Consider the following 72,089-nt stretch of genomic DNA (forward strand, 5'->3'; position numbering starts at 1 on the left):
AAATGAGATCGTATGTTCAGAATAATATTTTTCCATATATTCCTAATAAAAGTGAATCTTAAAAATTAAAAAACTAATTAAATAAATAAACATTGAGAAGTGTAACTCAGGTGAAATGATTACAATATACTTCTTATGTCCTTTATTTTTTACCCAATAGTCAATATTTGGTCAAACTTTAAAAACTTTGCCTATAAAGTTCCGTGAATCTATAAAAAATAATATAGACATGTATAAGATCTTGTTGGATACGATTCATTGTATATTTTATTAGTATTAAGTTTTTATAACTTTTTACACGTATATAAAAGGAGTTATATGTATTTTAAAACACATGTTAGACTTCGTAAAATGTCAAATAAAACATAATTATAGGGACATAGGGAGTAATAAACTAATAACACTTTTATGGACACTACAAGCAAAGATGTACACTATAAATGTGCTAACTCTGTGACCATATTTTCCAATGATCTAAAGCATATGTAATTCACTTATTCTTATACTTTGTAGTAGAGGTGTCCATTTGGTTATTTGGATCGGGTCTAATGAGGTTGAGTCGGGTGAGGTTAGGCTAATTTTTAAAGTTGTGTCATGTAAATTATTATGTCAATATGAGTTAAAATCTAAATCGGATATTTTTCGAGTCGGTTTAAGATCGATTACGGGTCGGGTCGGGTGTGGTTTTGATACCTTTACTTGGTAGTACATTAGTAGTAAATTAGAGAAAGAGTAGCTACTACTAGTATGTTTTTTTTCAAGGCATACTAAGAGCACTCTCATTCATGGGCAAAAAAATGTCCATGAGGAGAATTTAATGGTAAAAATGCTATAAATGTTATCCCACTCATGAGCAAAAAAAAATATGCCCATGAGGAGATTACCAAATGCCCATAGGAATGGAAAAAATAAATTGCTACAGTACTTATGGGCCCATAAGTGTTTGTGAGAGAAAATATAGGAGAGATGGTGGTGTGGTTTTTTTTTGTTTAGCCCATGAGTGTGGGAAGAGTTCTTAAATAAAATGCCCATAAGGAAAAATAGAAAAGAGGAGTAAGAAAGTTAGTAGAGAGAGAGTGGCATTTTTATTTTTTGCCCATGAGTGAGAGTGGTAGAGGGATGAAAAAGAGTAGAAGCATGAAGATATGGGCGCAACGTACAAATGAAGTCAGAGAACGTGTAAATGTGTAATCCCATGTTATGTGGTGGCCAACTGTCTTTCACTGTGTATATGTTACGTGCATACTATAGTGACTAGTACGGATTGTTGTAGGATTATTAGTGCACTTAAATTCACTTGATTATGTCATTAATCTCATCTTTTTATGCACATATTGTAGTAGTAAACTATGCATATAAAGTTAATTTTTTTTTTTTTGACAAAGGATACAAACAGATTACATATTAATACTAAAGCTAATAAACTTAACCGCCGCTTCTCCTGCTATAAGATGAGCTCTATGAACGCGCTGACGATCAGCCTTGTGTATACTACAGAACTGGAAAGATGAGCCAAGACGTTGAATCTTGCGAATGAGCCAAATATAAGCAATATTACCATGGCCATCCCCCCGTAGGAGGGAAACCAGATTCCATGAGTCCGTAAACACCGTGATAGAATGAAACCCAGTGTCCAAAGCCCATTGGAGCCCATACAAGCAAGAAAGTGCCTCCGTACGTAAAGCCGAAGAACAAACCCCAAAGTTACTACCACCAATGATCCGATCATCTAACGGGTCATCATTATCTAGGCACTATCCCATACCGGCATGTTGAGAGTCTTTGAACCAAGACCCATCTATTTGCATGGAAGAAAGAGCGGTCCCCTGAGAGTTCATTCCAAGCTGAGCAACGAAAAAACCAGGCGGATGAGGGGAGCCACCATCACCCCCCACATCATTTGGCGAGCTTGCAAAGGCATCCGAAGCTACAAAAATGGAATGTGATTCCATTACCTCTGCGAACTGTGAATCAAACGGGCGAGATGCGGACGAATCCCTAAAGATTCTGGAATTCCGACATAGCCACAAACTCCAAAGCGTACCGACAAAGGTACCTAAGCGAGTACTAGAAGGCCCATCCAGACTAATAAAAAGTCGGATATAATCTTGGATCCAATCCGACAGGGAAAGGTCTCCATTAAATTCTGAGCGGATACCAAGGCATCCACCCCTCCAAACTAATCGTGCAGTAGTGCACATTCTAAAAAGTTGAAATTGAAACGGGAATGTGTACTTGCTTGTTTCTAGACATTTGATAAAAATGAAGATCTATTTAAGTTACCTTCATCCACCGATTGCTATTTGAGAATCCAAACCTTGTATCTTGAATCTTGATACTTTTGTGTGGCTGGTTGACAAACACCAAAATACTAATTAAGTAACCCCTAATCGATCGAGTAACTCCTAATCAATCGAGTAACTCCTGATCGATCGACTAACCTTTGACCAAGTAACCCTTAACCGACCAAGCCATATACTACCTTCGGTTCATTTTACTTGTAACAATTTTCATTTTGGGCTGGTTCAAATTACTTGCAACAAAATATTTTTTTTCCTTATTTGGTAACTTTTGGGCAGTAAAATGACTTATATGCCCTTATTTTTTTTCTAATCTATCTTATAAACACTCCTAATTTCATTTGCTTAGTTTTCTGTTTTAATTAATTAACCTAACTATTCCCACCAAATATACCCCTTCCCCTTTAGATTCCTTCATCTCCCAACCACCTTCATTGAATCTACATTCAATTCAGAATAAAGATGGTTGAGAGCATTCAATTCTGGAAATTTTTTCCAGAAATCCCACCCTCCCCCAAACCCTACCTCTTTAAATCTCTCACTCACTTACTCTCTCTCCTCTTCGCCTTCACTTTCTCTTCAAGATTTGTGGGTCTTTTCCTCTTTCTCTCTCTTCATTTTCTGGGTTTTCGACTACAAAACACCTTAATTCTCAAAATGTCTTCTTCTCAAGCTAAAAGTGCAGATCTGGTATGCCATGAGTCCCTTTCTTCTAGATCCACACGATCCCCACCTAAACCAGGCGTTACTAGGTATATAACTCGTCGTGGTTTTGGTGTGATGAAGCCATTCCGTCGTGCTTCAGTCATAGCTCGTAGAAAGATTTGAGGGGCGAAGCTGGTTGAATACACCTCAAGCGATGAGGATAAGAAGCCCAGAAAGAATTCTAGGTCTAAAAGGCATGTTCTGCCACCTCACAGCCCAGATCTGGAGGTTGTTTCCACCAAGGAAGGTGGATCTGCTGCTGTGGTGGCTGTTCCAGCTGCTTCACCACCACCAAACACCAATTCTGAAACTAAGTCTTCTGTGTTGCGGAGCTGACTGCTGGAGAAGTCCTCCAGCCACCTGCTTCCCATCCCTTGATGGGTGGGAGTTCGTTTGTGCCAAGTGCTGGTACTAAGCGCGTGAGATCCGGCTTACCTGAGGGGCTGGAGCCTGATGACAAACTGGAGGCTTACCTCCAGATCTACTACCCCCAGTAATCCCTTCCTCCATGCTTATTGGGCAGCGTGACTTCTATTAACCTAATCTTCTTCTATTGTTCCAATTTTTGGTTAATCATGCTATTAATGAGACCCCTTTTTTATTTTTATTATGCTATTTCTGGTTATGTTGGTTGTTTGGGTATGAATTGATGAGTCCTTTGTTTTTTTTTTTTTTTTGGATTGGTTGTTTGGTTGGTCTGTTGGTTGTGTTGATTAGTTGTGTTGGTCTGTTTGTGGAATGCTGGTTTGATTGTGTTGATGAGTCCCCTTTGTGTAATGCATTGAGTCCCCCCCTCCCAACTTGCATCAAATTGAATCTCATCCAAATGATGAAGGGACTCATCCAATAGCTATTTGAGTTTCTTGGCTGCTCTAGTTACCTCTGTTTGAGGTTTCTATTGAGGTACCATAACTCATTGATGCCTTGAAAGATAACTGTTACCCTTTCTGATGGATGGTAAGTACCCAAAACAGGTTTTATTTGCATTAATGACAAAAGGTTGTGATTTTTACAAAACCAAACTTAAACAACATACAAGACTGCCTAAGACTGTGTAACTTAATTTTGTACCAAAAGACACCTAACCAATACAAAAAAAAAACAATAAAAAACATGTTAAGATTGTTCTGGTTATGTGTGGTAGTTTATGCCTTAGCTGGTATAAGTTTGCTTCCTTGTAATCTTCAATCTGCATCAACTTCCATTTGGAATTCATTTGCACCAGTAGTTGGGATTGTGATTGAATAAAGATAGTTAACAACTTCTGCAATTAGTTCCTTGTCTACCTCTAGCAAATCTGGTAGAATACCTTGCCTGTCTAGACCCCTTTTTTTCATGTGTGGTGGTGTGTAGTTGTTTCCTCCTTTTCTTGTTAATACCTCAATCATGCATGACTGAAGAGTAATCCAACTGTATTTGTTCAACTCTGGATCAAATCCTTTGAATGCTATTTCAACTTCTCTGATAAGCTCATCTAAATTTTGAGGGAATGACTGATACTGTAGTGATTGAATGACATTGAAGAGTCCTAAGTCTAGAACATTCATGTCTGGTGATTGAGTTGGTAAAAAACAAAATGTATGTTGAATCCATATGCTTGACATGCTACTTGAAATTCTAGATCTTGTGGTATTTGGTGAGGCCTAGCATTGTCCCATTGAATAGTTATGTCCTTGGGCAGCTGTGGGGGCCATTGTGCATGTATTGTGGGCAACACATGATTAAGTAGCATGTCCCTTATTACTTCCTTGTTTATACTCTGGACTGCCTTAACCTCTATGGTTCCCTTGTCTCTATTTTTACTCTTTTTTTTTTTGCTTCCTCATACTTCACAAAAGGGAATAGACCATACTTACCATCATGTAAGAGTTGTTTGTTTGCATCATACAATGGTTTCCTTATCATGCCCATAAACATAGCCTTCACCTTAAACCTTCTAGACTGTTGTGCTTTGTATGGATAGTCTTCTGTTGGAAGAAGATAGAATGTCCTTGTCTCTGGTTTTATAAAAAACCACTTCTCAGCAATGTGTATACATTGTTGCTTGTCAACAAATGAAGGGTCCCCTTCAACAGAAATTAGGGTAATGTGACTAAGAACCCATTTTAGTCTTGCTATTTTATGGTTGTCAGTGAGTGTTGGTTTGTTTGTGCTTGTGTGTGTTCTTAGTCTACCCCTTTTCCTTAACCTATTAATAGCAGACTTAGAATCATGAAGTGCTGCAGCATATCCTCTTCAGTTTGTGTCTTGTACAAAGGCACAGATGTTAAGAATTCATCAGTGTACTCTTTTTGTTTTTTACCAACAGTACATAATTTTTTGGTCCTAACATCTACAACATTTCCTTCTAACATGTGTTGCTTAATTACCTGAAAACATCTTGTTGTTGTTGATCTATGCACATGATGCTTTCTGGCCAAACTGGATAAAAATCTTCTTGGCAAAGGGTCCCCCTCCATATTGAGCATAGTCTGATCAACAAATTGGCGCTTTTCTTCCACTGTCATTTCTCTACTTTGTCTGCCATACATATGTAGTGGACCATGTTGTTCACCATCATCATCTGCATCATAACCAGCTTCTTCTTCTGAGTTGCTACTGTCTTCTTCAGTTTCTTTATCAAAATAGGCTTCATTTGAGAATGTTGCCATGCTGCCATTGTTTGCTCCTCATTGTACAGTTGATTTTAATTAAAAAAGAGTTCTTCAAAGAACTCTGGCAGGAGTCCCTTACCTTTTTTTTTCAGGCTGTCTGAAGGTGATGATGTGGTGACTGGAATTTTTTGGATGGTCTTTAACGGAGCCTAGAAGAACTGAACATGGATGCTGCTTTTGATTAACTTAGCACTGTGAATTTAGGCTAATTTAAAACTAATTGTAGGCTTGTGTAATTTGTAGGGATTGCATTTTGTAAACACTAAATTATTCACCCTAACCCCCCCCCCCCCCAACCCCTCCCTGATTTGCCTTTTGCTTGATAAACAAAAAGTAATGTGGTTTGGAAACTCCTCTTTTTATAAGGGGATTTGATTTGAATAATATGAAAAACAGGTTTTGGGGTATTTCGCAAAAAAATTGAAATTGGCTTGAAATTTTGGGAGGGAAATTCGTGGGAAAGCATAAAAAAAAAAGGGGACTCCCTCCTAAATTTGGCTGAAACAAAGGGAGGGAATTCCCACCCATGTGAAAAGTCAGATTTATTTGGGTGGGAAAAGTTCACCTCACCAAAGTTTCCCACTACTTCTACTTTATTTTAAAAAAGGGACAACATAATTTCCCTCCTATTTACTCCCTTAATTACTTAATCTTCACATGCTTAAAGCCCCTTAAAAATTTTGCCTAGGTTTGCGTAAAGTAATCCTTTGTTGCAACTAAAATGAACCGAAGGTAGTATAAAACTTTTTGATGATGTATTAGTTTTTTAAGAAATTATAAAAGATAGGAAAAATTGACATTTGCTACCAGCAAAAGAATTGTGTGTCACATTTTCTACCTGTTTATTTTTATTTTTTAATTTTTTTTATACCACCCAAATCTCTAAAATCTCTAAAATCTCTAAAATATTTTTCCCACCCCAAACCAAAACCACCCCCTTTCCCCTTCCCCCACTAGAATCCGCCCCCAGCCCTGTTCCCCCAACGAAATCGACCGAAAAGGGTTGGGGAAGGGGAGGGGGTCGATTTCGGTAGGGGGAACGGTGTTGGGAAGCGGACTCCGGTGGGGGGAAGGGGAAAGGGGGTATTTTGGTTTGGGGTGGGGGTCAGAGAAGCGAGAATGGGGAAAAGGGAAGGGGGTTCGTTGGTTGTGTAGGGTGGGGGAAAGGGAGGGGATGGGTTACCGGCGCCGGCCGGGGGGAGGGGGAAGGGGTGGCTGGGTTATTTTTTTATTTTTATTTTTTTAATTTTAATTTTTTTAATTTTATTTTTTTTGAATAAATTTAACGGAACCTTAATGGATTCCGTTAGGTGGTAGTAAAATTTTAATTATTTGATTTTAGGTGGTAGCAAAATAGAATTAAAAAATTAAATGGGTAGCAAATGTAACACAAGGTACTTTCGCTGATAGTAAATGTCAATTTTTCCTAAAAGATATTTGATGAAAAAAATACTCCATAACAAAGAGTTTAGATGTACTGTGTAGGGACTATTAAAACTGAAGAAAAAAAAAACTCTCTCATTTTGCTATCTAATTACATTCAAGAATTACATTTAAGAAAAGAGATCAACAATGTGTTCCTTTATTTAATATTTGCATCACATTGACTTGTGTATAATTCACATTTTTTTTTACTTAATTTTTTTTCTTATGAATAATGTTATTATGTATTGTATCATTGGATTGGTTACAATGTCTGTTGAGAAATATGCCTTGAATCTGGTATCGGGTCTTGGAGTAGTGAGCAGTAGCTCAGTAGTTCGTTCGCAAGGTTGAAGGTTGCAACGAATTGCTCTTAGGCGAGCAAGTTATAGCGCGCATAGGTATTTAGGTGTGGCTAGATCGAGCGAGAGCTCACTCGATAGCGAGCGAGAGCTCGGCCGCGTGCAAGAGATTCAGTTGCATGCGGAAGCAAGCTGCGCGCGGCATTTAATGCTAAGGCGGTCATCGTTTTTCTGCGAGTCTATCTATCTTATCCCAGAGTGCTACATATATATAACCCCTAAGGTTATTTTAAGCCGTGTGGAATAGTGTGTTGAGTGTTTATAAAGAAATCTGAGAGTCTTTTGTGTATTTCTCATCTGTGACATTTGAGAGATATAACATTAGAAATTTGAGAGAATCAATCTGTTTCTGTGATTGGTCTTAAATCTGTTCTATAATCTATATTCCCCAAGATCAATAAAATTATCACTCTCGTCTACCTGTGGACATAGCCAATATACTGTTGGTGAACCACATAAATCTGTGTATTATTTATTCTTGTTTTGCATTCGTTAACTTGTTCATTCTCACATCCGTTATAACAATGTCAATTTTCATAATTTAATTTGACAACCAGAGTGATGTTAATATTAAAAATTGAAAAAAAAAAAAAAAAAAGAAGAAATTTAAAAAAAATATTGAAAACATGATAATCAAAATATCGATCTTATAAAGAAGGGGCAAAAAGTTTCTTTTGAACCAGACAACAACCAATAGAAAAACTTAAGGATGAAACAAAAAAAAATACCAACATGATGTTACCAAAAGAGCATTGATTTAAAGTGGGATCATCTACTGGCAAAGTTCATGTGAAAAGAGTTGATGAGAAAAAACAATGTGAAGGAGTGTAGTAGTAGTAATACATACTGATTTCTCTGTATTTTCAAATAATATTACATCATTGTCACATTGAGTAATGCTCCTACTAAGTAACCCCTCATCTCTCTCATGATATTACACCACCTAAAGTAAATGCCAACACTTCAGAAGCATGCATCTTCTCATATCAATTTTTTCTGACACCCTTGGACCTCATCCTATCCCTTTTTTTATTTATTTATTCTTAATAAATAAAATAAAATAAAACTAAAAAAATTAAATATAAAATCACAAATTCTTATATGTAGTTGGCCCACCGTGTGGGTGAGTTCTTTAGTGTAATAGGGGTTGCTTGATCAGTGTGACAAGGGTTACTTAGTCAGTATTAAAGAGATTACCCGGGGCTATTTTACTATAGAGGTTATTTTTGTTCTTTTATATGTGGTCACATGGTGTAACCAGCCGCACACAAAATAGACTGATAAAAATTAATTTTTTTTACCGTTCTTTTAAGTGTACTTGATTAAAACTAATTCCCTAGTTAGTAATTCTGGAGTGTGAAGTATAAATCCAACCACACCACATTTTAAGTATATATAATTCCACCACTACACCTTTATACTTTAATTTGCTTAGCTAAAAATGAACTATCATCTTTATAAAGTATTTTATATAGTTAGTTGTATTATCCATAATTTCATGCATGTTGCTTTTCTTACCTTTCATTTTCTTTGTCGCATGGCATGTAACACCTAAATGATGATATTATGCTTCATTTAGCTTTCAATTTTTTCTTTTGTTAATTAAGTATTGAGTTTGCATTATTTTCAACAATTACATTTGACTATTAATATTTTAAAGTATGGATTAAAAAGTAGTATTAAAAATTAATAATTGATAGACCATGAGACAAATCTAACAATATCTCACTTATATATATTTTATACTTTGTATATTGCAATTGTTTCTTTTTAGAAAATTAGTTTACGTGGAATCCTTTTCTATATACAAAATACAGTACTCCTAAACCACCCCCCCCCCCTAATTTTGTTATAGTAATACACTAAGTTCTACTGGAGAATAGTATAGGGTAATTAAAATATTATGATGATAGGAATTTTTTTAAAAAAAAAAACTAGTAGTGACTATTGAGTCTAATACTTCGTATTAAAAGGTAAAAGTGTATGAAAAAATAAATAACTATTAATAAAGGAAGATTAATCAATAATATACAAGTATATATTACAATATAATAGTGGGAGCTTTGGCTATAGATGAAAATTAAAATACTATAAAGTTTTCAAATGTAGAAAGCGTGTTACTTAAACAAATCGACTTCTACGTATAATCATTTAACCTGTTGTGTTTAAATATATGAATAATGTTATTAACAAAGTGTTGGCTCACATGGTAATTAAGATTCTTACTTTATCTCTTAGAGGTCTATTGAATATATATATATATATATATATATATATATATATATATACCTGGTAATTAGATACTACCTTCGTTTTTTATTAGTTGACACGTTTTGACTTTAGCACTATTCACACAATCCTCTTTGACCATATTTTGTGACTTATACATAATGAAAAATATAGTCATGTGTTAGATTCGTCACGGTTTGTATTTTCAAAATATCAACTTTTTATAATTTTTATTTGTCGGTAACTAAAGATATTAACGCTTTGATTTGTGCATTGGCAAACGTCACTAAAGAAACGTGTCAACTAAAAAGAAAAGGAGGAAGTATATTATTAGTGATTAAAATACTAATATATTGGCAAATGTAAAATAATAACTGTTGAAAAAAATATACAGGGAGTATATATCAATATCTACTTATTTATCCCAATTTTGGTTGATAATTTAAATTTTCATCATGATTAATGATACATATGATAGTCTTTAATTCTTTATTATAAACTTAATTGTTACATTTGATCAAACCCCAAAAAGAATAATTTAGGAAGTGTCACTCCCTTTTTTTTTTTTTTTTTTTTTTTTTGTCAAATAAACAAGCCTTAACCCGATTTCAAGATTGCTAAGTCTAGTAACCTCAGCTTATGCACTAACCAAAGTAGCATATTGTTTTTAAATTATGTGTATTCATTTAGGGCTTGTTCAGTGCTGCTTAATTTTAGTTCAATTCAGCTCCAAATAGTTTAGTCTAGTTTAGTTAAGTTTAGTTCCTAATTTCCTTATCTCACAAATAATTCATTTCAGTTCAATTCAGCCTCAATAAGTTAAGTTCAGTTCGGCTCAATTCAGTCGTTTTCAGTAAATTGGAACAGGCCCTAATGTAAAAATTTAAATTCAATGATTAGTTACGGGTAAAAAAAATAACCTTTAAGCATAAATCTCATCCCTAAACTATTTTCTATTAATTGAAAATAAAAATAAAATTATTGTCCTCTCCACCATTCACTGACACAATCCTGATGAAATAAATGGCGTAAACTTAATGTCTGATTTTGCAAGCAAAGCAAAGCAAACACAATTTATTTATTTTTATTTTATTTATTATTCACCCTCCATATAGATGATCACTATTCTCATCTTTTTCTAAGAAAACTTAGGTATAAATTAAAGACAATAATAAAACAACAAAAATAAAAAGCTAATCCCTCATCTCACCTATCTCCATTTTAGGCCTTTCACTTCATTCAACACTATTAATCTTAGCAACTGTTTTTGAGCTTCACTACAAAACTCTTTTCTTCTCCTCTAAAACGCTCTTTAAAAATCTCTCTTTGTTTCATTCTCTTAGGAACTAGTTTAAACATAAAATGTAAGTTAACTTATCTCAAACTATTGCTTATTATATTCATTTCATTTTTGCATGCCCACATTTTATTTTTTACTCCCCAACATAAAACATTTTCTTTCAAGTACAATATAATATCTATATCCTCTCTAAAGTTTAGCATTAAAGAAAATTTTTACTTCTATATGTTACTGAAATAATTTATTAATTTTATTTTGTTTTTCTATTTGTAACGGCAAAATAAAATGGAGTTTTTCCTCTATTTTTTAATGTGATAGGTTACATGAAATATAGTGGTGAAATTGAGAGCTAAGATAGCTAGCTACCCTTTTTGGATACTTCATTCAAGACAAGATCTTGCAATTTTGTCAACCACTTAATTTCACCATATACTATTTCTTTCCTTTTCCTTTTTTAGAAAGTGCAATGGTATAAATTAGAACTTTAAAACACCCAAAAAAAAAAAAAAAAAAAAAAAAAAAAAACAAAAAAAGGAGTTTCATAAAAAAAAAATTCCATTACTTCTTGGACCGTTTTTTGTTTTCAATTTTTGTTAAAAAAAGGAATTAAGGACAAGCCTAAGAATTTAAGAATTACTTTTAAGTTAAAAACCCTTGTATTAAAAAGATGGAACTAAGTCATGAGGAAGAAGTGGAGATCCCAATGCCAATAAATAGTGCTTATGTTGGATTTCAAGGTTATCATCATGGTAGCATGGCTCATCATAGCTACCATCATCATCATCATCATCATAACCATGACCCATCATCATCATCATCAACCCAAAACCAACATAACAATAATATAATCCTTCCATCAAACAATTCCAATGGTACTACAACTAATAGTACTATAACCACTACTACGGCTACTACCGCGGTTGTTACAGATGAAGATGATGATCGTAGTCTCCTTGGACAGAATCATTCACATTGTAACAACGACGACAACAATAATGGCAACAATGATGATAATTCAAGCGCGAAAGCGATGAAGAAGAAGGAGATGATGATGATGGTAACATACAAAGAATGCCAAAAGAATCATGCAGCATGTATGGGAGGAAATGCAAGAGATGGATGTGGAGAGTTTATGCCAAGTAGTGGTGAAGAAGGTAGTATTGAGTCTCTCATTTGTTCTGTTTGTAACTGTCATAGAAACTTCCATAGAAAAGAATTTCAAGGTGAACATAACATGAACATGAATATGGTGATTCCAACATATAATTCATCATATTCCCCATTTTACCCTTCTACCACTCCTCCACACTTTCTTAACAATAAGGGTAGAAAGGTCATTTTGGGGGGTAATGGTGTAGGGTACCCTACAATTTCAGGGCAATTTGTCCCAAGGTCATTAGGAGTCAACAACATGACTGCTTGTGATAATCATAATCATAATCATAATCAAGAGGTTAAGAAGAGGTTTAGGACAAGGTTTAGTCAAGAGCAAAAGGAGAAAATGTTGGAATTTGCTGAGAAAGTTGGGTGGAAAATTCAAAGACAAGAGGAGAATGTTGTGCAACAATTTTGTCAACAAATTGGGATTAAAAGGAGAGTTTTGAAGGTTTGGATGCATAACAACAAGCATAGTTTTGCCAAGAAGAATGACATGATCATTGACAATAATGATATCAACAACTCCTCTTAATATTTAATTAATCAAGCTAATACTTTAGTTTGCTTAATTAATTCTTTTAAATACTAATCAATCATGTTTAATGAAGGCTTTTTCCTATAATATATGATCCTTTTTCATATTTTTTGGTGTGTAATTTTTTTTTTTTTTTTTTTGGTTGTTGTTGTATTATGTATTTTAATGTAAAGAGATAATAATATTAAGTTTGTGTGATGTAGTTTGAATTATTACTAGGATTTTAATTTGGAGTTTGGTGATGAACTAGATGGTGAAACATGAATTTCATGATCCTTGTAAATGATTAAACTACTTGCGTTATTCTTATTGACTATTCTTTGTATTTTAATCTATTCTATATATTAAAAGGCGTTTATAAAATTGTGTATGTGCCACTTGTTTCCTTTCTTACACCTGTATAGTGCCACGTCATCATTCAACAGCCTTTAGCATCATGCCACATCATCATCCAATGATGTTAATTAAAAATGCATACAAAGAGATTTGAACCCCAAACCTCATTGAATGGAAACCAAATGCATTACTATCTAAGCTAGAATTAATTCATGCTTTATTAATCAAAATTTATATATAAATACATACATGTATTAGAATGTTGAATAAAAACCAAAAAAATCCAAAATAAATTATTATTGTCATTGTATTCTAATTTATCCATGTTAAATAAATTAATAAGTCTTTTAAAGCTTCTAATATAAAAATGAAATTATTCAAAGTATCACCCGGGGCAAAGTCCGGGGTCACACACTAGTTTACCTCTTAAAAAGTGATTACTCATAGTGTAGTACTATTATTTATGTTAGTTTGATTTATCGACTTTTGATTATATAATGTTGTCATGTTGATTAGTTGATGACGTCAAGATTATGATTATGGGGCTATGGGCAAAGAAATGCTGAAGTGTATACGATCATCAATATGAATCTATAGTGTTGTCATGTGATTTTGGTAATTTTCCTCAAACACAAAATTTTTAATGTACTTTTTAGATTTGTAGCATAATTATCTCTTTCTAACAAAAAAATAATACGGGTACTCCTTTTGTTTGGAATAATCGACACACTCTCATTGACATGTAATTTAATAAAATAATCATTGGGGACCGTAAAACTGAGTTGATCATGAAAAGTAAATTAACTGAATTCTGTTTATACTACCTCCATTACATATTATTTGCAACTATTAGACATTTTTTCTTTCTAGTTTATGTAAAATTGTTGCAAATAATATATAACGGAGATAGTATAAAAAAAAAGAAGATATATGAGAGTGTGAAAAGTTAAGCTTTATTCCGTTCACTTAATTTACTGCTCCCTCTATTTCAGTTTACTTGCAATATTTTTTCTGGACACGTTTCCTAATGCACATGTTTGACCGTTAATATCTTTTATAATATAATTATATAAGCTATAAAGAGTTTACATTAAGAAACTATACATTAAAATAAATCCAACAACATCTTACATGATTACATTGGATTTCATATAATAGCTAAAAAAGATGGTCAAAATAAATGAGATGTGTGAATAGTGCAAAAAATCAAAATGTTACAGGTAATTTAAGACAGAGGTTGTAAATCATGTATTCATGTATAATAAGTTTATAACATGATATTGTTACTGAGATAATATAATATCTATAAGCAAATTATTAGTATATCATGATATTGTTACTGAGATAATATAATAATCAACAACATATATACAAATCATGTGATCTATATATATAAGCTTGCAACTAGGCCTGTCAATTTCATACCCTCATTTGTATATTTGGGTTTTGAACAAAACAAATTGTCCCCAAACCCAATTAAATCGTAAATTTGTGGGTCTAACTCGACCCGACCTGCGAACTCATTTTTGTGAGGCTTTTTATTTTATTTTAAAAAAAAATTACATTTATTGAAAAATGAAAACTAGTTTTTGATTGAATTTGATCATCCATCCACCGTTTTACATGCATGTCTTTGTAATCTATTTCTCTCTCAACCTAACTACCCACACCAACTACATCCGCCTAGCCCACGTCGTGCCACCAACCACATAACCCACGCTAACCGTTGTTAGATGATATAAATAATCAAAGGGATTATATACTCCTAATTTTTAACATTGTCTAATACTATGTATATGTTTGAAAAGATAATTCAGTGATACAAAACATACTATCAAGGAATATTATTTTCCACATGTTTGTAGGCTTTCTCCTTTAGTTTTGTAATGTTTCAATCTTTTATTTTTGATTTTATTGTCATTTTGATAATTACAAATTGGAGGTGCTTTGATAATGATTTAAATTACACAATATAAATGTAACATATAAAAATAATATTGGTGGAAATGACCAAATAAAATAGGCAGTAGTCCACCCCTCCCCACCCTCACCCCCACCCCTAAAGCAACCGACGCTCTTTCCCCAACCTCAAAATCCACAAACCACAAACCCTACCCTGAAACCACCTCCTTTCTTTCCACCCCTCCCCTTCCATCCCCATCCCCATCCCTCCCACTCCCCAGCCCCCAAAACCCACTTAAAGAGGTGTTTCATGATTGGGGAAGAGAAGAGGGGTGGACGGTGGTTTTCCATAGCTTCAAGTGGTCTCAAGCATGGCGAAGGTTGCTACCGATGTTTTTGAACTGTGTCGATTGTTACAATTGTTGCTGGTGCATGAGGTGGAAGACTTGGCTGCTTGATGAGTTGATGAGGATTAGTTAGGTAACAGTGAGCGGTTCCGATGGTGGGGGTGGGGAGGATGGGGCTGCTTGAGGTGAGGGCTTTTTATAAAAAAATTTCTAAGTATTATTTATTTAAAAAATTAATTCATTTATTCCCATTCACGTGCTTACTCGTGTCTATTAAACCCAAAAAAAAATAAAAAAAAAATAAAAAAAAAAATAAAATCTCACCTGTTTAATAGACTATCCGTCCCCTAGGACCAATAAAAGCAAATACACCCCAAAGTTCAGATTATTTAAAGTGAAAGTTGGAAATATCTTACCAATATTTCCTAAAGATAAGCTATAAACAAAAAAATATACTGTATATGGGTCACCATACTCAACACCATTCATTTTCCTTCCCTACATATAAAAATAAAAATACGCCTAATTTCTAGCTGAACGAGGATTTAATAGATTTGCATTGGTTTTGGAATAACTGCACCTATAAAGAGAGCCCAAACTAATCCACAATATTTTCAATGTCTACCAATCAATGGGCTGTACCACAAATTGAATAAACTCCATTATCCTTACCAAAGTAAATAGACTGGACTGAAAGCATCAGTACAGGAATCAAAATTTGGTTGTATAAATATAATCATCACTTACATTCCTTATTCCCGTCATTCCCGATTTCCATCTTGATCGTTCTTTACAATTGCTTCACGTTGGAACTTCCTTAAAAAGGAAAAGCCAATCCAAAATGTCTACCTTAAAAGTCATCACCTTCAGTACTGTCAAAATCGTGCGGCCTCCCACCCTCCAGCAACATCTTTGTGTATTAAATTTGAACACAGCAGACCAAACAAAGCAATAGATACAATGAGGGAGAAAGACGAGCTTAAAACATATACATTCTAAAACAGCTTTCGTAACCATATTGCTGCTTTTAAGCCTCACATCTAAATATTGAAATGTGGAAATCTACAAACTTCCACTAGATCAGAATGATCAATCTTCCAACAGATCACAACCATATCCCCAAAGACAAAACCCATTATATATAGGTTGCAACATCAATCACAATGTTAGCACCGACAGATTCTCTATGAACCTTGGTCATGACTCATCAGGACTTGGTCTGTCATGCAAGCACCCATTATCATGACAAGGTTTATTCCGAGCCAGGATTTCAATTAGTTTCCATCTCATGAAAACAAGTGGTTCAACGTTATTCTGGACACAACCGGGCACGCCCAGGATTAAGAAGTGATTCAGACATTACCCATCCCTGTCATAGATAAAAGCTACCAATCAATGTCCAAAGCAATTAAAATAGGGTAGGGTTAACAACTCACAAAGTAACAAGCACTGCACAACACATCACTCACAAATAAACTGACTTTCCTTCAATTTGAAAATTTAATATATAAGGAATCTGTATCCTAAGCAAGGCTAACTTACACACAAATAAAAATTATCAGGGTAACACAAACAAATTCTAGAACTTGTATGATTTTTGTCACCAATACACCAAAATGAACTAAAAGATCCATATAAGATTCCACAATGAAACTATGCAACATGAGAGACCAAACACAAATTGCATGTAGGAAGCAGCATAGAAAATTTGACAGAAGTCAAAACAATAAGTAAAACAAGAAAAATACAAGTGCTCAACAACATATAAATGTAATAAATGCTCTTGACCCCATACAAGTAATAGAAACAGATAGCACAATATATTAAGACAAAGTTTCCTTCAAATTACCTGTTCAGCAGCTTTATATTTGAACAGGCCATATGTAGATGAAACCATCTTGCAGGATTCAGCCACAAGGGACTCAATATTTCCAGGCATGGCTATAGTGCCTAAGTAATCATGCCCACAATTCTTCCCAGAAGCACTCTGCTTTTTTAATGATGATCGAATAGAATAATTAAGTACATAACCCTGCAAAGTTGAAACTCCAGAAGATTATTTTCGAGTATACCTAGAGGAACGAAGTAATGCAACAATAAAAAAAAAAAAAACCCCCTCAGAGTCACTTACATGGAATGCTGCTTTTAAGATGTCTTCAGGCTTTGCTTGATCCTTGAGCAATGCACATACTTTGTTCTTTACAGGATTGTAAGTGACCACATATCTCTCCCTCTGTGCAAAAGTAATTAAGAATGTGGGTGATGATTCCAAAAGAAGTTGCAAAAACTAAGGGCTTGTTTGGCAACGTTTTTTGTTTTCAGTTTTCTGTTTTTCGGGGGGGAAAAAAAAAAAAACAAAAACAAAAACAAAAACAAAAACAAAACAAAACAAAAAAACAACAAAACAAAACAGAAAACAAGATAGGGGTGTTTCCACTTTTCTGTAGTCAGTTTTCAAAATTGTCATGATTTTAGTAAGTTTGACTAATTTTTGATAAATTATATATCACATGATTTTGGAAAACAAAAACCAAAAAACGGAAAACCACATCGACGCCAAACGAACCCATATGTTCAAATAATAATTAAACAAATCATCCACACAGAAAAGGGTGTTAAGACCAAGAGCCTTGTAGTATGTACCTCAAAGAGGGGCTCTAGTGCAAGATATAAACCTGGGTCTTGGAATGCATCCTTGAATTTACAACCTGTCAAATTCGACAGCTTAAGTTTCCACCATAAGTTGGAAAACTACAGGGACAAAAACTATAAATTATGAAGATTCGTCATACCAAGTTGAACGGAGCTATCATGTACCCATGGAAATGAAAAAACGCTTTCCTTTAAATTTCCTTCTTTTAGAGAAGGAACACGCCCTACAGGAACATAATACATGATTAGAAATAATATTGTATCATTGCTTGATAATGTAAAGGATATACCATCGAAAAACTGCAGTCTAGCGAATATATCAATACATAAAACATCCCAAAAGTATGCTTCCAGGAGAACGACTACCTGTTTGGTTAGAAGTGTTTTTGGGTAAAATGTAGCGGTAATGCCAAAATTAGTGGTTTAACCAGTTAAAAAGCTCATTTTAGTATTTGGTTAGAATCATTTTGCAAGAGTTGTTTGGTACCAAAAAGCTTATTTTAGCAGAGTTTTGAAACGAGAGGTTTGGAGGTTTGAGAGGGAAATTACATGTTTATCCAAATATCTACCTTGCTCCATTGGCTCCATAGTTCAAGATTATAAAAAAATTCTTAAACAGCCCCAAAAAAACATAAATATTACATCGAATGAAATTCCATAGCAATAAGTTCAACCTACACCATCGTATACATTCATCGAGAAAAGGGGAGAATTTATCATATACTTCCTCCGTTTTCTTTTAGATGCAACACACCCTTTAGCGCGGTAATTAAGAAAGGTGGGGTTTACATGATATAATAAACTATAAAATAGGATGAGTGATTGTTAGGAGTGTAATTTAGTGGGTCATGTGCTTTAAATAAGGGATATAGTATAGTTTTCCCTAAAGTAACTTTCCTTTTATAATGTGTTGCAATTATTATGACATTTCCTTTTTAGGGAAGTGTTGCAAGTAAAAGAAAACGGAGGAAGTACGAATTAAGATGAAAATCTGTTAATTAATTTTAATTATACTATGAGAACTCATAATCATAAAATGAACACTCAAATTCCTTTTGCATGCATGAGAATAACCAAGAGGTCTAAAAATTTAAGAGGATGGAAATTGGAATTGGTATCAGGGGAATTACAAAAAACGAGAAACGGAAAAGAAAAAACTTTTTTTTTTTGGAGATAGAATATACATGCTTAGGGAAGTAAACAACAGCAACAAGAACACCAACAAAAAAAAAAAAAAAAAAATGAGTTGGGGTCGGATAAAATGAATCATCATAAATCGTCCCAAAATGCTAAGGGAAGTAAGTAGTTAAAAAATCTCAAGGAAGTGAATGATAGGAATTGACAGTTTTTATTTCTTTTGTTTATAAACGAAGTAAGAATTAAACGAGTTAATCTTAAATATGTCCTTTTATTCCTTACAAAAGTAATTTCTTATTATTGAAGTATGAATAATAAAATTTATATAAATATGGTACATAAATTCATCAATACATATATTTCTATATATGTCTATATCAATAACAAAAAAATAAAATAAAATAAAGTAAACAATTCAAAAACAAATTATGTTGATGTCATTATGGGTCATTTTACACACTTCAGATACTATTAGCTAACCAGCATTTACCACACTCAAAATCAGAAAGTAAAAAACAGCTGAAACAATAAGCTAACAGCTAATGTTAGATATCAGATTGTTACTAAACAAGACTAAGTGCTTGGTCACTAGCTGGATAAGCTGATGGGTAGGATTAAAGTGTAGGGTTATAGTCTTATAGATATAATTCGCTGCAAGATTTCAGCATATAAACTTAGAGCTCATGAGGCTTCACGTTTACCAAGCACAGGCATTTGTTTTCCTAAACATGTGATAAAAAACATTGATTCTATGATTGTATTCTTATGGCAAGGTGCTTACTTTTTTGTTCAAAGCCTGGGTATGTTACCTGGTAAGAGGTTTGGACTTACCAAAAAAAAAAAGGGAAGGTGGACTCAGAATTACAAAAAAATCAAGCTTGGAATATTGCAGCCCTTGAAAATTATGTGTAGACAATTGCCACCAAGCAAGATTCAATGTGATTTTGATGGCTCAATGCCGTCTACATAAGGATTCTGACGAGTGGTAGTACCATCCCAAGCCTGAAAGTGGATGGAGCTGGAAAAAAATAATGTTCTATCAAAGAGCTATTAAGACAGTTGAGAGAATTCAATGATAGAAATGCCTTCTGACTTTTTACTCTGTTATAGAGCTATATGGAACAGGATGACTATAACAAAGTACAGAATAATTAATTGGATGTTTGTCCAACAAAGGCTACAAATGAAAGCTAGATAGTTCAAGACTGGACTCTGCGGACAAGTTGTGTGTGGTTTGTGGCAGGAGTGATGAGACATGTCTGAGGAGCTGACAGGAGCTGAAAGCTGGACTGGCTTGTCAAGTAAAGCAATGTATTTTCTGGGGGTTGTGAAGCAGATAAAAGGAGAAGCAGCGGTAGAAAAATTCAAAAAGGTATGTGGTTGGCAGTTGGCTATTGGCTGCTGCTACTTATAATATATGGACTGCAATACATGAAGGCTTTTGAAAAAAGAAAGTTCCCACTATAAATCATACTTAGCAAAAAGTAAAAGATCTGTGATTACAGATAGTGATAATTGCTGATGTATTCTAATGCAATAATGCATAGTCATAACAGTTAACTACGGAGCTGTATTTTCTCTCTCTTGTGCCAGTGAGACCTTACTAGAAGGTTTGACCGAACTTGGTAGTGATTAGGTTAAACAAGTTTTTTGAGTAATGTATACTTGAACCAAATCATCAAAACAAAACAGCATGACTAATTCATACCAGTTTTAAGGAAAGAATCCACAGCCACGGTAAATCTTGCTCTGTTCAGCGTGTGTAGTACAACAGACTTCACCTGTTAGAAAGCCAAAATTATACTGTGTGCACATTTAAATTCTCATTTACGAGACAGAAGGACAAAGCTGAGCTAGGAGAGCCACCAAACCTCTTGATAAGAACTCAGAACATAACCACATGAAAGAAAGGCAAATGTTGTAGCCAAAGATGGGTTCCTTTTTGAAAGCATGATGCTCAGTCCAGTTCCCAACTGCATAGCAAACATTTGGTCATCATCAGCTAACAATAAGAAGATTTGTGGAATAGCAATAACAAAAAAAAGAAAGTGGCATACACCATTCATAAATGAAATAACACAAATGTATTGCAACCGAATCTATGTATGCTCATTAACTGAAAATTTCAAAAGCTAAGAGATCATTAAGAGAACAATCCAAACCATTGTTCTCAAGAACAAATTGCAGTAAACTAAACACATGATTGGTGTTAAAAAGTCTATGAGAGAATACCAGCTTCATGTTCTTGCTAAAATTGGATTGCGCTGAGGTTGTCGATTAGGATTCTCCAATTGGATTGTGTAGAGGTTATCGATTAGGATATGGACCACAAAGAGTGAAACAATAAGTGGTGGTAAAAGTTGCATGGAGATGAAAGTTAGGGAGAAATAAGTAAAGATGATGGGTGGGTTGAGTGACTTTTGGTGAGACAATGGGGGAGACAATGTAGAGAGCAGCTAGGTTGTAATTGAATTTGAGGTAGATAAAATTGGAGAAAAGTAATTGTATTTTTGTTTTTATATTTATATTACCAAACAAAATATAAGAAAACAAGCATTAATTTTTCCATTCAAATTAAACATAATAATTCAATTGTCTTGTTTCTTTTCCTTTATCTTATTTCATGTTCATGCATAATTTTTCTTTATTTTATTTCCCTTTATTGTTCTTTCTCTTTTCTTTTGTGTGAGCCAAATAGTAATTGATTTTTCAATTAGAAAAAAAAAAGATCGACACAAGGGAACAAATCCTTCATATTAGTTAAAGAAGAGATAGAATAAAGAGGTTCCGTATGTGAAATTAGTCTACCCTAAATCATTGCCTCCCCAATGAGATAAAGGCAGCCGGCTCATGTTACCACAGACATATTGCTTGAAGGATGCAGAATGCAAGGTTATCTTTGTCTTCTTCCTCATGCAAATCCAAATACTTCAAAAAGGATATTCATATCCTCAAAGGGGTGACTATCTTAGAGGATAAGGTTAAAGTAAGTTGTGGCAGCAAAGGCTAATGATCTTAGATGTTACTATAGGTGGAGAGTAATATAAGTTGAGGTTAGTGATTGTGTGGAGACAGCAAAAGATCTTGCAATGAACATCAAAGGAGCGTAATGTCATTGATAGTCTAAACATGTTTCCTTCTCATTTCCCTCATCTTCTCCTTTATCCAAAATTCCCAAAAAAGAAGATTATTTTCTACAAAATTTCTCTCCCCTCTTCTCCATACCCTTCCAACCATAACATTCCCAAAATTTGTATCAAAACAAGTTGTTTATATCCATAAGCCTTCAAAATTACAAAACTCACTTACTCTAGGCTTCATAGTCCAAACACATCCTTCTCCATGCCTTAAAACACAATATAAGGTAAAACTTTTGCATGCTTAATATTTACAGCACACTTATTTTATGGTGGTGTCATTCATCGCCTTACTTAAATGAACCATTGATTTTCCTATAATGCCCCTAATCAACCACTTTATGTCTTTATCTTTCTCATCAAAGTTTAAACCTTAATTTTCTTTCAATGTAACTCACCTTCAACAAACTGAAATGGCACCCTAGTTCAACAACCCCTTCCTTTTCTCTCTCTTTTCTCCTTCCTACATCATCATCACCTCCACCACCACCACCACCACCACTAACACCCGTACTAGCTCTTCCCTTCTTTTTCTTCACTTTCATCATAAGTGCCCCTAAGGCGCAAGGCACATGCTACAAAACGTGTGCACCTATGCGCTTTTTTCCAATGCATGTGCCTTATGTTGTGCCTTTAGTTATAAGGTGTTAATAGTCAATGTGGAAGATAATATTTAAAGATACATCATAAACCTTTGTGATGGGCAGGTTTACTTTAATTCTAGACGATAGAAAATTTTCATATCCCCCAAATTTAATTGAAGAACCCAGCTATTGATCACATTGCCCTTTCACTTTTTCTCATATTTCTTTATTAGACATCTTTTATACATATATAAGTAATAAGTGTGCCTCACCTAAAAGGCACAAACGCACAGGTGTGCCCTTTAAAACTAAGGCCACAACTCCAAGGGTGAATCACACATTCCACTCACACAAAAGAGGAGGCATCCGCGTCCCACATGCGCTGCCTCTCCAAGTGGAAATTGCGAACGCCCTTAAGGTTTTGTTTTTTTTTTTTTTATTAATAGATTAATAGTGGGAAAGAAAGGAGATGTGCAATGGGCAAAGCATAATTTAAGCGCAACACCAAGAAGTAATATGGGGCAATATTATTTTTATGAAAGAATAACTAGAGGGCATGGTGGATGTGAAAAATGGCTCCTTTATACACTTACTAAATTTTCACACCCATCCTTGCTAATCACCCATGGCAAATACCAATTCCAAAATCATACTATCCATGATAGGTAGAAACTTAAATCCTAAACTTTAAAGAAGCCAAAAGTGCACAACATTTTGAATTGTGATTTCCACAATATACCAAACTATGTTGTTCTTGTCAAGTCGAATCAGATAAAATTTGTTCATGCTAGGTTGGTGTATCCATTAAGATCAAATTATGTTTTGGGTCCCGGCGTGTGATTGGATTGGTAATGGTAAGTAGTCTTCACTACTTGATCAATCATGTACATTCATATGGATCAACGGGTGGGCATGTAAGTGATGCAATGATATGTACACAATCTTTAAACTCACCAAAACACCCATCCATGATGGAAATAATCATAACCCCACACAACCCAATAAAATGCAGGAATGGTTGGTAAATATGGTTTCAATTGCAATTGTGTTAGCAATTGTTCTCTTCGGTACGTAGTCTTCACTACTTGATTAGCCAAGTACAATCATATGGGTCAATGGGTGGACATGCAACGATATGTACACAAACTCAAAACTCAACTAAACCCACTCTTCCATGGCTAGCACAATTAAAACCCTACCTCATCCAATAGGATACAGACATAGTTCGAAAATGTGCTTTCACTTGTAATTGCGCAGACGGTTGCAATGTCACGATAACGAAAATGACGTGGTTATTGCGGATTGTGTCACAAACGTCGAGAGCAAGATATGAAGTATATGGATTTGCATGAGAATGCGGCATTTGATTGTAAGGGGTGGAGGAGGAAGATTTTTGACAATTACACGAAATAATCACTTTTGGTCCATGTAGCCGACCCAACTTATGGAATTAAAGCTTTGATTTGTAATTGATATTTTTCAGCATTTTTTATAGTTAAATCATTTTACAAATCATTTTCTTACAATTGTCTAATACCAACCTTCACGCAACCTCACCTTCACCTACTCCACTCAAATATCATTGTCATTCTCTTGCTCTCCCTCTCACTCTTTTCTCTATTTGTTTTCCAATGGAATCTAGGGAGAATTGCTGAGCAATTCACCTCGGATCACGTCTAGAAATTTCATTTCGGCATTCTAAATTATGTTACAACATAGGTGATATGTCGCAATGCGACCGAGTTTCTAATCCATGGATGTAGGGCACCAATAACCAAATTCACACTAAGTCTCCATAAATTAGGTTGGATTTCACTTGCCCAAAATAGCCAGAGTCCCCTACTATGTATGGCTAACGCTACATTACAACTTTTTTTGGGTAACGCCGAATACTTTGTCATGCAATCTAGCGTCAGATTTCCCTCTCCCTTATCCTTCTCTTTGTCTTCACAATTAACAGCTGACTAAAAAAATTCGGCAAACACCGCAATGAAAGGCTCGACAACTCTTCAAGATCCCAACATACTTTGACTTATAAATATGAAAATATGATTATTAGATAAAAATAGAAAGCTTCATGGCTCGCATGGAAACTCCAGTTTTAGCATTCTTATGCTCAGACTCAAAATATGTCATCAGCAAAGTAATGCTATGTAACTGTCATAGCTATTATTGTAGCTTTGCAGTACTGTATTTGTTCCAAAATGACAGGATCCTCTGACATAATAACTTGAACATTAATTATCCAATAATTTTGTCCACATAAAATAACAGCTTGATCATGGCTCCACTTTTAGGTCCATGCAGCAAGACTTTTCACAGTTGCTAGTTTTTAAGTAAATTTGAGACACTATATCAGGTTTCTACCTACATGGAATTTTATAGAATATTGCTATTCCTCTGAGTTGAACATAATCTCTAAGTAAGATATGATAAAGCTCATGGAGTTATTCAAAAAGGTTTATCCAACGCTTGATACAGGAGAGTATAATAGATCAATTTGGACAACATGAGCTAGTGTTGCTGTGATTTTATCAAACAAATTGAGATCTTAAAGCAAAAATAAAAAGGTATCAAAGAATAGCATAAGCAACAAGCTGCAGGCATGATGACAAAGATATAATTTGTAGTCAGATCTCTAAAAAGGACAAACTGGAGCATATTCCCATACACAAAGAGAAAGAAGCATTAAAATGAGCCACAGCACAAAGCATACCAGATCCGCAATGTTGCCAACACATTCTCCTTTAGCAGTAACATCTCCAATATTCTCACCCTTAGCAAATGCTTTGTAAATTGGAGTACGAGTAGATGTTGATGTAACAGCACCAACATTCTGTCAGGCAGACAAGCGGATTAAAAACATTAGCCAATGGCATAAAAAGAAATAACAGGCATACCAATTGCCTCCATCAAGACAAAAAAGAGAAAAAGTAATGCAGAGTAGCCAAACAAATAAATATTGGCTTAGATAATCATTCACTATGTTTCACAACACCAACAGGTTCAATGTGCAAAGTAGACAATATAGCCTGGTTAGCCTCCTTGATCTATCAGCACAAATTGCATTATTGCAGCTATGAGAACCAAATAGAGGAAAAAATCAAAGTAGCTCGGTCAATTTTCAATACTATCCAAAACAGTAAATCAAACATGTTATAAACTGCACAAGATTTAAGGGTTCAACTTTAGCCAGCAAAGTTAAGATAAAAAATTCTCCCTCCGTTCTCGAAAGAAGGTTAAGTTTGGTGGTTTTTCACGATTAATATGGAAAATAAGATAGTGAAACACAAGCATTAAATTAACTTTGAGAATAAAAATATGTGTATTGGGAGTAGGTAAATATCTTTGTAAATAGGAAAAGTTGCATTGGGAATATGTAAATATTATGAGAAATGGGGATAGTTGCATGAAAAATATGTATATATGCAGAAAGTGTGTAATAAAAAATATATTTTAATTTAAGAAATAATTGAAACGAAGAGTGGGACCATGGAGGGCTTAAACGAGGGAGAGGGAGACCAAAAATGACTTGGTTGGAAGGAGTTAGGAAGGATATGAGGTATATGGATTTGTACGAGAATGAAACATTGGACCGTAAGAGATGGAGGAGGAAGATTTGTGTCGATGACTACACTGAATAATCAAATTTGGTTCATGTTAGCCAACCCCACTTATGGGATCAAGGCTTTGATTGATTGATTGAAGAAATAATTGAAACGTAACCATTAAAGGGAAACGCCAAAAGGGGCAAATGTAACCCTCTTTTAGGAATGGAGTACTTAATTTGATTCACTAAGGAGTAATAACAATCAATCTGCAGGTACGAAAGTGCAATTATATGTGTGAAGACAGACATTTATGCAATAGACTACCAATCCAATTCAGCCAATTCACAAGTTATTTTTTTAAGTGAACAAAGTAGCAAGTGTGTCCTGAGTATCTAATCTAACCTTAGCTACATTGGCAGCACAAGCCAAAGGCAGAAACAAATTTGGCATAGCAGCAGTTGCCAGCTCTATCCCAGCTCCCAATTCCATCAATAGATCACCAGAGAATCTAAGCTGAAAGGATTAATTGATCACATGAAAGCAATTAGTCACATTTACACACAAAACAGACAGAAAAGGAAGAGATACCTACTTGTTTCAAATCATAGTCAAATTTCTTTCCTTGTCGAGCAAAGAGCATTTTTCCAACCCGGCCAGCACCATCCTACACATTACAATTGTATCAATAAAGACCCCTATGATTCTCTTACAAAAATTATAGAAAAATGCCCCAAGATTAATGGCCCAAATTTATAAGGAACTACAAACTTGAATAAACTACAAAATCTCGAGTATACTTCAAAGTAATAGGTAGTTGGCTCTGTTTAGTTCACCCTATTTCAATACCATATTACTTATTTCAGATTAGATCACAGTTTCAAATAAGTAAAATCTATGCCCTTATCTTTTTTTTGTTTTTTTTTTTTTTTTGGCACCTTTTTACCGCTGAACATATTAGTTTTGTTATGAAAAGAATCATGAATATTACATATTTGGAAAAGGCACAATAATACAAATCTAATAAGACGTCATCATATACATTTTCTTCCTAATGGATTAGCATTCATATAAAGTCAAAGTTTAGATGAATCAAGCAATCAAAAAAAAAATTCAAAACATATCAAATCAGAAATAATAATTCAGATCAAGTCTGATGTGCAAAAATAAAGTGAATTAAATATAGCCAAAATAAAAGAAGACTTTTTTTTTCATCCACACATCAACAAGACTAACAATGATGATGGTGCTCATACTAAAGGCACTTGTCTCTCAGATTATATATGCTTATTTCTTGGCCTTTGTCAATCAAATTCAATAATAAAAACAGAGTAATTAATTGCGAATTACAAAGATTATAGAGTCCAACATATTAACACTTATAAGCAAATCTCTCCCAACCAAGAGTCATGCATGACAAACCTATTGATTTTGAAACAGAACAGCCATAAGAATACAATATTTCCCTATACTAGATTCAGCAAAAATGTTTGTTTTGATACAGCCTATTTCTAAAAGTTTGCATTAAAAAATAAGACCTTCAGGGATATTCTTGACACAGTATCTATACCTTCCATGATCTTCTCCTATATGTTAAAGATATAGACCTCCCTAAATATACTGAGCAGAGAATGTGCACTTCAGTAATAGAATTATGCCCACGAAAAGACATATTGGTAGATTATAAGTACAATGAAACGAAATAGAAACCTCAATAACTTACTCTTAACAGAGGAGTCAATAGCACAAACTCATGTAAATATAAAGCATTCAGCAGACTATAAAGGGAAGAATACATATGTATAAATTATAACACAAAGTATTCAACACTTCAAACTCAATTTAATTGTTTAAATTACCTTAAGGATCCAATTGATAGCAACAGCACCAGGAGTAGCTCTGCTTCTAGATACTCCAACAGAAGTCAACAGTGTTTGTGTTGTAAAGACACCCATAGCTCCACCAAAGAAATGCTACAGAAAATACTAGAAGATTAGTGACATACAAATGGTTCCAATAATACATCTCATATGGCACAATTAAATAGATCAATAGTACAGCTTGCCAACAGAGATAGCAAGATCACGCCTCAAACCCTCAAATGGCAAAATCATTACGAGCTGGTCCATTAACCATCATAAAGTGGGGATTTTTAATTGTAAAGTTTCCATTGTATGCGGAAAGAGCTTAAGGCAAGATATGAACAAGGAAGTGATCCTTTATTTTTTTTAGGAAAAGTGACCCATTTTATTTAACATATATTTTATACAAGGAAAAAAAAAAGGCGGCTATTTCCTTGTCAAGCTTTTTAATATCTAAGGTCCTTATGTTGTTGATGTGAGATCAGTGAAGCAAATTAAACTTTTTGGACGCAGAATATGTAAAGTCCTAGAACAGAGTTTGAAATAAGAGTTGATATGGCAGGCAAAACCCCAATATCGAGAAATAAAAACCCTCTCTAACACAGAAAATTAGATCTCCAAAATTCGATCTACTACGCAGAAAATCTTTCAACTTTGTAAATTCAAATACCTTTAGGGCCCTCCATGTCATGTATGGAACATATGAAGGTGAGACACTGTCCGGAAAGCCTTCAGGAACAACATAGGATCGTATAAATGCCACTAATTCCTGCAACCAAAAAAAATGAATTTCACAAAATGATACATCAATTCAACAAATGTAGTCAATCAAAATACAAAACTCTTTGAAGCAACAATAGAAAATCTTCCAATACAGCCTTGAATAAAAAATCCCTGCCCATCAAAGTACAAAATCTCCAGTTCGGTTCTCTGCTCAGTATGATGCTTAAGTTGTAGCTTTTGTTACACAAGCCGTTTGCGAAAATATTCAATTGTCATAACCCAAAACTAACTGCCTCATGAGTAATCTTGAATAACAAAATTGCAAGCAGGAACAAATTCAATTTCCCAAATAAGAAGTTATAGAATAAAACAAGGATGTTCCGGAAACAAAAACAAATTGACAATCATCAATCAAACAAGAATAAATAAATATATACGAAAATATTGATAAATTTCTTTCCTCTTGCCAAGAAACGAAATATGATATCAATCAGAAGAAAACAACTAGGAGCCCGAAACTATCTATATTAAATCAAAATCAGCAGACATTTCTTACGGAATCATATTACATTCTGGTAAATTGGTAACAAAATTTAACAAAACAGAAACAAATAACTAACTATATTACTCGGTATCGCGTAAGTTACGTGTTCAAGTGTCAGACTCGGCAATTTTGTCATCAATTATCAAACACAGATTCACAATAATAAAAAAGATAATAATAATAATAATTTGTAAATAAGATGAAATCGTACGTCAGTGGGAGAAAGAGGAGTCTGCAAAGAAACAGAACGAATAGAGCCCTTTTTAAGTTTTCCAAAGGAATCATTCTCAGCAACATATTTCCAGCGACGACCATCGATCTCTTCGCAACAAATCAGCCTCAAATTGGAATCAATGTAGTCATCTTCAACAAGGCCTAACCTCAAATTCTTGGTCTCCAAAGCAGCAGGAAGAGTGGGAGGAATCGTAGAATTGGCAGGAGCGGAGGCTAAACTGGCGCTGATTCGAATGGTTTCTCTGACGAGAAGACGCGCATCTTGCGACGAAGAGGAAAGGGTTTGCGCAGTTGATGATGATGATTGTCGAAGGTTGAGAGGCGCCATTGACGACAAGTTCGAGGTAGGAGAGAGAAAATAGGGAGAAATTAAGGGTGTGGGAGTTATGAATGAAGGGGAGGAGTGTTTGTGGGTGTGTAGGTGGCTGGCCCTACCCAAATTCTCAACGACACGTGAGATTAGGGCCACTTTTGGAAATTATGGAAACTTCTTTTTGTGCGTCTTGCTTTTTTTAGTTCAGGGAATGGGCAAGTGTTTTTTTTTTTTGTTAGGAGTGTAATTTAGTGGGTCATGTGCTTTAAATAAGGGATATAGTATAGTTTTCCCTAAAGTAACTTTCCTTTTATAATGTGTTGCAATTATTATGACATTTCCTTTTTAGGGAAGTGTTGCAAGTAAAAGAAAACGGAGGAAGTACGAATTAAGATGAAAATCTGTTAATTAATTTTAATTATACTATGAGAACTCATAATCATAAAATGAACACTCAAATTCCTTTTGCATGCATGAGAATAACCAAGAGGTCTAAAAATTTAAGAGGATGGAAATTGGAATTGGTATCAGGGGAATTACAAAAAACGAGAAACGGAAAAGAAAAAACTTTTTTTTTTTGGAGATAGAATATACATGCTTAGGGAAGTAAACAACAGCAACAAGAACACCAACAAAAAAAAAAAAAAAAAAATGAGTTGGGGTCGGATAAAATGAATCATCATAAATCGTCCCAAAATGCTAAGGGAAGTAAGTAGTTAAAAAATCTCAAGGAAGTGAATGATAGGAATTGACAGTTTTTATTTCTTTTGTTTATAAACGAAGTAAGAATTAAACGAGTTAATCTTAAATATGTCCTTTTATTCCTTACAAAAGTAATTTCTTATTATTGAAGTATGAATAATAAAATTTATATAAATATGGTACATAAATTCATCAATACATATATTTCTATATATGTCTATATCAATAACAAAAAAATAAAATAAAATAAAGTAAACAATTCAAAAACAAATTATGTTGATGTCATTATGGGTCATTTTACACACTTCAGATACTATTAGCTAACCAGCATTTACCACACTCAAAATCAGAAAGTAAAAAACAGCTGAAACAATAAGCTAACAGCTAATGTTAGATATCAGATTGTTACTAAACAAGACTAAGTGCTTGGTCACTAGCTGGATAAGCTGATGGGTAGGATTAAAGTGTAGGGTTATAGTCTTATAGATATAATTCGCTGCAAGATTTCAGCATATAAACTTAGAGCTCATGAGGCTTCACGTTTACCAAGCACAGGCATTTGTTTTCCTAAACATGTGATAAAAAACATTGATTCTATGATTGTATTCTTATGGCAAGGTGCTTACTTTTTTGTTCAAAGCCTGGGTATGTTACCTGGTAAGAGGTTTGGACTTACCAAAAAAAAAAAGGGAAGGTGGACTCAGAATTACAAAAAAATCAAGCTTGGAATATTGCAGCCCTTGAAAATTATGTGTAGACAATTGCCACCAAGCAAGATTCAATGTGATTTTGATGGCTCAATGCCGTCTACATAAGGATTCTGACGAGTGGTAGTACCATCCCAAGCCTGAAAGTGGATGGAGCTGGAAAAAAATAATGTTCTATCAAAGAGCTATTAAGACAGTTGAGAGAATTCAATGATAGAAATGCCTTCTGACTTTTTACTCTGTTATAGAGCTATATGGAACAGGATGACTATAACAAAGTACAGAATAATTAATTGGATGTTTGTCCAACAAAGGCTACAAATGAAAGCTAGATAGTTCAAGACTGGACTCTGCGGACAAGTTGTGTGTGGTTTGTGGCAGGAGTGATGAGACATGTCTGAGGAGCTGACAGGAGCTGAAAGCTGGACTGGCTTGTCAAGTAAAGCAATGTATTTTCTGGGGGTTGTGAAGCAGATAAAAGGAGAAGCAGCGGTAGAAAAATTCAAAAAGGTATGTGGTTGGCAGTTGGCTATTGGCTGCTGCTACTTATAATATATGGACTGCAATACATGAAGGCTTTTGAAAAAAGAAAGTTCCCACTATAAATCATACTTAGCAAAAAGTAAAAGATCTGTGATTACAGATAGTGATAATTGCTGATGTATTCTAATGCAATAATGCATAGTCATAACAGTTAACTACGGAGCTGTATTTTCTCTCTCTTGTGCCAGTGAGACCTTACTAGAAGGTTTGACCGAACTTGGTAGTGATTAGGTTAAACAAGTTTTTTGAGTAATGTATACTTGAACCAAATCATCAAAACAAAACAGCATGACTAATTCATACCAGTTTTAAGGAAAGAATCCACAGCCACGGTAAATCTTGCTCTGTTCAGCGTGTGTAGTACAACAGACTTCACCTGTTAGAAAGCCAAAATTATACTGTGTGCACATTTAAATTCTCATTTACGAGACAGAAGGACAAAGCTGAGCTAGGAGAGCCACCAAACCTCTTGATAAGAACTCAGAACATAACCACATGAAAGAAAGGCAAATGTTGTAGCCAAAGATGGGTTCCTTTTTGAAAGCATGATGCTCAGTCCAGTTCCCAACTGCATAGCAAACATTTGGTCATCATCAGCTAACAATAAGAAGATTTGTGGAATAGCAATAACAAAAAAAAGAAAGTGGCATACACCATTCATAAATGAAATAACACAAATGTATTGCAACCGAATCTATGTATGCTCATTAACTGAAAATTTCAAAAGCTAAGAGATCATTAAGAGAACAATCCAAACCATTGTTCTCAAGAACAAATTGCAGTAAACTAAACACATGATTGGTGTTAAAAAGTCTATGAGAGAATACCAGCTTCATGTTCTTGCTAAAATTGGATTGCGCTGAGGTTGTCGATTAGGATTCTCCAATTGGATTGTGTAGAGGTTATCGATTAGGATATGGACCACAAAGAGTGAAACAATAAGTGGTGGTAAAAGTTGCATGGAGATGAAAGTTAGGGAGAAATAAGTAAAGATGATGGGTGGGTTGAGTGACTTTTGGTGAGACAATGGGGGAGACAATGTAGAGAGCAGCTAGGTTGTAATTGAATTTGAGGTAGATAAAATTGGAGAAAAGTAATTGTATTTTTGTTTTTATATTTATATTACCAAACAAAATATAAGAAAACAAGCATTAATTTTTCCATTCAAATTAAACATAATAATTCAATTGTCTTGTTTCTTTTCCTTTATCTTATTTCATGTTCATGCATAATTTTTCTTTATTTTATTTCCCTTTATTGTTCTTTCTCTTTTCTTTTGTGTGAGCCAAATAGTAATTGATTTTTCAATTAGAAAAAAAAAAGATCGACACAAGGGAACAAATCCTTCATATTAGTTAAAGAAGAGATAGAATAAAGAGGTTCCGTATGTGAAATTAGTCTACCCTAAATCATTGCCTCCCCAATGAGATAAAGGCAGCCGGCTCATGTTACCACAGACATATTGCTTGAAGGATGCAGAATGCAAGGTTATCTTTGTCTTCTTCCTCATGCAAATCCAAATACTTCAAAAAGGATATTCATATCCTCAAAGGGGTGACTATCTTAGAGGATAAGGTTAAAGTAAGTTGTGGCAGCAAAGGCTAATGATCTTAGATGTTACTATAGGTGGAGAGTAATATAAGTTGAGGTTAGTGATTGTGTGGAGACAGCAAAAGATCTTGCAATGAACATCAAAGGAGCGTAATGTCATTGATAGTCTAAACATGTTTCCTTCTCATTTCCCTCATCTTCTCCTTTATCCAAAATTCCCAAAAAAGAAGATTATTTTCTACAAAATTTCTCTCCCCTCTTCTCCATACCCTTCCAACCATAACATTCCCAAAATTTGTATCAAAACAAGTTGTTTATATCCATAAGCCTTCAAAATTACAAAACTCACTTACTCTAGGCTTCATAGTCCAAACACATCCTTCTCCATGCCTTAAAACACAATATAAGGTAAAACTTTTGCATGCTTAATATTTACAGCACACTTATTTTATGGTGGTGTCATTCATCGCCTTACTTAAATGAACCATTGATTTTCCTATAATGCCCCTAATCAACCACTTTATGTCTTTATCTTTCTCATCAAAGTTTAAACCTTAATTTTCTTTCAATGTAACTCACCTTCAACAAACTGAAATGGCACCCTAGTTCAACAACCCCTTCCTTTTCTCTCTCTTTTCTCCTTCCTACATCATCATCACCTCCACCACCACCACCACCACCACTAACACCCGTACTAGCTCTTCCCTTCTTTTTCTTCACTTTCATCATAAGTGCCCCTAAGGCGCAAGGCACATGCTACAAAACGTGTGCACCTATGCGCTTTTTTCCAATGCATGTGCCTTATGTTGTGCCTTTAGTTATAAGGTGTTAATAGTCAATGTGGAAGATAATATTTAAAGATACATCATAAACCTTTGTGATGGGCAGGTTTACTTTAATTCTAGACGATAGAAAATTTTCATATCCCCCAAATTTAATTGAAGAACCCAGCTATTGATCACATTGCCCTTTCACTTTTTCTCATATTTCTTTATTAGACATCTTTTATACATATATAAGTAATAAGTGTGCCTCACCTAAAAGGCACAAACGCACAGGTGTGCCCTTTAAAACTAAGGCCACAACTCCAAGGGTGAATCACACATTCCACTCACACAAAAGAGGAGGCATCCGCGTCCCACATGCGCTGCCTCTCCAAGTGGAAATTGCGAACGCCCTTAAGGTTTTGTTTTTTTTTTTTTTATTAATAGATTAATAGTGGGAAAGAAAGGAGATGTGCAATGGGCAAAGCATAATTTAAGCGCAACACCAAGAAGTAATATGGGGCAATATTATTTTTATGAAAGAATAACTAGAGGGCATGGTGGATGTGAAAAATGGCTCCTTTATACACTTACTAAATTTTCACACCCATCCTTGCTAATCACCCATGGCAAATACCAATTCCAAAATCATACTATCCATGATAGGTAGAAACTTAAATCCTAAACTTTAAAGAAGCCAAAAGTGCACAACATTTTGAATTGTGATTTCCACAATATACCAAACTATGTTGTTCTTGTCAAGTCGAATCAGATAAAATTTGTTCATGCTAGGTTGGTGTATCCATTAAGATCAAATTATGTTTTGGGTCCCGGCGTGTGATTGGATTGGTAATGGTAAGTAGTCTTCACTACTTGATCAATCATGTACATTCATATGGATCAACGGGTGGGCATGTAAGTGATGCAATGATATGTACACAATCTTTAAACTCACCAAAACACCCATCCATGATGGAAATAATCATAACCCCACACAACCCAATAAAATGCAGGAATGGTTGGTAAATATGGTTTCAATTGCAATTGTGTTAGCAATTGTTCTCTTCGGTACGTAGTCTTCACTACTTGATTAGCCAAGTACAATCATATGGGTCAATGGGTGGACATGCAACGATATGTACACAAACTCAAAACTCAACTAAACCCACTCTTCCATGGCTAGCACAATTAAAACCCTACCTCATCCAATAGGATACAGACATAGTTCGAAAATGTGCTTTCACTTGTAATTGCGCAGACGGTTGCAATGTCACGATAACGAAAATGACGTGGTTATTGCGGATTGTGTCACAAACGTCGAGAGCAAGATATGAAGTATATGGATTTGCATGAGAATGCGGCATTTGATTGTAAGGGGTGGAGGAGGAAGATTTTTGACAATTACACGAAATAATCACTTTTGGTCCATGTAGCCGACCCAACTTATGGAATTAAAGCTTTGATTTGTAATTGATATTTTTCAGCATTTTTTATAGTTAAATCATTTTACAAATCATTTTCTTACAATTGTCTAATACCAACCTTCACGCAACCTCACCTTCACCTACTCCACTCAAATATCATTGTCATTCTCTTGCTCTCCCTCTCACTCTTTTCTCTATTTGTTTTCCAATGGAATCTAGGGAGAATTGCTGAGCAATTCACCTCGGATCACGTCTAGAAATTTCATTTCGGCATTCTAAATTATGTTACAACATAGGTGATATGTCGCAATGCGACCGAGTTTCTAATCCATGGATGTAGGGCACCAATAACCAAATTCACACTAAGTCTCCATAAATTAGGTTGGATTTCACTTGCCCAAAATAGCCAGAGTCCCCTACTATGTATGGCTAACGCTACATTACAACTTTTTTTGGGTAACGCCGAATACTTTGTCATGCAATCTAGCGTCAGATTTCCCTCTCCCTTATCCTTCTCTTTGTCTTCACAATTAACAGCTGACTAAAAAAATTCGGCAAACACCGCAATGAAAGGCTCGACAACTCTTCAAGATCCCAACATACTTTGACTTATAAATATGAAAATATGATTATTAGATAAAAATAGAAAGCTTCATGGCTCGCATGGAAACTCCAGTTTTAGCATTCTTATGCTCAGACTCAAAATATGTCATCAGCAAAGTAATGCTATGTAACTGTCATAGCTATTATTGTAGCTTTGCAGTACTGTATTTGTTCCAAAATGACAGGATCCTCTGACATAATAACTTGAACATTAATTATCCAATAATTTTGTCCACATAAAATAACAGCTTGATCATGGCTCCACTTTTAGGTCCATGCAGCAAGACTTTTCACAGTTGCTAGTTTTTAAGTAAATTTGAGACACTATATCAGGTTTCTACCTACATGGAATTTTATAGAATATTGCTATTCCTCTGAGTTGAACATAATCTCTAAGTAAGATATGATAAAGCTCATGGAGTTATTCAAAAAGGTTTATCCAACGCTTGATACAGGAGAGTATAATAGATCAATTTGGACAACATGAGCTAGTGTTGCTGTGATTTTATCAAACAAATTGAGATCTTAAAGCAAAAATAAAAAGGTATCAAAGAATAGCATAAGCAACAAGCTGCAGGCATGATGACAAAGATATAATTTGTAGTCAGATCTCTAAAAAGGACAAACTGGAGCATATTCCCATACACAAAGAGAAAGAAGCATTAAAATGAGCCACAGCACAAAGCATACCAGATCCGCAATGTTGCCAACACATTCTCCTTTAGCAGTAACATCTCCAATATTCTCACCCTTAGCAAATGCTTTGTAAATTGGAGTACGAGTAGATGTTGATGTAACAGCACCAACATTCTGTCAGGCAGACAAGCGGATTAAAAACATTAGCCAATGGCATAAAAAGAAATAACAGGCATACCAATTGCCTCCATCAAGACAAAAAAGAGAAAAAGTAATGCAGAGTAGCCAAACAAATAAATATTGGCTTAGATAATCATTCACTATGTTTCACAACACCAACAGGTTCAATGTGCAAAGTAGACAATATAGCCTGGTTAGCCTCCTTGATCTATCAGCACAAATTGCATTATTGCAGCTATGAGAACCAAATAGAGGAAAAAATCAAAGTAGCTCGGTCAATTTTCAATACTATCCAAAACAGTAAATCAAACATGTTATAAACTGCACAAGATTTAAGGGTTCAACTTTAGCCAGCAAAGTTAAGATAAAAAATTCTCCCTCCGTTCTCGAAAGAAGGTTAAGTTTGGTGGTTTTTCACGATTAATATGGAAAATAAGATAGTGAAACACAAGCATTAAATTAACTTTGAGAATAAAAATATGTGTATTGGGAGTAGGTAAATATCTTTGTAAATAGGAAAAGTTGCATTGGGAATATGTAAATATTATGAGAAATGGGGATAGTTGCATGAAAAATATGTATATATGCAGAAAGTGTGTAATAAAAAATATATTTTAATTTAAGAAATAATTGAAACGAAGAGTGGGACCATGGAGGGCTTAAACGAGGGAGAGGGAGACCAAAAATGACTTGGTTGGAAGGAGTTAGGAAGGATATGAGGTATATGGATTTGTACGAGAATGAAACATTGGACCGTAAGAGATGGAGGAGGAAGATTTGTGTCGATGACTACACTGAATAATCAAATTTGGTTCATGTTAGCCAACCCCACTTATGGGATCAAGGCTTTGATTGATTGATTGAAGAAATAATTGAAACGTAACCATTAAAGGGAAACGCCAAAAGGGGCAAATGTAACCCTCTTTTAGGAATGGAGTACTTAATTTGATTCACTAAGGAGTAATAACAATCAATCTGCAGGTACGAAAGTGCAATTATATGTGTGAAGACAGACATTTATGCAATAGACTACCAATCCAATTCAGCCAATTCACAAGTTATTTTTTTAAGTGAACAAAGTAGCAAGTGTGTCCTGAGTATCTAATCTAACCTTAGCTACATTGGCAGCACAAGCCAAAGGCAGAAACAAATTTGGCATAGCAGCAGTTGCCAGCTCTATCCCAGCTCCCAATTCCATCAATAGATCACCAGAGAATCTAAGCTGAAAGGATTAATTGATCACATGAAAGCAATTAGTCACATTTACACACAAAACAGACAGAAAAGGAAGAGATACCTACTTGTTTCAAATCATAGTCAAATTTCTTTCCTTGTCGAGCAAAGAGCATTTTTCCAACCCGGCCAGCACCATCCTACACATTACAATTGTATCAATAAAGACCCCTATGATTCTCTTACAAAAATTATAGAAAAATGCCCCAAGATTAATGGCCCAAATTTATAAGGAACTACAAACTTGAATAAACTACAAAATCTCGAGTATACTTCAAAGTAATAGGTAGTTGGCTCTGTTTAGTTCACCCTATTTCAATACCATATTACTTATTTCAGATTAGATCACAGTTTCAAATAAGTAAAATCTATGCCCTTATCTTTTTTTTGTTTTTTTTTTTTTTTTGGCACCTTTTTACCGCTGAACATATTAGTTTTGTTATGAAAAGAATCATGAATATTACATATTTGGAAAAGGCACAATAATACAAATCTAATAAGACGTCATCATATACATTTTCTTCCTAATGGATTAGCATTCATATAAAGTCAAAGTTTAGATGAATCAAGCAATCAAAAAAAAAATTCAAAACATATCAAATCAGAAATAATAATTCAGATCAAGTCTGATGTGCAAAAATAAAGTGAATTAAATATAGCCAAAATAAAAGAAGACTTTTTTTTTCATCCACACATCAACAAGACTAACAATGATGATGGTGCTCATACTAAAGGCACTTGTCTCTCAGATTATATATGCTTATTTCTTGGCCTTTGTCAATCAAATTCAATAATAAAAACAGAGTAATTAATTGCGAATTACAAAGATTATAGAGTCCAACATATTAACACTTATAAGCAAATCTCTCCCAACCAAGAGTCATGCATGACAAACCTATTGATTTTGAAACAGAACAGCCATAAGAATACAATATTTCCCTATACTAGATTCAGCAAAAATGTTTGTTTTGATACAGCCTATTTCTAAAAGTTTGCATTAAAAAATAAGACCTTCAGGGATATTCTTGACACAGTATCTATACCTTCCATGATCTTCTCCTATATGTTAAAGATATAGACCTCCCTAAATATACTGAGCAGAGAATGTGCACTTCAGTAATAGAATTATGCCCACGAAAAGACATATTGGTAGATTATAAGTACAATGAAACGAAATAGAAACCTCAATAACTTACTCTTAACAGAGGAGTCAATAGCACAAACTCATGTAAATATAAAGCATTCAGCAGACTATAAAGGGAAGAATACATATGTATAAATTATAACACAAAGTATTCAACACTTCAAACTCAATTTAATTGTTTAAATTACCTTAAGGATCCAATTGATAGCAACAGCACCAGGAGTAGCTCTGCTTCTAGATACTCCAACAGAAGTCAACAGTGTTTGTGTTGTAAAGACACCCATAGCTCCACCAAAGAAATGCTACAGAAAATACTAGAAGATTAGTGACATACAAATGGTTCCAATAATACATCTCATATGGCACAATTAAATAGATCAATAGTACAGCTTGCCAACAGAGATAGCAAGATCACGCCTCAAACCCTCAAATGGCAAAATCATTACGAGCTGGTCCATTAACCATCATAAAGTGGGGATTTTTAATTGTAAAGTTTCCATTGTATGCGGAAAGAGCTTAAGGCAAGATATGAACAAGGAAGTGATCCTTTATTTTTTTTAGGAAAAGTGACCCATTTTATTTAACATATATTTTATACAAGGAAAAAAAAAAGGCGGCTATTTCCTTGTCAAGCTTTTTAATATCTAAGGTCCTTATGTTGTTGATGTGAGATCAGTGAAGCAAATTAAACTTTTTGGACGCAGAATATGTAAAGTCCTAGAACAGAGTTTGAAATAAGAGTTGATATGGCAGGCAAAACCCCAATATCGAGAAATAAAAACCCTCTCTAACACAGAAAATTAGATCTCCAAAATTCGATCTACTACGCAGAAAATCTTTCAACTTTGTAAATTCAAATACCTTTAGGGCCCTCCATGTCATGTATGGAACATATGAAGGTGAGACACTGTCCGGAAAGCCTTCAGGAACAACATAGGATCGTATAAATGCCACTAATTCCTGCAACCAAAAAAAATGAATTTCACAAAATGATACATCAATTCAACAAATGTAGTCAATCAAAATACAAAACTCTTTGAAGCAACAATAGAAAATCTTCCAATACAGCCTTGAATAAAAAATCCCTGCCCATCAAAGTACAAAATCTCCAGTTCGGTTCTCTGCTCAGTATGATGCTTAAGTTGTAGCTTTTGTTACACAAGCCGTTTGCGAAAATATTCAATTGTCATAACCCAAAACTAACTGCCTCATGAGTAATCTTGAATAACAAAATTGCAAGCAGGAACAAATTCAATTTCCCAAATAAGAAGTTATAGAATAAAACAAGGATGTTCCGGAAACAAAAACAAATTGACAATCATCAATCAAACAAGAATAAATAAATATATACGAAAATATTGATAAATTTCTTTCCTCTTGCCAAGAAACGAAATATGATATCAATCAGAAGAAAACAACTAGGAGCCCGAAACTATCTATATTAAATCAAAATCAGCAGACATTTCTTACGGAATCATATTACATTCTGGTAAATTGGTAACAAAATTTAACAAAACAGAAACAAATAACTAACTATATTACTCGGTATCGCGTAAGTTACGTGTTCAAGTGTCAGACTCGGCAATTTTGTCATCAATTATCAAACACAGATTCACAATAATAAAAAAGATAATAATAATAATAATTTGTAAATAAGATGAAATCGTACGTCAGTGGGAGAAAGAGGAGTCTGCAAAGAAACAGAACGAATAGAGCCCTTTTTAAGTTTTCCAAAGGAATCATTCTCAGCAACATATTTCCAGCGACGACCATCGATCTCTTCGCAACAAATCAGCCTCAAATTGGAATCAATGTAGTCATCTTCAACAAGGCCTAACCTCAAATTCTTGGTCTCCAAAGCAGCAGGAAGAGTGGGAGGAATCGTAGAATTGGCAGGAGCGGAGGCTAAACTGGCGCTGATTCGAATGGTTTCTCTGACGAGAAGACGCGCATCTTGCGACGAAGAGGAAAGGGTTTGCGCAGTTGATGATGATGATTGTCGAAGGTTGAGAGGCGCCATTGACGACAAGTTCGAGGTAGGAGAGAGAAAATAGGGAGAAATTAAGGGTGTGGGAGTTATGAATGAAGGGGAGGAGTGTTTGTGGGTGTGTAGGTGGCTGGCCCTACCCAAATTCTCAACGACACGTGAGATTAGGGCCACTTTTGGAAATTATGGAAACTTCTTTTTGTGCGTCTTGCTTTTTTTAGTTCAGGGAATGGGCAAGTGTTTTTTTTTTTTTTTTTTTTTTTTTTTTTTTTTTTTTTTTTTTTTTGTGGAATTTACGGTGTAACAATGAATTTTGTATATTCCCTTAAAAAATATATATATATATATCTCACAAAAAAAAAAAAAATCATGTAACGGATGTAGCATATGGAAATAAAAATTCTGTTTGATCGTTTTAATGAAAACATAACTGATCGTTTTAATGAGAATATATTCGAAATACATCTTATCTTCTTGTTGTTAATTTTTATCTTTTCAAGGTTTTGTTAGAGTTTATGTCTAGGGTTCCTTTTCTTGAGGTTTCTTCACGATTTTTATCGAGTTTTTAATAATTTGATTGCTTTTTATAAATTAATCTATACCTTTAGAAGTTTTTTTTAAGATGGGAGATAAGAGGAAAACAAAGTGATGAATAAATTAAAGAAGGAGAGGGAGAAAGGTAGTTCTGATTGTTTCGAGGTATACTAAATCCCCTTTTACATATAAATGAGAGGCAAACAACTGGCTAGCTATAACCCGACACGTGGCATCCAGCTTAGCTATGAAAAGCCTACTTGAGCAGTTGAGCATGACACGTGGTCTAAGAGAGACATCGGATAATGAAAGACTCAAATAAATAAATAAATAAATAAAATAATTAAAAAAAAACCCTAGCATAAAACATACCCTTAAGGCCTTAACACACGTGTCGATCATTTCCGACATCTCTATAAATAACCCTTAATTCTATTATGGAAGAACAAGAGTTGAAGCTATCAAAGGCACTCTACCCAAAAAATATTCTCACTTCTCTCTACTTTCTTTCCCTTACATTCCATTGTTGGTCACTAACTTGATCGTTGGACACGGATCTGTTGGTCTCTCTTACATTCCATTCTATCTCTCTAAACCGAAGATTTGTTGTTTTGTAGGTGTCCAAGGCATATGAGTACTACATTCTAGATCTGTCTCCCGAGGAAATCCATACCCACTTTTCGGGTATCCCAAAAAGGCAAAAATCCCTAAAATTTACTACTGATCGGTCGAATAATGAGGAGGATAAAGATGACAAAAAATGGGATGATGATGGAGTTGAGGATGATAATGACCATATTGATCTTGGACTAGTGGGAAGCATAAATGTTAATGAGTTTATGGCTATTATCAAGGGAATTTGGCAACCAGCTAAGCATCATGGAGTAGATATCAACAACATAGGGAAAACATGTACATGTTCCAGGTCTATCATTGGCGTGACAAGCAATGGGTGTTAGATGATGAGCAACCATGGCGTACTTCACATGGTACAGTTGCTCCTTCAAGAGGTAGATGACTTTATCAAGCCTTCTAAAATTCGATTGTTCCATCTATCTATGTGGGTATGTGCTTACAACTCCCCCTTAAAAGTATGTAGGCTTAACATAGGTAATATGGAAAAGCTAGGAAATATGAGGGCTCTTACATAAAGGTGGATAGTGCAAAAAGGGTGGGTATTGATGAATCAATAGAGCTGGGCATCGTGTCGTGTCGGGTCGCCGCGGGCCATGCCTCGCCATGCCAAGAGGTGGGTCGTGCCTTGCCGTGTCAGGCCTGGGTGATGGCGAGCCGTGCTGTGCCACCAAATGGCATACCCCAGCCCACGGCACGACCCACGTGCCTGGCGGTCCGGGTCATGCCGGGCAACGGGCCAGCCTATTATTTTTATAATTAATTAATTTTAATATTTATACTCTTTTTAATTTTATTATTAATAGTTCTTTATATTATATGTTTCTTTTTATTTTTGTATTTTTATTGTTTTTATTTATATTATTTATAGTTTTTTTTAATTATTTTTATTATTGTGGGTCGTGCTAGCGGGCCAAAAGTCCGTGCCGCCCGCGGACTCATGCCGAGTTTTATTTGTTCACGGCACCACCAAATGCTCACCCCTCGTTCCTCATGCCGTGTTGTGTGGGGCCGATACTGTGTTATAAAAGCAAGTATTGATTTTATAAAAGGGTAAAAATAAAAAAATAAATAAATAAATAAATAAAACTTAGAATGGGTAATACGTAAAACTGCAACACTGTTAATTTTTTTACTCTTGATAGTGTAAGGCGACATTTCATATATGTTACATTGAATTATAACAATTAATAATAGTTTCCAAGGTAACATTTTAAAAAGTGTTGTTATAGATTATTCCATCCGTTTTTAAATAATTGCTTCACTTTCCATTTCCGGTCAGTTTTTAAATACTTCTTTCATTTCCTTACTTGGAAAGGTTTACAATATTTAATTCATTTCACTCAACTAGTAGACGAAACATAAATCATATTTTCTTAATTTTATATTCTCTTTTCTCCAATTTTCTCAACTACTTTTGCTTATTATAGCTTTATATTCTTCCTTTTACTCCATTATCTCCATATTTTATTACTTTCTCCAATTTCTCCTAAAACTCCGCACATGGAGAAATGGAACAAGTATTTAAAAAACGAAAAAGGTATATTAGATAACAATTACTTAAAGTGTTGCCTTTTTATCATCTAAAGTAATTCATTAAAAATGTTGCCTAAAAAGACAACAAAAGCAAATTGTCATCTAAAATTGTAACAATTACTTTTACATTACCATCTATGGTGACATTTTACAAAAAAATATAATTAAAAAGGCAACATAATTCGTGATATATTTGATATATTTTCTATTGTAGACGTCAATTGAAGAGCCTACTTAGGTATGTGTGAATATGCTTGCTAATCTTAGGAGGTTGGAATTGACTTTATAACGATTAGGGACAAGGGATAAGTAGCGAGTCTCCAACAAGTTCTTAAAAAACTTGTAAACCGTTCATGGATTCTCTAATTTGATCTTCACAAATTTTAAATCTGCAAAATATAGATTCAAAACAAATGCAGCAAAGTGTTAATTTTATTAATTTGATAATTTAGGGTACAATCTCTAATCTGATCCTCTTATTCGATCACCACTTTGACTTTGACGTAGTTCACGAATTGACTTGATTCACAAATAAGGGTCGTCGAGGCTTGATCTAGATCGAAGATTTGATGCAGAACTTTGACTTATTGTTGATGTAGACTTTTGACTTGTTGTTGATGTAGACCTTTGACTTGAATTCTTGTTTCGAGGGCCGATGAGGCTTGATCTCGATCAATGACTTTTCGATGTAAATGTTGAACTGGTGTTCTTGCTGATTTGAATTCCTTCTTTCCTTCGTGTTGAGGGCCGTCAAAGCTTGATCTCTTCCACGGGTGATCTTATAGAGTAGTTTGACAAGTCGAATGCTTGATGTTCTGCTTCTAGGTTGATGTTTTCTATAGAAAGGATTGGAGTATTTGATCAAGGGTTTTCTCTAGAGAGGTTTAGAGTATTTGAGAGGATTTCTTTGTATTTTGATTCTCCTTCCTTTTCCCCTAGGTTTTCCTCTCCCCAGATGAAATAGAGGGAGCTCTATTTATAGAGTGTGCGACTCCTAGGGTTAGGGTTTGGTGTATACTAGAAATTGGGCTTGACAATATAACCTATTTATGATAGTCTAGCTCATAAATTGGGTTTTATAATTTAATTAAATAAACTGGGCTATGTTAATATATTTTTACCCAAATTAAATAATTTAAATTAATAGTCAAACCATTAAGTCAACAATTTGACTTTTGACTCGTATAATATCCAATGTGGCACTTATATGTGCCTACAAATTGCCCCCTTCGAGATTTGTCACAGACACGATATTTGAGTGTTTGATCGTGATCGGGCTCGGGCTCGAACCAACACACACCTTTTTTTTTGGGTATGTCATAGAAGATTACCTTAGCCTTGCTTTGCTTGAAACAAATTAGCTGACTTGATAACCGTAGCACATCAACACTTCACTTGGTTAATGGATCAATCCTCTTCTCCTTTTTTTTTTGCATATTTTTTATTCTTAATGTGTAATTGGTGATAAACTTGAAAGCTCATATAGTCAAAAGACACGTAGTACTCAACAATTTTCAAGGATATATTTATCAATTCTATATCAATCTTAGCTTGTTGAGATACTTTGTTGGAGATAATACTATGAAGATCATCTAATATCCCACGAAATACTTAAGAATTTAGTTTGAAGTTAAGCTTGACAACAGTCTTAGCTTAATCTTGTTGAGGGTTATCATTATCACCCAATTGGATTTGTGGCTATAAATATATGCGAAGAGCACTTTCAATCTTGCTCTGTACATAACGAAGACGAGGTGTAAATCAACTCGCATCAATGTCATGGAGCCACGCCACACCACCTAAGACTTTGATACCATGGAGGAGCCGCTAGAGCCATGCACACATTTACTTTGATGCACCACGTTGGAGTTTGCCACCCGAGTCTTGATCGCCAAGCCGCTCTATGGAGCCTTGACACCATGCTTGAAGACACCGTGCAAAGCCAAGTATTTAAGGAGCACATCACCAATGTAGTTGTTCGTTGGTAGGTGAAGTCATGACTTAAAGAGGCATGTACCTTTTACATCTTGACGCCATGGAGAGGAAAACAACGACTTACTCTTGAAGCCATAAAGAGCCATATATCACCTCAAAAGCTATTTTCTCGTGGATGCCTCGGTCACTAACTCACAATCTTGATGTGATTTTTTTTATTAGCACGTTTGTGATCTTCCTTTAGAGAGTCATCATCTTTCCATCACGAAGTCTACATGGAGAAGTTGTAGCTCAAAGTTACATATCGAGAGTCACACTAAACCTTGCCATATTAGAGTTATATACTTGAGCATCGCGACACGAACTTGACAACTTGGGGTTGTAAACTCAAGCCTCGCAAGCCTCAAAATCCAAGCTTTATCATATTAAAGTATTGCCGAGCCCCACAACCTAAAACTCGACAACTTGAAGCTACGCAACTCAAGCCCCGTAAACCCGTGCACGCTCATAAGATCTCAAAAATGGAGCTTCTGTCTAGCCTATATTCCTAGCGAACCAGAAGATATTTGGCCTATCACACCGTACAGATTGCAGCTATATGTTTTGTTGATCATGTGTCAAAATTTCACATAAATTGGACCACGTTCGCCCCTCCGATCGAGTGTTTGATCAGCTACTCCAAGAATTTCATGGCTGCTGATGTGCTCCAAGAATTTATTTATTTATTTATTTTTCTCTTTTTATTTTTAATTTATCTTGAAAATGATGATCATGATAGGATCACGATATCAACATGAATTTTTTTCTTTTTTTTTTGTTTATATAGAAAAATGAAATCATATATACTAGGTGTAACAATCATGATCTTGAACAACTTGATCGCCTTTCAACTCAGAGAGAACCATGTCAACTGTAAGATGAGTTTGCTTTCCAAACATTGTCTTGTTGATGTTGACGAAGAAGATGTTCGACTACATGAGTGGGAGGCCATATCATCGAGAAGTAAAGATGACAACAAGAAACTTTTGTGGTCATCCATGAGTGCTGCTATCGACAACAGTGATTTAGTGCTTGAAGTTTTCTCCAAATCAATTTTAAAACAATAAGCTTGCTGGACGTCTTTTTCATGATCCATGTCAAATTGAGTTTTGTTTATCCAACTCGGCGGTGTAATGCTTTCTTCGAATCTCAAGAATGATAGGACATTGGTGATTTGCTTTAAAGGCTACCTTAATTTTTTTTCTAGATCTTAAGTGCTTTGGTGGCCTTTTCCAGATCTTCAAAATTTGTTGGTGAAGTATTGGTGCTTGATAGCTTTCTCCAATCTTCGTGTTTGATGTTTTGAGTTGGTCTCAGGTGCTTGAAAGCGTCTTTTTTCGATGGACCAGTGCTTGGTAGCTTTCTCCGATCTTCATGATTAACATTTTGAGTTGATGATCTCTGGTACTTAAAAGCTTTCTCCAGATCTCAAAAATTTGGTGGAACGCTAGTGCTTGGAAGCTTTCTCTCCAAATGTCCACATTTGATCAATTTGCAAATCTCCGATGCTTGCAGTTTTCTCCAGATCTTCGAGTAAACTTGGTGAAATATTGATGCTTGAAAGCTTTCTCCAATCTTCAAATAGATGACATCATTCAACTTGGTAGAAACAACTTGAAACTTGCCCCCAATCTTGTAGTTTTTTAATTTATTTTTTTTAATTAGTTGCCCTTTAATAAATTTTTATATACCCAAGATGCCTACGTACCAAAAAGTAATTGAAATGTACTTTGTGGATCAAGTCGAACGTAGTTCCATCTGTGTGATTTTTGTTTTTTTTATTTTTATTTTTTTTAATTTATTTATTATTAAATAGTTTAGGGTCTTGTTTTGGAGCTTCGAGGACTTCTTTTTCGTCTTTGCCCCCTTTGGGTGTTAATGATCGATTAATTAGATTCGTTTTCACAATTGTGTATTGTAAACTCCATCTCATGAGCTCGAGTCGCCAAGTCTTGGATTGTTTTGGGTTTAATTCCTTGCAAAATGTAAGCAAGATCCCAATGCATGCCTTGGATGCACATCTTGACTACAGAAGTTTCGGACAAGTGATCTTTGCATTGAAGACTTAATCCTCGCCACCGATTGATGTACTCCACTACCGGCTCATCATCCGACTGGTTAGTTTGTGTCAACTCAGTCATGCTGACAATGCGACGGGTTCCGAAGAAGCGATCGAGGAACATTTCTTCCATTTGCTCCCAATTGTCGATAGATTTTCGAGGTAGATCTGTGTACCAATCAAACGCAACACTCTTGAGAGAGCGAACAAACTGCTTGACAAGAAAATTTTGTTAATCCTCTTGGTGTCAATCCCAGAATTATTGCAGGTCTCTATGAAGTGTGCAATATGTTTCTTAGGGTTGCCCGTCCCATCAAATTGCTGGAATTTTGGAGGTTGATAGCCGTTTGACATTCTCATCTTGTCAATCCTCTTGGTGTGAGGTTTGCTACAACGACCATCTTTGTTGATGCCTCTACCGAGCTGTTGTTTAATAGCATTGATTATCATCTCTTGGATTGCTTGGGAGCTGAATGAATCACCCTGAGGCCTTCCATTTTTTGAACTAAGCTTTGTTTTCATGCTAAGTTCTAACATTCTACTATTATAACACCCTATAAGTTCCTTTCCTTTAAAACACCTGTTTTGCTCTTTTTAAAACTCAAAATAGGAAAATCTAAGACATCACCGCCACCGTGAAAACGGCTAAGGTGTACACCAAATTTTGATCCTACCTTTTTAATTATCACTATTAATTATTTTTTATTACTATAATTATTGGTTTTTTGCAAATAATAATTATTATTTTGCTAATTATTTTTGTAAACTTAATGACGTTTGTTTAATTACATAAAACGAAGAAAACGAGTAATAATAATGATTTTTATTCATAATTTCCAAAATACATTTTACAATTTGTACTTCTAAATTACTAAATTACAAAATATTAAAGTACAGCTCACACCACATGCATTATTACCCTGCTCCACCGAAGTAATTTTCGGGTTTTTACTTGTGGATTAACAAGTAAATTAATATGGCCATTAGGAGGACCACTAGCCCCACAATGTACATGAAATACACCCTTATCATCCTCATGTCTTCCTCAAATGTAAAGACAGGCTAATCTTCTTGGTTTTCTTGAAACATGGTGGTTGAGTTTAATGGTGGTTTTTGTTTGATTTTTTCGGGTAAGGAGGAAGATGGAAGAAGATAAGAATTAAGTGGTGAGTGGAGATTTTGGATAAGGGTAATTTCTTTTTATAGTAAAAAGTAAGTATTTTAGACCGTATTTTTGTACGTATATGTATAATAATCGTATAGTATAAAGTACAATATTTTTGTCTCTGTAGACACCCATTTGTGTCTCCCAAAACCAAACCCAGTGATGAATGCCTTTCACGTCGAACCATAATTGAATGAGGTAAAAGTGTGAAAAGTCAAGTGTTGCGGTTAGTTTTTATTAAAAATCTTTCTTTCTGTTTTCAAAAACCCACTCTGTTTTATAAAAACGTCTAATCCAGTTTAGTTTGGTCCATGATAAGGGTCCAATAATGGTGTAATTGGATGTGAAATTTTACACTACACCCCGGTGTAGCTTCTGCTACCTACACCCCCTTTCCCCAAGTGACGTCATTTTGCACATATAATATTTCAAAACTGAACATATTTTATTAATAGTTGTATGTAAATGAACATACAATTATTTATAATTGAACATTTAATTAAAGAGCATTATTATAGATGAAAAATGTATAAAATTTATAATTTTGTACTTGTTATTGAAAATTTTTGAAGGTAGCACACACTCCTTATTATAATTGTAAGAATCATTTCCATGAAAGCTACAACATAGCACACATCTCTTATTGAAATTCCTTATTAAATTTGTTAAAATAACTAATTCATGATATAATTGGGTGCTTTAATTAGTAGTATAAAAATGAAAATTTAAGTATATGCACGTATTCATTTTAAAATTAATGCATTTACTTGTTGATCATGAATAAGAACGAAAATGAACATTTATCAATACGTAAATTAACATTTATACATAATGAAAATGAACATTTATCAATATGTAAATTAACATTTATCATCTATTAAAATGTGAATGACGTTATACTAACATATAAATGAACATTTAACAAAATGAAAATGAACATTCATAAAAATAAAAAAAAAATTTAAGAAATAATAAATAATAAAAAAAATAACTACGAACTATAATCTTTGTTTCTCTTCTCTGAAACGGTTTCCTTCGCTCTGCAAACAAAACTGAAGAATGTACAAATATAATTTATTAGTTCTTCAATAAAAATTGCTAAGATTATAGTATAATACTTACATTGATTTACATTACTATATACGTAAATGAACATTATGAATTTCATATATATATGATCAAAAGATTTCATAGTATGCACAAGTCAGTTTCTCAACTCAAATGAATGAATATTTATATATGCATTTCATAAATGTGCATAACGTATCATAAAAATGAACATTTTTTATTTTGGCATATAAAGTCAAATATAAACTCAAATAGATTCAAATATACAAATGAACATTTATAATTCAGTATATGTTCATATATTACCTCGGAATTGTAGAAATGTTAACATCTATACCATAAGTTTTAATATCTTCTAAAAGTTCTTGATCTACAATAGGAGATTTTTACAATGACTATGTAGTAATATATAAATAAATATTTGTATTAATCATTTACTAACATGTGAATGATTGTATACTAATATATAAATGAACATTTATCAAAATGAAAATGAACATTTATAATTTTTTTTTTTTTTTTAAAAAAAAAAAACCACTACGAACTAATAATTAATGCTTACTTTTCTCCAAATTTTTTTGGTGTTCTTCTCTGAAGCTATTTCCTTCATACTGCTATAAAAAAAAATGAAATACTTCATACTCAAAATTCAAAATGTACTTGTTCAAATTACTAGTTTTAAAACTAAAAATAGTAAATGTTCTTGTAATACAATTGCAACAATAAATTATAAAAATTAGGGTTTATACTCTTTTTCGAATTGAATATGAACAAAATCACTTACTCTTTTGAATTTCGACCTTGATTTGTTGAATTATGTAGCAGTTGAACAGCTTTTTTGGATAATTTGCCACAAAGTTTGTTGAAAATTTTGGATTAGAAAATGCTGAAAATGGGTGTAGAGAGAGAAAATGCAGAAAATGGGTGAGGAGAGAGAAAGTGAAAAAAGATAAATGGTGGTTTGATTTTTATTGTACAATTGCAGAAAGTGGGTATATGAGGGAGATTGTGAGGGGGGGGGGGGTGTAGGGTGTGGTACCTACACTAGGGTCTAGTGTATACCAATTAAGTTGGATGGGGCTTGAAAAGACCTTTCCAACGATATATTATAAGCCCAATTCCGATGAATAATGAGGAAGTTATGGACAAAATACTAAATTGGGCCCAAACCGGATTTTACCTACGACCCAATGATCATGAGGAGGGTCCAAAGGTTTAATCCTATTCCTAAACTAATTAGGATTGATTAGAATCTTCTATAAGTTTCTAAAATATCTTAATTATCCTTTTTTGAAAAGATAAGATCATGGAATTTGATTTGAATATAAACTTTCCTTTTTTAAAACTTTCCTAATTCTATTCGGATTTAAACATGTTCAAAGATAGTCAGATATTATTTTCGTGACTCATATTTTTTATCCAAATTTTATATGGTTGGATAGATCTTGAAATTATCTTTCCAATGATATATTATAATATTAAATCCGAGCTATAACGAAAAAGATATGAAAGGAATACGAAGCTCTATCCAAAACTGACACCCTTTTACTATTTCGGTCATATCTTTTTATCTACAAAAGATTTTAATCTTATTCTAATTGCATTGGAAAGTAGACTTCAAGAGCTTTCCAACGACATATTTGACTTATTTGGACTTTTGGATCAAAAGATATGATAAAAACAAAATCCGCAAAAAACTGTCTTGTCGCGAAACGACAAGCCTGTCGCCTCGCGACAAGATAAATTTCTGGCGACAGGTCTAGTTTTCTGGCGACAGAGTGGAGTTTTATTCCTTATCAAATTCTATGATTTTACGGACTATTTTCTTATAAATAGGGTCCCGAACCTCTATTTTTAATCATCAACTATCAATTCTCCCAATCAATTCTAACAATCAACTCTCATCAATTCTCTCTATTCTCTCTCATTAAGAATTACTTAATTCTTATTCTTTCTCTCTCTTTCTAAACCAACCTTTTCAAAACGCAATATTCCGCATTCACAAGACTTAGAGTCACCTAGCCAAGTTCGAAGTTGCCTTCGCCCTAGACGTGAAAGGTTGATAATTTCTGAGGGTTTGGTCCCAAATCCAGTCTAAACTTTATAACTCTTTCTTTCGATTATTTAATTTAGTTCTTTGATTTATTATTTTCATTGAAGTTTACTAATTTGTGTATTTTATTAATAGAAAGAGGTACGAGGCTTCAAAGTAAGTAGATTAGCTTACTTCTCATTTTATTAACAATGTAGAAAGCATGCTTATTATTGTTTTATGATTCCTAGTATCATGTTAGGATGTCTTTATTGCTTTCTAGTATCATGTTTAGGTGCCTTTACTCTTTTTAATATCATGTTAGTACCATGTTAGGTTTAAAGCTTTAATCTTTATTGCTTAGTGACATGCTAGGATTTGTTATTAATCTTGTTAGTATCATGCCTAGGATCTTGCTATTATTAAGCTTTATTATTATCATGATTATTATTATTGTTGCTATGATTATTATTATTATGCTTATTATGCTTATTATTACGTTGCTTGATATTTTATTGTTATTGCTTGATCACACCTTTTATACTTGCTAAAGGGAATTTGTACTTGAAATCACGCTTAATAAGATAATTAATAATCTTGTTTAGGCTAATATGATTTTAATTCAAATGATCGCCAATAATAGAATTATTTTGTGCATTAATATTCAACCAACATAGATAAACAGGTTAGGTTTAATATAATGTTTGTCTGTTATTCGAAAAGCGCACATGAATACGAGTAGAACAAAGTAGAGGCCTATTTTATAGGGCGGTGTAGACACCCATTTGTGTCTCCCCAAAACCAAACCCAGTGATGAATACCTTTCACGTCGAACCATAATCGAATGAGGTGAAAGTGGTTGAAAGTCAAGTGTTGCGGTTTAGTTTTATTAAAATTCTCTTCTCTCTGTTTTTGAAAATAATTCTATTTATTTGAAAATAGCCAAACCAGTTTTGTTTGGTCCATAATTAAGGTCCAATAATAGTCTAGTTGGATGGGGCTCGAAGAGACCTTTCTAATGATATATTATAAGCCCAATTCCGATGAATATTGAGGAAGTTATGGCCAAAATACTAAACTGGGCCCGGTTAATTATTTACATACGGCTCAATGATCTAGAGGAGGGCCCAATATTAATTATTATTCCTAAAATTATTAGGATTAACTATAATTTTCTAGAAGTTTCTAGAAAGTTCTTTTTAATTCTAATTTTATTAGATTTAATAATTATTTATTTTAAAATAGACTTTTATTTGGAATAAAACATTATTTTACTATTAGTATTATCTTAAAAATACGTATTTTATCTTCTGTACGAATTCCGTAGATCAAGTTGATTAAAGATCGGATTCCGCGTGAAGAAAACGCGCTAATACAGGTTGTCGCCAAACGACAAGTCTGTCGCCTCGCGACAGACCCTGTCGCGTCGCGACAAAGTCGATTCCTGGCGACAGCGTGTAGTTTTATTCCTTATCAAATTCTGTATTTTTCCGGACTATTTTCCTTATAAATAGGGTCCTGAATCTCTGTTTTCATTCATCAACTCTCATTCACAATCAACTTTAATCAATTCTCCCAATCAATTTTCTCTCAATCAACTCTCATCAAGAATTACTTAATTCTTAATCTTTCTCTCTCTTTCTAAACCAACCTTTTTACAAAATATAATTCCGCATTTGCAAGACTTAGAATCTCTTAGCCAAGTTCGAAGTTGCTTTCGCCCTAGACGTGCAAGGTTTAATATTTTCTGAGGGTTTGGTCCAAAACTAGTCAAAATTTTATTTTACTTGATTTCAATTTGATTCTTTAATTATTCTTTATAGATTTTCATTGAAGTTTACTAACTTGTGTATTTTGTTATTAGAAAGAGGTACGAGGCTTGAAAGTAAGTAGATTAGCTTACTCCCTATTTTATTCACAATGTAGATTGCATGCTTATTATTGTTTTATGATTCCTAGTATCATGTTAGGATGCCTTAAATTCCTAGTATCATGTTAGGATGTTATTTTATGCTTTCTAGAATCATGTTTAGGGTGCCTCAAATCATTTCTAATATCATGTTAGTACCATGTTAGGTTTAAAGCTTTGATCTTTATTGTTTAGTGACATGCTAGGAGTTGTTATTAATCTTGTTAGTATCATGCCTAGGATCTTGCTATTATTATTAAGCTTTATTATACCTTATCATGATTATTATAATTATGCTTATTGTTTATTATTATGTTGCTTGATATAATTCATTGTTATTGCTTGATCACACCTTTTATGATTGTTTAAAGGGAATTTGTACTTGGAATCACGCTTAATAAGATAATTTAATAATTTGGTTTAGGCTAATGTGATTTTAACTCAAGTGATCGCCAATAATAGTATTATTTGTGCATTAATATTCAACCAACATAGATAAACAGGTTAGGTTTAATGTGATGTTTGTATGTTATTTGAAAAGCGCGCATGAATACGAGCAGAACAAAGTAGAGGCCTATTTTATAGGGCGGGTCCTTTCTTTTGTAGATTGGATTCGTACCCTCATCCGCGGACCCTGTTTGGTTCAAGACCTTATGGAGTTGATGGTCCTTTTGGATTGTCTCTTGGGTTTACAAGTTCCTAAAACTTGTTGGCGACTCTTTTGCTCTCTTTTCTTTCCCTTTGGAACGCCACCATACTTTAGTGTATGATCACGGTGGGGTTCAAGTTTGGGATCATAATGCTTGAAATATTCCCTACAGTTTTTGGCGACTCCACTGGGGAGGATTTCTATTTATATTCCTGAAATTTATTTTGGCAATTATTTAGAATGAGCGGATGAGACTTGAAAAATTCTAAGTATTTCATGTGCGTGATTTGATTAACATTATTGTCATATGCATTAAAAGGTTCTCATGGGAGAGCCCCATGAGTCAATACCTAGGAATTTTACACGTAGGAAATTTGAGAAATATCTTTCATGACTAGAATCGAAAAAACGATGCGAAATCTGGGAAATCCTAAGAACACAGAAACTTGCCAAGGCATGTAGGAACTAGCGTCTAGAAAATAGGGCTTGTCGCCCGTAAAAAGTTTCTGTCGCTTGGCGACAGAGGCTTTTTTGCGGCGACAATGCCTGTAGTCTGGCGCCAAGTTCTTCCAGTACCGAGCCAGGGGTCTGCCTTCTTGCTTTGACCATTTCTAGCATTGTTGGCTCGATTTTACTTATTGATTGAGTCCTTTTCTCACTTTTCTGAACCCATATGTGTTCTACATATGGATATAACCCTCTGGGGGTTCCTGCTTCACCTGCCCAATTGAATAATCCACTATCATGTGCAAATGACGGGTACGTGCAAAGTTTGTGAATCCACCAAACCATGGAGTCGAGTTCGATTTCATCACGAACTCGCGGGGTCCCGTCCATTCGCACCAACCCTCACGGTAGGCTTGTGTGCAATGCATACGGATTCATAACCATGGACCTTTTTGACTTAACCCATATCCTTGAACTTTAGAGAACTAGAGCCATGGTTAGGTTGCAAACTCATTGCATCATATTGTGACTATGTGAACTACTTGTGCATTATTTGCTTGTGCATAGCTTATATGTGACTAAACTAACCGTTTGGTTTGACTTGTGTTTGTAAATAAGTCTAAATAAACTAACCAATGACTAAAGGACTTTGTTTAATTAATTAATTAATTAATTTGAACTAATAAAATTCCCTTAAGTCGAGTCATAGTTCCTTTTAGTCAACCTGAATTTTTATTCCCGTATACTGCACATGCGTCAACTTGTTTTGGTCATAGCCGGAGTTCTAGGAAGAAACATGAGCCGTATAACCTATGGATCTGTAGCCTGGGTTTTATCTTTAATTTGGCGTTGGTTTCGTCCCAATCAGAGTCACAGATTAAAAGTTATGACTAAAATACCACAGCCTGTCAAGTTTAATGCACATACGTGAAGTCTTAACTTAGTCTTTACTTGAGTCTAGTCACATAGTCTAGCCACATGGTCATGACACAAGTCTTAACATGTCATCTAAACTCACTAGTCTTAGCACACACTTTGTATATGTTATCATGACCATGTCTTAGGTTCATGCATGAGTCGTTTTTCCGTCATTTGAGTTAGGGTCCATTCTATTCCTAATTCTTCCATATTTCTTCATCTACATCATCTTCCCACTCACTACATTCTTTCCCCATGCATATCATACCTCTCATTCTTCCATAATCTTTTCCCATCTATTGCATGTGGAATAAAGCTTGAGTCAAAATAATTGGTATAAAACTTATCCCTAATTTCCCTTTCTACAGTACTTAGTCAAGGAGAGAAGGGCGATTAATAAAGGACAACACTTTCATTCAAGTAGCACTTTTTGACAAACCGGTTAGTAGGAAAAGGAAAGCTAAGAAGACAATGGCTAGTCAAGAAGAGCTTAATGAAGTCAAGGGACAGGTAGCCAACTTGACTGAAACATTGCAAAACTTAACTCAGCAAATAAGTGACTCTGCGAGACAAAAACAAATGGACCTAATCCAGGAAAGCTTGGGCAAGCTGTCCAACGACTTTAGATTCCAAGGGATTAGCTCACAAGGGGTCTCGGTGGATAAGGACCTTCTTCCGCAGAAGTTCAATCCCAACGACATCCCTAAATTTAAGCCTATGGATAACCCCTACTTTCATTTAAGAGCATTTGAAACTATAATGAATATTAAAGGGATAGACAAGAAAGCCTTTCATTCTGTATTTTCTTTGTCTTTAGAAGCTATATGTCAACAATGGTACTTTTCTCTTGATAAAGAGAAGACCTCCAATTGGGAAGAAATAAAAAATGCTTTCATCAATAGATATAAATGTAACATTCAAGTTGAAACTTCCTATATCAATAGGTAGGGGTCATACTACTGAGAGCTGTTGGAAGCTAAAGGAGACCATCCAATATTTGATCGACAATAACAAACTTCCTATACCTCCAGTCGGCAAGAAGACCGAGCGATGATATAGCACAAGACAAGAGGCGAACTTCACCGACAAGATTTCGTGACCTCTTTTTTCTATTTCTTTTTTTTTATTCCTTTCCCCAATAAAGTCTAGCATAGGCACCTTTCATTTTCCCCTAGTTTTTACTTTGTAGGACTTTCATTTACTTTTTTCCTTTTAATAAAATGAGCATTTTATTTTCTTGCATATGATCATTGCATTGCATTGCAAAAACAAAAAAAAAAAAAAAAATCAAGGTCGAACTAAGCATAAGGTATACCAATGATTTGAGGCACCTCTTGTCGCCATATCTTATCACTTTTACCTTTTTTACTTCAAATATACAATCCTTTCTTGATAAACCACTTTGAGCCTCGTCTAACGATAGACCTTTGCTTTATTCAACCTACATCTACTTAAGTTTGGGATGGGATGGTGTGTAACTTATGCAAGTTCCAAATATGAAAGCTTGAGTGATCTCAAAAGAATAAAATAAAAATAAATAAGTAAATGAATAAAAGTGTACAAAAGGGCAAGTTGTAATACCCCGTATTTTTAATGTATTTTATAAATTACTTATTTATTTATAAAATATATTTTGGGTCAAATTATTTTAATTATTGGATTATTAATAAAGCAAGTATTTATATTTAGGCCAATAAGTATTTAATCAAAATGTAGCCCATCTTCATTATAAACCCAACCATCCTATTTTTATATTTGGGCCAACTCTTTTATCATCTAAGTTTATTATTATTATGAAGCCCAAACCTACACTAATTACCCTACACTCTATATGTCTACTAGATCCCCAAAATTTCCCACACAAAAACATTAGTCTTATTTTCTTCCCTTTTTCTCTCCTCTTTTCATTCTAGCTATTTTGATGATTTTATTTATGGGTTTTGGTTTTAATTATTCAAAGTATGTTTGATTAGTATCATAATTATGTTTTGATGATTAAAGATTGTAAATTTTAAATAATAAAGTGTTTTATTTTCAGATTTCATAAAATTATAAGTTAGGGTTTTAAAATTATTAAAGACTTGATTTTTAGGGTTTTTATGAACAATTGATTTAGGGCTTTTATAGTAATGATATTTTGGAAATTTTGGTGATTATAACTACTAATTAGTTTAACTTAATTCCAGATTATTTTGAACACATAAATTCGTGTTTTAATTTATAGATTCCCGTTCGTTAATATTAATCCCGTTTTAATCCCGATCAGGTTCTAAACTCATCCGATTTTGAAAAAAAGTAGTGTTTTCCATGTGGAAACAACATTTTAAGAAAGACTCACTACCTTTGGTAGTGAGTACCACCCTCTCGTGGCCAAATTTAGCCTCTAAGTATGATTTTCGGGCAGTTTTTGATTTTTAACGAAGTTTTTTTTAAATTTTATCCTTGAGTTTAAAGGGTAAGAGATAATTTAATTTTTCTATGGATAATTTAAGTATGAAAATATATTTTGATGAAGTTTTAAAGGGGTTTTTGATTAGTTTAAAATGCTGGAATTTTATTTAAAGTAGTATAATTGTGATTTTAATAAAAGGGTGTGATAACCTATTAAAAAGGAGTTTAATTAGGGGATTTTAAATAATTTTCAGATTATTTTAAATAGTTTAAAGTGAGTTTAAGTTGCTGGAAATTGTGTATACAAGAGTAATTAATTTAGTATTATTGTCCCTTTATGTAGGAGACTTGATTCGGGAATTGTTGTAGTATTTTCGGCCACTTTATGGGCTTAATTGAGGTACGTTCACGTATTTAGCATATTTTGATGATGTAGGATCATGCTAGGCTTAATTTCAATCAATTACAAGTAGTATCATGCTAAGGTTCATGTATTGAATTGTGAATTATTGGTGTTGGTGATTGAATTGTGAAGCATGAATTATTTGTGGTGATTTATGGATTGGAAAATTATATTTTGGCATGATTATATGGACTACATATTTATTTATGGCATGATAGAGAGCATGTTTAATCAAACTAATTGTTTAATTATGTTTGGATTATTGAAAAGGAATTTTATTATGGTTCACATAATTTTTATTGATGCTTTAAGCATGAGGAAGGAGCTATATAAGTGTCTATGAACACAAGGAATAAATTTTATGTTGGTGCCTTTGTGCACTTAAGGTGTTTTTAACACCGAGGGATAGGATTGTTGGCGCTTTATGCGTTTAAGGTGTCTTTGACACTGAGGTAGAATTAAAAAGGGTTCAACATTAAACATTATGTGGTCACTAAATATTCAAGAATTAAATTGGTATGTTTGAGTGGTTGAATTACTATTGATGATTGAATTGTTGTGCTTTGAGAGTCATCACCAAGTCTAATAATATGTAAACAACGTAAAGTGAAAGAGATTACGCACCAAAACTCTTGGAACGTATATACCTTGAGTATGAATATATGGGGGGAGTTATGGGGTTTTATATTTAACCATAACTTCTAATGGAGTACAGGACGCTGTATATTATTATTATTATTATTATTATTATTATTATTATTATTATTATTATTATTATTATTATTATTATTATTATTATTATTATTATTATTATTATTATTATTATTATTATTATTATTATTATTATTATTATTATTATTATTATTATTATTATTATTATTATTATTATTATTATTATGCGCTGGAATTTCGCCACCAATGTGTGTGGCATAGGTGATGCTGGCACGGTTAGCTCCCGTGTCAGTGGGCCTCAATTTATTGAGGTAGGTTTGGTTTAGTTGGAAACCCGTTCGATGCGTAATCAACGCTAAATAAATTATTTAGTGTCCAGTTAAAGAGTCTTGTTGTTTGTTGTGTGTGCTAGCTTGTAAACAGGTGCAATGAGGTAAGTATGTGTGATGCTAGGAGCTGCATGTTAGTGTGTTTAAATACGCTTATGTACTCAGCTTTACTGATTGTGTGTGTTGTTTGTGTTTGGCTATGTCTTTATCTTGGCCCTACGATGATCCATTTTAATGGAGAGTAGTGGGGACAAGTGGAGATAATCTTTTCAGGCGTTGAAGCATATTCATGACGGGGCATGAGTGAAGAGCGAATCATGCTAGTTTCTATTAGTTGAGATGTGGTTTCTTTCTTTCAAATATTATATTATGTTATGCTTATGAGACTAACGCAAAGGTTTTCATAATTTAATTGGTTTTGATAAGGGCCTTCAATGGTTCCAAGTTGTAGGTTGATTTTATTTGACTTCGTTTGACTTTGGTTTTAATCTTTACTTTCGTTTGGTTGACTTTTAAGTTGACTCGTTTTTGAATGGTTTTGAGTTAAGTCTTCCGCTGTGTGTCTTTGATAATTGCCTTAGCCGTTTCACGGTGGCGGTAATGTCTTAGATATTCCTAATCGTATTTTAAAAAGAGTAAAGTGTATTTTAAAGGAAAGGAATTTCTAGGGTGTTACACAAGTGTTCCAATGTCTTTGATATAAAAATATCTTTGATAAGAACACGTCTCAGATTGCGTCTCTTATCGAGTGCTCGGTACCGTGCCTGAGAAACATGAATGCCAAGTGAGTGATAGACCGCATGACCGGGATTGCCCACACTTATATATAAAAAAAATGCAAAAGCAAAATAAATAGAGAGCAAACAAAAAAGAAAGAGAGCTCAAAATTGAGAAAACTCAAGCATAAAAAATACAAAGATTCAAAAGCAAGGTTGCACACCTTGGGGGCTTATTTAGGGTCTTGAGCCTTTATCCCCTTCTTCTTCAACCTTTAGCCTAACCAAGTTACAACCCTTAAAAAAGACCTTTTTGAGGTATACACACACTTGTGCGAGGTTCGGCTAGAGCTACGTTTGGCCTGATTCCTAACGGATACGTAGGCAACCTCATATTGAGGTGCGTCCATAATAAAAATGCATTCATTTTCACATTCACACACTCACACCATGATCGTGTCAAGGGATTTCCAATGCTCATCCCTATTTACTTAGAGCTAGACTTGGGCCCTTGATCCTTACATCATTAGCCTACCTAGCCTAAAAGTCATCATTATTTGACTCTTATCAAATAATACTTTTCCATACACTTAGCCTTTGCAGCCTAACTTTAGTGTCACTTCCACACACATCACAGATACATGACCAAATAGTCCTTCCCATTAGGAACCCTTTGTCATGAAATCTTAACACAACGTTGAAGCATGCCTTGTCATATCACACATCACTCATCACTTATAATCATCATTGTATCAAAGTATGAAGTACTTAGCCTCCGTGCCTAAGTTACCTAAATACTTTCATAATCGAGTCAAATAAGATAGTTTAGGAGGAATTAATCCTTGCACCTTGAGAGGTAGTATCAAATGCATATACTTGATTAAGCTCATTCAACATGCACCATCAAACACTTCGATTCTTTTCGTGTCTTTCTTTTTCGGGAGAATACCGATACCCTCCACAAAAATGACGGAAATTTTTTGCTTTTTTTCATTTTCGAGTCGCACATCACACACGAGTCATGTACATTGAGTCATGTTGTGTCATATCACATCGAGTGGAGTCTAACACATGTGTCAAACGATTTGAGTTAAGTCATGTTAAATCAATGAGTCAAGCAACACTAAGCCTTAGGTCAACCTTAAGATAATAAAAGATGAGCAAAGTCCTATAGTTTGAAATATAGATGCAGGTACATTCCAGCGAGCAAGAATATTCCCGGATTTTTTCGAAAAACCGTGAATATAGATGTATGAAACTTTTCCAAGATGAGAGAAGTTTGAGCAAAATTATATGGAGATGAAGAGCCTTAATTTGCAAAAGATTTGAGCAGATTTGGTTGTAAGGAAACGACCAAATTGAAAGTTCGGAGCGATATCGCGGCGACAGGCACTTTTGGCTTGCGCTGGTGCAGCGACAGGTCACGTGGCTTCATGATGTGGACATATAGACCTGGCTTAGCAATTTTGGGTTCCTTGGTACGCCAGTTAGCCCCTCTAAGCAATTTAACATGATTTAGTGATCGGCTCGATTACAATCACAATAAGTGATCGACCTGACAAAAGATCGTCTCACTTAGCTTAGAACGCCTAAGTATTGGCTCATCGCAAGTACCAAAGTAACGATTCACAATGATTTCCTAGGATAGAAGACGATTTGAAGATTCGAGATGACGAAGCCTTCAACAGGGGGCTTTAAGATTAAAAAGAGTCTATTACTTGGATTTAAGAAGGACGGTTTGAGATGAAGCGACTATGATTGGGGAGGTTATTATTTGAGAAGAACGATTCAAGATGAAGCGGTCTTTGATAGCTTGCTCTAAGATTGTGAAGGTTATCACTTGATTTGAGAAGATAGCACGAGATGAGCAATCTTCGACAACGCTCGCTAAGATTGTGGAAGTTGTCACCAAGATTTGAGAAGATAGCACGTGATGAGGCGGTCTTCGACAACATTCGCTAAGATTGTGGAGGTTGTCACCTAGATTTGATAAGAGCGGTTCGTGATGAGGCGGTCTTCGACAATGCCCGCTAAGATTGTGGAAGTTGTCACCTATATTTGAGAAGAGTGGTTCGTGATGAGGCCGTCTTCGATAACGTTCGCTATGATGGGAAGGTTGTCACCATGATTCAAGGAAAAGCTCGAGATGTGGCTGCAATGATAGACAACATTCCCTAGGATGTGGAGAGTTGTCACAAATTCTGAAAATGGTGAGATATGGTCACCTTCGACGGTCCCTCAAGGTAAAGAAGAGATTGTCTATAGCGGCGATGCACTGCCGTGGCGACGTACGACCACAACCTGAAGATGACGACATACAATTATTTACGACGATGTTCCCAAAATACTGTGGAGGATTGTCACCAAGAATATTGAAGACGACGACATACGGTTATTTTCAATGATGGCGTTCACGAAATATTGTGGAGGTTGTCACAAAAAACAGATGAAGCGGCAAAATGGTTACGTTCAGAGGCGTGTGCTCGACGGTGCAAGATACGCGTTTCTTAACTCTTTTATCTGTTTAACTAATGATTAGTTTGCAGGTATCAGCGTTATAAGAATGATTCGGAATCGCAGAACGTTTTGAATCATTCTCCGTCCCTATCGCTACTTTGACTTTCGTTTTCGCAACATAAGTTTCTCCAAACTCAGTCAAAGTGGGGGCTTCTGTAGACACCCATTTGTGTCTCCCCAAAACCAAACCCTGTGATGAATACTTTTCACGTCGAACCATAATCGAATGAGGTGAAAGTGGTTGAAAGTCAAGTGTTGTGGTTTAGTTTTATTAAAATTCTCTTCTCTCTGTTTTTGAAAATAATTCTATTTATTTGAAAATAGCTAACCAGTTAAGTTTGGTCCATAATTAAGGTCCAATAATAGTCTAGTTGGATGGGGCTCGAAGAGACCTTTCTAACGATATATTATAAGCCCAATTCCGATGAATATTGAGGAAGTTATGGCCAAAATACTAAACTGGGCCCGGTTAATTATTTACATACGGCCCAATGATCTAGAGGAGGGCCCAATATTAATTATTATTCCTAAAATTATTAGGATCAACTATAATTTTCTAGAAGTTTCTAGAAGGTTCTTTTTAATTCTAATATTATTAGATTTAATAATTATTTATTTTAAAATAGACTTTTATTTGGAATAAAACATTATTTTATTATTAGTATTATCTTAAAAATACGTATTTTATCTTCTGTACGGATTCCGTAGATCAAGTTGATTAAAGATCGGATTCCGCGTGGAGAATATGCGCTAATACAGGTTGTCGCCAAACGACAAGTCTGTCGCCTCGCGACAGACCCTGTCGCGTCGCGACAGAGTTGATTCCAGGCGACAGCGTGTAGTTTTATCCCTTATCAAATTCTGTATTTTTCCGGACTATTTTCCTTATAAATAGGGTCCCGAATCTCTGTTTTCATTCATCAACTCTCATTCACAATCAACTCTAATCAATTCTCCCAATCAATTTTCTCTCAATCAACTCTCATCAAGAATTACTTAATTCTTAATCTCTCTCTCTCTTTCTAAACCAACCTTTTTACAAAATACAATTCCGCATTCGCAAGACTTAGAATCTCTTAGCCAAGTTCGAAGTTGCCTTCGCCCTAGACGTGCAAGGTTTAATATTTTCTGAGGGTTTGGTCCAAAACTAGTCAAAATTTTATTTAACTTGATTTCAATTTGATTCTTTAATTATTCTTTATTGATTTTCATTGAAGTTTACTAACTTGTGTATTTTGTTATTAGAAAGAGGTACGAGGCTTGAAAGTAAGTAGATTAGCTTACTCCCTATTTTATTCACAATGTAGATTGCATGCTTATTATTGTTTTATGATTCCTAGTATCATGTTAGGATGCCTTAAATTCCTAGTATCATGTGAGGATGTTATTTTATGCTTTCTAGAATCATGTTTAGGGTGCCTCTAATCCTTTCTAATATCATGTTAGTACCATGTTAGGTTTAAAGCTTTGATCTTTATTGTTTAGTGACATGCTAAGAGTTGTTATTAATCTTGTTAGTATCATGCCTAGGATCTTGCTGTTATTATTAAGCTTTATTATACCCTATCATGATTATTATAATTATGCTTATTGTTTATTATTATGTTGCTTGATATATTTCATTGTTATTGCTTGATCACACCTTTTATGATTGTTTAAAGGGAATTGTACTTGGAATCACGCTTAATAAGATAATTTAATAATTTGGTTTAGGCTAATGTGATTTTAACTCAAGTGATCGCCAATAATAGTATTATTTGTGCATTAATATTCAACCAACATAGATAAACATGTTAGGTTTAATGTGATGTTTGTATGTTATTCGAAAAGCGCGCATGAATACGAGCAGAACAAAGTAGAGGCCTATTTTATAGGGCGGGTCCTTTCTTTTGTAGATTGGATTCGTACCCTCATCCGCGGACCCTGTTTGGTTCAAGACCTCATGGAGTTGATGGTCCTTTTGGATTGTCTCTTGGGTTTACAAGTTCCTAAAACTTGTTGGCGACTCTTTTGCTCTCTTTTCTTTCCCTTTGGAACGCCACCATACTTTAGTGTATGATCACGGTGGGGTTCAAGTTTGGGATCATAATGCTTGAAATATTCCCTACAGGCGGGTCCTTTCTTTTGTAGATTGGATTCGTACCCTCATCCCCGAACCCTATTTGGTTCAAGACCTTATGGAGTTGATGGTCCTTTTGGATTGTCTTTTGGGTTTACAAGTTCCTAAAACTTGTTGGCGACTCTTTTGCTCTCTTTTCTTTCCCTTTGGAACGCCATCATACTTAAGTGTATGATCACAGTGGGGTTCAAGTTTGGGGTCATAATGCTTGAAATATTCCCTACAGTTTCGCTAAGAGAATATGTCATTTTCCTTATAAACAAGTATCGTTTAACCCTTTAGAGTATAGTAAGTGTATTAATATGTTCACTTAAACTGTAAGAGTGTTTTTTTTTTTTTTTTTTTTTTTTTTTTTTTTTTTTTTTGTGATTTGTGCACTCCCCTATTACATGACCACTTTACCTATAAAAGTCCACTGCTCTAAAGACTTATGTCCAACCAATATAGGGAAATGACAAACATTTCCACACCTAAATGGGTACTAAATGTTGTAGTGCTAAAGGGACCTCATTTTATGTACGTTTGTTATAATGTCATTGTCTTTTTCGCGGTTAATACTTGTTCTGATACATACGAGTTTAGACCAAACCCGTCGATTTTTATTTAGGTGTTGTATGGAGGAGAGTAAAAGAGGGTTACGTATGTATATTGTGTATGTTTGTTACGCGTAACTTTGGATGAATAGTATGATTTCGACGTATTTCTTGTAGGATTTTATAGGTACTACGCAGCGGAAATAAACATGAATCATATTCATATAGTACCTAATCCAAGGATCTAATGCATAACACATAAAGAACAAATAATTGTACCTTTGAAGCGTGATTCCACGTGCGATCGAGCAAGAACAAAGGGAGATAAAGAACCTCAAGCGTGATTCCTCTACTTGGTCCACGGGCACAAGTTAAGACCTCCACTAATGCTAGTTAGTTGCAATTGAAACCTTCAATTGACCTTCTATGGAGAAGAGCGACATACTAACCAAGAACCACCATAAACCACCACACGCGCCACCAAGGGGTGGCCGGCCGTGAGTCCAAAGGGGAGAGGAGTGAGAGCCGTGAATGTGAGAGAGGATTAGGGTTTTGGGATTGGTTGCCTTGATGTCAAAATTCATAGTGTGTGAATTATGACTACTAGCTGCAAACCCTAGGCATGGATCTTATTTATAGATCTCATCGCTAAATAAGAGCCCATGTCAAAAGCCCAAAACCTAATTCCAATCTAACTATGCTAGCCCAATCCAATTCATGATTAGTTAATTGCTCATGAGGCCCATTAATGGGCCTCTTACTTGCTTAACCCAATACCCTTGTGTGTGACCAATATAGGATCCATTCTAAAGGGCTTTGGACTATTTGACTAGCCCAAAGATCATCTCTCATAGTCTAGCAACAGAGGATGACGCCCCAATAGAATGAACTTATTATCTCCATAATAGTGATCCTTGATATATCTAGTAATTGCACTTATCGAAGACATAACTCCTTAATTTCTAGGATCATGTTTTCATTTCATTACGTCCATCTTAGCTGATTAAAAGATGGTGTTCTGAATTTTTTTTTGGCATTTACATTTTGTTGCATGTTAGCCATTACTCCCTCCGTCCCAAATTACTCGCAACGGTTTGACTTTTTGCACTATTCACACATCTCCCTTTGACCGTCTTTTTTAATTATTATATGAAAGTCAATGTAATCATGTAAGATGTTGCTGGGTCTATTTTAATGTATAGTTTCTTAATATAAACTTTTTATAACTTATATAAATATATAATAAAAGATATCAACGGTCAAACACGTGCATCGGCAAGCGTGTCTAGTCAAAATGTTGCAAGTAAATTGGGACATAGGGAGTACTTTTTTTTTATTATTATTATAATTATTTTTATTATTATGATTTGTTTGCTCAGTCTAGCTTGTGTATTCTTTCGTCAATTTTGATAAGCAATTGTCAATAGTGAATTAATGTTACCTTTTTTTTTATCCCCCGCAGTTAATGTGGTATCCAATAAATTTCAATTTGGACCAATTGTATCAATATTTATCAGACGCTAATTGGGACATCTGGATTTCATACGCCTCATATATTGTATTTCACTATTCAAAACACTATGCAAACACTATTTGGCACTATTCCAAATAGTAATTTCTGTTATGATAATTCACTTTGCCGACGTGAATTTAGCTTTCGTTTTATTTGTTTTTCTGTTGTTTTGATCTAGTTTTGTATATTTTGTCTTTGTTTTTTACAACTATGATAAATATAAATTTGTGTTTTAGTAGAGTAAAGTAAGATAAGATTTCACCTTTTTTTTAAAGGTCATTCGGTCAAGGGAATATATTTTACTCTTGACCACCTTAAATTTATGTTGTATGACTTAATATTGTATGATGTATTTTCACGTTGATCATGTCAATCTTATAATTTTATATGATCTACTTTTTTAAGTAAGGGTTATTATTTGAAATGCTCGTATGTATAAGGTTTTGTCGTATGTTAAGATGTTCTTGGGTAAATTTATATGTACTATCTAATAAGGGCAGGGGTTATTTCTCTTTTTACTTTTTTTACTAATTAACTCTGAGATATTTTGTCTAACCCTATTAGTATTGTAACCTAATATCTTTGTGTATCTTTTAGAGCTAACATCTCAGAGCTGACTTTTTTTTTTTTTTTTTTTTTTATTATATAATTGTTGATTTAACACCTTGGTGAGTATAATAGTGACTAATTAAATTTAGGCACTCTTTTATTGTATACCATGTGAGTATTATTTTTTTTTGAGTTATGACACGACTTGGTCATATAATTTTTTTTTTATATATATACCATGGCATTTTAGAACCTTTTTTATTATGTGAATATTAGAGTTGATTTTATTAAGGATTTTTTTATTTTATCAGTTTAAGCGTTGCAAAACAGATTAGTAAGTTTGTTACATGTAAAACAAGAAAATTTAATATCAAGATTCTCATTATTACCAAAATCTTGATATTTACCAAAATAATCCTTGAATTTTAATTTATTTACTTTCTTTTATTTACAAATTAGCCCCTTAATTTTCCTATAAATACCCCCCTAATTCTCAAGTTTTAAACACACCAAAATTCTTACAACTTCTCTCTCTAAAAATTATCTCTAAAAATTTCTTTTCTAATCTTTGTTTTAGTTAAAATCTCTCTAATATAGCTTTATTATTAAGTTCTTAGCTTATTAAAAAGCATCTTATAATTAAGTTGCTATTTCTATTTTTTATTTAAGTTTTGTTATTATCTTTAATTCCTATAAAAAAAAACACAAAGATATTTCAAGTTCAAGTATTGTTAGGGTTGCAAGTAAGCAGTAACAATCAACATACAGTATATTGTGAAAGAAGCAACCAAGTCCCAAACCCTAAACACTCTCCTCACCTCACGGCCCTCCCCTCTCCCCTTTATGTCCGTACATGCGGCGCCCCTCATGGTGGCTCGTGGTGTTCGTCGTGGTGGTTCGTGGTTAGCTCGTGTCTCTCTTCTCCATTGAAGGTTGATTGAAGCGTTCAATCACGACTAACTAGCATTAGTGGAGGTTTAACTTGTGCCCGTGGACTAAGTAGAGGAATCACGCTTGGGGTTCTTTATCTCCCATTGTTCTTGCTCGATCGCACGTGGAATCACGCTTCAAAGGTATGATTATGTGTTCTTTATGTGTTATGCAAATATCCTTGGATTAGGTACTGTATGAATATGATTCATGTCTATTTCCGCTGCGTAGTACCTATAAACCCCTACAGTGGTATCAGAGCGCCTATTGCATTTACGCATATTGCCAATAATTCTTTGATAATCCACAATTTTAATTCAATTAGGAGGGAGAATAATTAATTATGGTTCAATTATTGTATTTAATGTGATTAAACTTTTGGAATAGATTAAATGCGATTTAATTATGCGCAAAACAGCCATAAAGAGATCCGTTTTTTGCCCTACTATGCTCGAAAATTTCGAAAACCCTAACCCTAGATTCGAATTTTTCGAAACCCTAAACCCTAAAATTTTGATTTTTTGTTTTGGTTTTGAATAATTTCGATTGTTTCATGCTTCATAATTTTAATTTAGTTGATTTGATGTATAAATAGTGAATTTTGCATTATCAATGATTTGATTTAAAAGTTAAATTAAATTGGGGATTATTTTCATGAAGAACTCTAGATTTTAAAATTGGATTGTGAATTTAATTTTAACTGGATGAATTATCATAAAAGTTATGTTTTAATTTATCATAGACCACATGAATTTTATTTAAGAAAAGTTGTTAATTAAAATTGATATAAAAAAAGGATTTTAGCAGCGACAACCGCGGGTGGGTGGCGCAGCCACGACGGTTGCCGTTGCAAGTGGTCCGGAGGGAGGGGTGGGGTGGGCAGCAGGTCGGGTCAGCAAAGGCAGCAACAGCAGCACCATGCAAGGGTTGCGCGGCACTGTTGTTGCTGCTGTGCACTGCTGCAGTGCAGCGTACACCTCACGATGTATGGCCACCGTGGCCGGCTTAGGCTGGCCACACCACGGTGGCTGGTGTACGGTTTTTCGAAAAAAAAATTAGTTTTTTAAAAATATTTCAAGATAATTACAAAATTATTTTGGGATAAAATCAGTTTTATTTTGGATAAATATTGTTTATTATGGGATAAAATCAAATCTTTCAAAAGTTGTTAAGTTTGATATTATCCATATTTAAAGTTGTTATTTTGATAGTTATCCATAATTAAAGTGGTTAATTTTGGATAAGATTTGTTAGGATATTCTGAGCATATTCCAAAAGGATAATAATTGATTTAAATGATGTGATTATCCCATAATTATTTTTGGATATAATTGATTTAAAATATTGTGATTGACTAGTAATTAGGATAGAATTTCCTAACTTTGTTAGGATAATATTTGAGGATAAATATGATTTATCTTTTAGGATTAAAATAAGATTTGATTCTATCTCATGACTAATTTGTAATTTTATTTTACTTTATTTTAGTAGTACATAGAATAGAGTAAAATTACAGGTTGCTGATAATCCAAGAAGCCCATGAAGTGAAGGCCCAAAGGAGCAAGGTGGATGAGATCCATGATGAATCAAGTGGGAGCGTTTACTTTATTAGTTTTCTTAGGATTAAGGGCCATGCTATGTCTTATTTATGTATTCAGTATTTTATGCATGTTAGATTTTATTGATGTTTTGTGATGATGCGCTAGAGTTCACTATTTAATCACAACATAATAAATCTAGGTCCCGGTAATATTGAGGCAGCTTTTCCAATTAAAAACCCGATGAAACCTTTGACATTTATGATGGGTCATGCCAAAGCTGGGCGTCATATTTTTCATTGGGGAGTGGGGGTAGGACAAATTCTACACTTTTAATGTGTTATACTCAACAAGGTTACCTAAATATAAAGTTTAGAACCTTGAAGCTAAGGGTAATAATTAAACATGTGATGGTTAATAATTATTCAACCAAGAGTTACAAGAGTTGTGATCAGTAAAGAGTTTACTCACCTTGAAAATGTAATGGTTGATGGTAGGGCCAAAGTCCGGTCAATTATTGCACAAATAAAGGATCTTGGAATAATTTTATTCAATAGGGATCATTTAAAATTGAATAAATGCTCTTTCAAAAAAAAAAATTGAATAAATGCTTTAAAGTTACCAAATTTGTAATTCTCTTATGGTACTTTGAATTTTGTTAAACATAATTAAATTTTGCGTTTACTTATAAGTAGCATGTCATTCTAATTTTATTATTATATATTGTAATACCCTGTCTTTTTGAGCTAGTATCCTTCACGAGTGATTTCCCTACTAACTTATTTTCTAATGAATTATTATCTTTAATTACAATGAATATATATATGTATATTTTTATTATCATATCTCGTTAGTTTATAAGAGTGTTAGTTAAGAATAATTTGTATAGTACGTACGTGAGTAATTGGTGCATGACTGGTATGATATTTGGCATACATTGTGTCTTACCATTTTTATTTTTATTTGGACCAACTCTATTTCTTGAAACCAAAGTGGTGCGTGAACTTGATGTGTGAACTTTTGTTAAGGTGAAGAGTTTAGTAGTTAATTGCTAACCTTTGGATTTCTTCTCCTCCATTTTATGTCACTAATAACCGCATTAATTTTGCGTTCACTTCCTATTCTTGTAAGCCATTCAAATTCCCTCCATTCATTTTCTCACTCCATCTATATTAAGAGTTGTGTGCCGTGAGTCTTGGCTGCCAAACTCTCTTATTTTCCTCACAAAATTCCACTCAAAATTAATTTATACTAGTACACTCAAGGGGAGGAGATTGAAGGGGGAAGCATCGTTCTTTGGTCTTTCTTGTGTAACTTCTACTCTACAATAAGGTAACTAGAATAATCTCTTTAACTTAGAATTTCATAGTTATAGATGTCAGATTACGAATTAGAGTGGGTTAAATTGTATTTTGCTAATTATAATCATATACCTTACTGGTCCTATCACCATCTGGGCTGGGTCAGTGAGGATTGGCTTAAGGACCTACCCCCTTT

General features: G+C 34.2%; 2 protein-coding genes and 1 pseudogene across 2 annotated transcripts; 1 reads left to right on the top strand and 2 right to left on the bottom strand.

The window, feature by feature from the left end:
- Positions 1-11,639: 11,639 nt before the first annotated feature.
- On the top strand, positions 11,640-12,747 carry LOC145602931 (zinc-finger homeodomain protein 2 pseudogene; annotated as a pseudogene).
- A 3,140-nt stretch (positions 12,748-15,887) lies between these two features.
- LOC145601758 (protein root UVB sensitive 6-like) lies at positions 15,888-30,065 on the bottom strand. Its single transcript, XM_081657827.1, has 13 exons — positions 29,649-30,065; positions 28,841-28,939; positions 28,168-28,281; positions 26,904-26,975; positions 26,714-26,824; positions 25,477-25,596; positions 20,911-21,012; positions 20,748-20,820; positions 18,043-18,126; positions 17,894-17,958; positions 17,382-17,483; positions 17,100-17,282; positions 15,888-16,619 (listed from the first exon to the last, which is right to left on the bottom strand). The coding sequence occupies exons 1-13, from the start codon at positions 29,997-29,999 to the stop codon at positions 16,560-16,562; spliced, it is 1,536 nt and encodes a 511-aa protein (XP_081513953.1). The 5' UTR covers positions 30,000-30,065; the 3' UTR covers positions 15,888-16,559.
- Positions 30,066-31,387: 1,322 nt separating this feature from the next.
- LOC145601759 (protein root UVB sensitive 6-like) lies at positions 31,388-41,558 on the bottom strand. The gene is made up of 9 exons (XM_081657828.1): positions 41,141-41,558; positions 40,333-40,431; positions 39,660-39,773; positions 38,396-38,467; positions 38,206-38,316; positions 36,969-37,088; positions 32,403-32,504; positions 32,240-32,312; positions 31,388-31,549 (listed from the first exon to the last, which is right to left on the bottom strand). The coding sequence occupies exons 1-9, from the start codon at positions 41,489-41,491 to the stop codon at positions 31,494-31,496; spliced, it is 1,098 nt and encodes a 365-aa protein (XP_081513954.1). The 5' UTR covers positions 41,492-41,558; the 3' UTR covers positions 31,388-31,493.
- Positions 41,559-72,089: the final 30,531 nt, after the last annotated feature.

The sequence above is a fragment of the Chenopodium album genome, chromosome 21, assembly GCF_948465745.1.
Source record: "Chenopodium album chromosome 21, dcCheAlbu1.1, whole genome shotgun sequence".
NCBI classification, from domain to species: Eukaryota; Viridiplantae; Streptophyta; class Magnoliopsida; order Caryophyllales; family Amaranthaceae; genus Chenopodium; species Chenopodium album.

What these genes read in the sequence shown, in the direction of transcription:
- LOC145601758 (XM_081657827.1), bottom strand. Translation starts at nt 29,999, where the DNA reads ATGGCGCCTCTCAACCTTCGACAATCATCATCATCAACTGCGCAAACC. An exon ending in TGACATGGAGGGCCCTAAAG is followed by an intron (nt 28,282 to 28,840) that starts GTATTTGAATTT and finishes TATTTTCTGTAG; the next exon opens with CATTTCTTTGGTGGAGCTAT. An exon ending in TTGGCAACATTGCGGATCTG is followed by an intron (nt 21,013 to 25,476) that starts GTATGCTTTGTG and finishes TTTGCTATGCAG; the next exon opens with TTGGGAACTGGACTGAGCAT.
- LOC145601759 (XM_081657828.1), bottom strand. Translation starts at nt 41,491, where the DNA reads ATGGCGCCTCTCAACCTTCGACAATCATCATCATCAACTGCGCAAACC. An exon ending in TTGACTATGATTTGAAACAA is followed by an intron (nt 38,317 to 38,395) that starts GTAGGTATCTCT and finishes TAATCCTTTCAG; the next exon opens with CTTAGATTCTCTGGTGATCT. An exon ending in GTGCTGCCAATGTAGCTAAG is followed by an intron (nt 37,089 to 38,205) that starts GTTAGATTAGAT and finishes TCTGCCTGACAG; the next exon opens with AATGTTGGTGCTGTTACATC.